This window comes from Pan paniscus, chromosome 4 (genome assembly GCF_029289425.2).
Source record: "Pan paniscus chromosome 4, NHGRI_mPanPan1-v2.0_pri, whole genome shotgun sequence".
Classification (NCBI taxonomy): domain Eukaryota; kingdom Metazoa; phylum Chordata; class Mammalia; order Primates; family Hominidae; genus Pan; species Pan paniscus.
In genome coordinates, this window is record NC_073253.2 from 168,430,256 (window position 1) to 168,500,998 (window position 70,743).

Sequence of the window (70,743 nt, forward strand, 5' to 3'; positions counted from 1 at the left end):
GTGGCAGAGGCAGAATTCTAACCCAGGCCTGTTTTAGAGCTCCATAGGCATTCACCCATTCAATCAGATGCCAACACTTGCATCCCAGTCTGATTTTCCAGCTGCTGTCTGTGGCTATAACTTTTTCCATTTCCTTGTCTGATTTCTGGCTGTCCATTTCCATGCTGCTCATCCACACAGGGCAGATGCTCGGGCAATTTTGCAAGAAGGTGCCCAAGAGACGAGAAAGCAGAGAGATAAAGGAGTGACAAAATGGAATTTCAGGTTGTGAGTCATCTTTCTTAAATTTGTGGATTTTGAGATGTTTTGCTGAAGACATCTTTTCATCCCCAAAGCCTAATAATAATAATCACAACAATATTGATACAGCGGCTATCGTCACTGAGTGATTTTTATGTGCTAGCCACCGAGATCATGCAACCCTCTCGACATCCTATGACATAGAAACTATTATCTTTATTTTACAGGTGGCAAAACTGAGGGCCAGAAAAATGACTTGCCCGTAGTTACATAGCTAGTAATTTACACAGCTAATAGTAAGCTAGTATTTGAATCCAGCCAGGGGGCCCCAAAACATAGGTGCTGAGCTGCTGTGTTCCTGCCTCCCAGCAAGCTGCACTGCCACTCTGATGAGGGATTCAGACTCAGGAAAGGCCAGGGATATGCCAGAGTTCTGCTGCAAGGGGAGGACCTGGGGGCGGAGAACTAGAGGCCTTTGAAGCATTGCCTCTGGGTTTCTAAGCCAGGAGGCCCCTAGGGTAGCAGGTGGAGCAGGGCAGCCCCTGCCGCTCGTCAAGGACCGCAGTGCCCCTTGCTCACATCTGTGCCGCCCACCGCCCCCCCCCACCCCCCGCCGCCATGGTCAGCACTAATGAGTGTGCACCGAGGACATGACCGAATGGGTAATGTACCCAGCGGAGGGTATCTGAAGGGTGGGGACACATGCATCCACTCCAGCTTTCTCTGGACTCTGACCTGCCCCTACATTTTCTCCCAGGGGGAACTCTGGCCAGAGGCTGTCCTGCAGCAAACGCGTGGTGCACAGAAGGGGGCCATTTCCACTGCAGTGACTGCATCACCTCCCCAACCCGAGCCTCTCTTGGGCAGTGGGTCCTGGGGTCACACAGGCCGCCAGTGCGCCTTCCTTGCTCTGGCCCATCTCTGCTTTCTTCAGAGTCAGGTTCTGTCGAGGAAGGCTGCGTGTGCAGCCCCTGCCCCTCCTCAGGGCCCGTGGTCCCTGAGCTGCTGATGCTGGGGCCCACCAGTACCTCCCTCCCCTCCCCTCACCAGGAATCGCCCTTGGACTCCAGGAACACCTCACCCAAGGTCACGCCCCACCTCCAGTGGGCTGGCCTGTGGCTGCTGACTCCTGATGCCCTTGGGACTACTCTGCAGGATCACCATGTTCAGCTTTCCTTGTAGGACCAGCGGCGGCCTCACTTACTATGGCACGGTGGGCCGGCTTCCCCGCTGCCCACTCCCGCCTGGTCATTCCGTGCAGGGGCATCTCCTGACTGCTCTTCGCAACAAACCTTGCAATTTTCTGTCTTGAATCTGTTTCCTGTGAAGCCCATCGAAGACCACTGCCTTCTCGGGCAGGCCTCCACTGCCAGCTCCAGCTGCCTCCCCACCGTGAGTCCCCTGGCCTGGGGACAGATACAGGCTCATTCCCGAGTAGCCTCCGATATTGATTGGCTAACCTGGGATTGCTAGGAGGGACTGGTCCCCGCAACTGTAGCACATGGATTGAGGGGAGTTTCCCCTTGCCCCCAAACTGTCCTGCAGTTACCTGAAGACAGAGTGGGCTCCAAGCAGGTAAAAACAGCAGGAGTGTCTGTCCCGGCTAAAGGCTGCTCCTACGGCTACCAGCTCCCCAGCACCTCTGCCTGCCCCATGCACAGGCCTTGGGAAAGCCTCCAGGGAGAGAGGCACAGGTGTGTGTCCCAGCACGGAGTGTGCTGGTGTGAGGGTGGGGCACGGCCATGGCAGCGTCTGCTACACAGAGGTTGCAGGTGAGTGAAGGACAGAGGACTGGCTTCTGCAGGTGCTCATAATAATATTAAAAACTAGCATTGAAACTGCTCCTGAGATTTTGCGAAGTACTCTCAAATACATTATTTTTGTTCCTTTTGGAAACCCTGTGAGAAATAGTTATTTCAACTTTCCAAACGAGGAAATGAGACTTGCCAAGGACCCCCAGTCCAGGAGTGACAGACACCCGGCATTGTCCGCTCTCCCTGCTCTCTTGCGAGCCCACAGGCCCAGCCTCCCTTCTCAGCCCTATTGTCTGTAGAATTGCTGTTCCTCTGGGTTGCAGGGAGGATTAGAAAAGGAGAAAGGGGGCTCTTTTCAGCTGGAGAACTCTCATTGCGTGCTGGAAGGTCTGGGAGGCATTCTCGGTGAGAAGACTCTTGCGAAGGCAGAGACGAAGGGAAGGGCGTGAGAGGGTTTTTGGGATGGCTGCTCTTCTGAAATCGGTGGCCGCTCTTTCTTCCCTGTGACCGTCCCTCCCTGGATTCCCACCCGGCTTCCTGGCCATAACTGCTGCTGTCATCATTATGTGGCCCTTTCCAGGAACAGTGGGTCGGGCTGTCCTGATGTTTTTCTGAATTCAAAGAATTTCACAAATCTCTCAGAACTCAGGGATGGCCCCAGCCGGGCCCTAGAGCCTTGCCAAGGAGGTCTCCCGTCCCTGATGAGCTGTTGGATTCCATGGGTCATTTCTCTGCCCCTTCTCTTCCCTTTGCTTCCCCTTCCTGCTCCCGCCCTCCCAGCTTGGCAGTCCCAGCTCCATTCCTGCCTTGATGCTTCCAAACCGGAGCTGTATTCTTGGGGGCTCTGCACTGGACATTCCCAGGTGGTGCCAGCACGGATGGAACTCCCTGCTCCCCCAGCCCCTTGGAACCCCATCTCAACCTCAGCCCCCTGGCTGGCTCATGGCATCTCCAATTTGTCTCTCAGATCAGGGCTCCAAGAACACGTGGGAATGAATGGTAGGACAGGCCCTCTCTTTAGCCTCTGCACTTCCCAGGGTACTGAGTGATGCTGAAGGGCCAGCCCCTGGCCGTCTTAAGGTGGAAACAAGGCAAAGGGAAACTGATGTGAGAAACAAATGGAAGACGTAGAGAAAAGAATACTAGTAGCTACTATTTGCTAAGTGCCCAGTGCCGGTTAACTTACATAACTTATCATGCTTAATCTCTATAGCAGCCATCTGCAGTAGGTATCATGACCCCCATCTACAGATGAGGAAACAGAAGTTCATGGAGGGGTAACGACTTGCCCAAGGCCCTACAGCTAGTCAGCGGCAAAGCTGGGTAACCCTGGGCTCCATCTGGATCCTGGAACTCCCTTTGCTTTCCCTTTCCTCCCTCCCTTCCGTCTGTCTTGCTCTGAGCGCCACTCTGATTGCAGTGGTGCAATCATAGCTACTGTAACCTCTAACTCCTGGGCTCAAGTGATCCTGCGGCCTCAGCCTTCGGAGTAGCCGACACTACAGGCGCGTGCCACCACGCCCAGCTAATTAAAATTTTTTTCGTAGAGACAGGGTCTCTGTGCTATGTTGCCCAGGCTTGTCTTGAATTCCTGGCCTCAAGTGATCTTCCCGCCTTGGCCTCCCAAAGTGCTGGGATTACAGGTGTGACCCACCTCGCCCGGCATGACTTCCTTTTCTATTTCCAGCCCAGGCCTCCCAAGTTCAAGACCCTTGTATCAGGCCCCCTAATGAGGCCCAGGTCTGCCCAGTCAGTGTATTCCCTGTCCCTGACCACAGTGATAGTGACACAAACAGGGCCAATGAGGACCCTTGGGAGGAGAAGCTCCTTTTTCCCCAGGATTGCCCGTGAGAAGGAGGCTGGGAGCCTGCAGCCTTGGCAATGCCACGCGGCATCTTAGAATGAAGCGGGCACAGAGGGAGGCAGAGCTGAGACACTGAGAAGAGGGGGTGGAGGCCTCATGGCCCTGTCTGAGCCTGGGTCCAGCTATGCCTGAAACTTGGACCCTGACCTTTTTAGTCGAGTGAACCAATAAATCCTCCTTGTTGGCTTAAGCCAGGGTGAATTCGGTGGCTGCTACTGGTAACTGAAGTCATCTAATGCAACGGCCAGGACTCACTCTATTTCTGTTTCAATGATTTTGCTGGATCTGGCTTTCTGAAGCCCCTTCCACACACAGGCCTTATGGTCAGCCTTGCTTCCTGGAAGGCTCAGAACCTTATATTCAGTTGTATTCATCCCAGCCTAGAGCATAGAAGGTGCGTTGACTAGATTTTAAAAATTTCTACTGTGTATTTTTTTTTTTTAATAAATAACTTTTGAGTTCTAGACTAACAGCTGGGATCCACCTCTCTGTTGCCTCTTCTGACCTCGTTGCATGTTTAATTCTCTTCAAGCCCCTCCCCAGATTGTGGACTCTCTTTGTCACTGTGGCCCTCATTGCCTTTATAAGTGTGCACAGAACTCAGCGTGGCAGCTGCGAGTTCTCAGAGGCGCCCCTTCCTGTGGTGCTCTCAGGCGCAGTGTAGGAGGCCAGGCCCAGTGTTCCGGGGACACTGTGGCCTGTCCTGCTTCCGTTCCTTGGCCAGCTTCTGGTCACCTTCAAGAGATGCTTAGCAGCCATTAAGGCCACCAGCTGATGGCTCAACCCTCTGGCTTTCTACTCTACCCAGCAGCAGGTGTAGACAGAGAACTGACCACACACGCTTAGCTAGACCCTCAGTCCTCAGTTCTTTTTCTCTTTCTCTCTTTCTTTGTCTTTCTTTCTTTCTTTTTCTTTCTCTCTCTTTCTCCTTCCTTCCTTCTCTCCTTTCTTTCCTTCCTTCCTTTCTCTTTCTTTTTTCTCTCTTTTTCTTTCTTTCTCTCTCTTTCTCTTTCCTTCCTTCCTTTCTTCTTTCTTTCTTTCTTTTCTTCCTTTCCTTTCCTCTCCTCTCCTCCGCTCCCCTCCCCTTCCCTCTCCCCTCCCCTCCCCTCTCCCTTCCCCTCCCCTCTCCCCTCCCCTCCTCTCCCTTCCCCTCCCTTCCCCTCTCCCCTCCCCTCCCCTCCTCTCCCTTCCCCTCCCTTCCCCTCTCCCCTCCCCTCCCCTCCTCTCCCTTCCCCTTCCTTCCCCCTCCCCTCCCCTCCCTTCCCCCTCCCCTCCCCTCATCTCCCCTCTCCTCCCCTCCCGTCTCCTCCCCTCCCCTCCCCTCTCTTCCCCTCCCCTCCCCTCCCCTCCCCTCCTCTCCCCTCCCCTCCCCTCCCCTCCTCTCCCCTCCCCTCTCCTCCCCTCCCCTCCCCTCCCCTCCCCTCTCCTTTCCTCTCCTTTCCTTTCTGTCAGGGTCTCACTCTGTTGCCCAGACTAGTCTTGAACTCCTGGCCTCAAATGGTCCCCCTGCCTCAGCCTCCCTAAGTGCTAGGATTACAGGTGAGAGCCACCATGCTCAGCTCTCAGTTCTCTTTCCTAAAGTGGGTCTGGGAGTCTAGAAAATTCTCTGTAAAAGGATTGGCTTGGTTTTGGACTGCTGTTTGACCCAGTGGAGCTGGAACGGAGAAGCTGGTACCCCATCACAGGCTTGTTTGCTTTTCTAAAATTGCCCCTTTCAGCCCCATTTTGCCAACGGAAAACCGAGGCAGAAACCAAAAAAAATGACCTGCCTGAAATCCTGAGAGTCTGACCTTTTGACTGCGAGTCCTACCCTGAGCATTTCTGCAGCACGAAATTCTTTCTGCTGCTCTACGTGGTCTCTTTCCTTCCAAGCAAGGGGGAAACACAGCTGTTGGAGCTTTGGGGGAGGATGTCATGCTTATTAGGACCCCCGCCCCGCCCAGGCAATGGCTCAATGGGATGAACTCCTGACCCTCGGGCCTGCTGCAGGAAGTGTGACGTACGGACTCTGGCTGGATTCAGGGGGCTGTGGGAGAGGCAGACAAGCAGGATTGAACTCTTGAGCCCAGGAGGTTAAAAATATGTAGGGGAATGGCAGGGCTAGAAGTGTGGATGGCTTCACTTAGTTCCCGGAGGAATGGGCTTTGCTGGAATGATGTGTGAGCATCCGTGTGCTGGCTGCTGGGAGGGTCTGGGTGGAATTTGGTGGCCCTCAGAGGCTGCAGGTGTGGACGCTTGGCCTCCATGTCACTCTCAGACACCTTCAGGTCTCCCTGCAGGGCTGGGAGATTGTCTCAGCTGGGAGTCTTGGCTACACCAGGAGGTGGGCGGCAAGGGGCGGGAGGCTAGAACCTGTCCCTGTGCTGGGAGCCCCAGGCTCTCCTGTGGAACCCGTGGGGAGGCAGGGAGCTTGGCACCTTTGTACATGTGCCTTGTGGCGGGGGTGGGGGGTATTAGACAGAGCAGTGGGCCCCTGATCCAGAAACTGTTGAGGTGAAGGGTGCCCACCCTTCCTCCACATTCTGCCAAGTGCTTGTTGAACCCTGCTGAGTTTTGTTGCCCAGTGATCAATTCCCCTTTCTCTTTTGGCAACCTCATCTTGATTTTCTTTTGAAGGAAATCTGAAACCCTGTGATTAGGGTGGGGCTGGCCCTCAGATCCATGGCTGGAGGCTAGACTGTGACTCAGCCTGGCCAATCAGAGCACTGTGCCCCTCTGGCCACAGGGATGAGTGTGTGTCCCAAGCTAGACCAGTGAAGCATATTATTACTCAGGACAGGCCGAGTTAAGCTGCAGTAACAAATCATCCTGCTAATATCTCTTTACAACAAAAGTGTGTGTGTGTGTGTGTGTATGTATGCGCGTGTGTGTTTTAAATGCCCCCTCAGCTACTGAAAAAGAGAAGCTCCCTCTCCGTACTGGCATTGCAAATCTGTGCATTTAACTCTGGGGGGCTACCTGGCAGGGAGTCTGCCTGGGAATGAAGCTATCACAGAAGAAAGCCGAATGGAGAGAAGTGGATTCCTGATGTTATCATTTGAGCACCTGGAACCGGCCATGCCTGTTTCCCATTACCTGGGGCAATATAGTCTCCTCTATTTTTTCCTTTATTCCTCCTTCCCTCTTGTTTTCCTCCTTCCATCCTTTTTCTTTTTTCTTTGTCTTAAACTGCTTTGAATTAGATTGCTGTTGCTTACAACCAAAATAAGTCTAATCTATTAACCCAAACTCTATTTTTTTCCCAGTAGCTGGTTCAGAACTCGCCTCCTCCATGCAACCTCCCTAGATCAGTGCCCTCTCTTACAGATTCACTTATCCTTTTCAACGCTCCCTCAGGACTGGTAACTGTTATTTGCGTGGTATCCTTTTGTGCTTATTTGTATATTGTTATTTGGTGGTATTGTTCTTTTATGTCCTTAACTAGATATTTTCAAGTCAAGTAAAAAAAAAACCAACAAAGATATTTACTGAACTCTTCTGGTTATGTGACAGTGTGCTGGAGGATGGGGTGGAGTGAGAGTAAGTCATTTAAACACAATAATAGAAGGCTGGGCCTTCTATTATTATAAGTGGCTCACCCCCTGTAATCACAGCACTTTGGGAGGCCGAAGTGGGAGGATTGCTTGAACCCAGGAGCTTGAGAGCAGCCTGGGCAACATAAAATTAAACATCTGGGGAACACCTTAAAAAAAAAAACTTTTTAAAATAGAAGATTTAAATTGGGTCAGAGATAAAACTCATGCATTGGGAAGGTTCATTCAAGCTGGAGGAGTCTGGGAAGGGGTCAAGGAGGAGCGGGGATTAGTTCTAGGGGCTGTAGGAGGGTGACAGTCCTGGACTGAAGGTCACCTGCTTGGCTCTGATGATTTGGAGAAAGATTTCTCTCAGTAAGAAAACAGGGGGAGGGGCAAAGCAGTTGCTGCTGAGCAAGTTGCCTCCGTGGTGCCCGGTCAGTCTCCATAGTCCCCTAACATTTGAAGCTGCCTCAACTGCAGACTCTGGCATCAGTTCTGTGACCAGCCAGGAGTGTGAGTGTGAACATTTCCTCTAATGTCTCTCTGGCTGAGTCAACACTACGGTTGTCACCTCACTGTGACCTACAGCCCCAGCAGGCCCCTCTCCTGTCTTGTTTCTCAGTGACCCTGCCATGACTCAGCTCTACCCGGATTCTTCACTTGAAACCTGATTCCATCTGGGGGTGGGGGGGTCCTGCCGTGATCCGAGTCTTTGCAGGTGCTGAGCGCTGTCCAGGAACCTCCAGCTAGGTCCCTGTTGCCAGGCTGTGCACATCTCTGCTCTGCCCTTCACCTATTTCTGTCTGCCTGGCTCTCCCTAATCTGCCTGCCCCTTTTGGTTGGACCATCTGAGCTCCGGGCTTTGGCTGGTCCTCATGCATTCATTGCATCCAGACAGGCATGGCTAGGATGGGTTCTGGGGACAGTAAACTCCTTCTGCCCTCTGCCAATTTGCCTCCTTTTCTTCAAGAACCACAGTGTCTCTCCAGCACCTTCCATGACACGTGCGGTGCGGCGAGAGGCAATGACCGTCCCAAGGTCACTTGGAGGTTCTGCAGGTTTATTCAGAAATGTTAGTGTAGCATTCTGAGGTTCTCAGATGGTACTCAGGGGGCAAATATTGTTAGAGCAGTGCAGAACGACTTTCCCTTCTGGTTTTGGAGGAATCGGAAGGGAAAAACTTGGAATTCTATATGCTCCAGCTTGTGGCCTCGTCTTGACAAAAGCCCTTTGAGGATTGAAATAACTGCAGCTCCCCGCTAGCACTAGCAGCACTTTCTCTTTGTCTGGAAACTGCTGTGCTGGTGTTTGCAGAAGGGGATCCTCCCTGCTAACTGTGTACTCTTTCAGCCCTGCAGAAGGCCGACTTCCTAGGAAACAGGACTGCTCATTCCACCGGGCCTCCCTGTTGTGTATCTTGTCTTCAAATGAATCATTGCTTCTCGTGACTTATTGACAGGCCTGATTTGGCCCTGCAGAGAACCCAAAAGCTGCGGGTGGCAGACCCCTCGGAGGACAGGAACCTGGACTTAGTCTTTGGATTCCTGAGGTTAAGCCTAGGACCCTCCAGTTACAACCTGGGGGAAGTTGCTTTACCTCTGAGAGTCTGTTTCTTGATCTGTAAAGTAGGAATAACCATTTCCACCTTACTGGGGGGCATCGTGAGACGATATTTTTTTAAACACTGGTCTAAATGTGGAAGACCAGAAAGAGTTGAGCATTTGAGGCTATCAGCAAGGCTGCTGACATGGAGTTATTTGGCCCCATAGTGACAGCGTGCACCTAATGCCTTCCTTCTGCCAGGCCAGCTTCTTAGTCTTCCTCCTACAGCTTCTCTTTTGGTTCCTGGACTGTGCTGGGGGGCCTGGGTGGTGGTCCTGCTCTCATCAGGCATCCCTGCTATCTGCCCAGGTGTGTGCTTTAGGACCAACGCACCCTGCCCAAGTACTCTTCACTTTGTCTATTGGCAGCTCATGCTATTTCTTTTTGTTTACATTTTACATGTTATCAAAGTAATACCTATAGATAGTTGACAACTTTAAATACAAGTCTTAATGGCAGAGACTCCCTGGTTCCATAGCTGGCTATGGCACTCCAGAATATAGATGGTATTTTCCAGCCTCCTTTGCACCTAGGAGTAACCATGGGACTAGGTTCTGGCCAGTGAGGACTTGGTTCTGGCCGGAAGTGTTATGTAGTAGCTTAGGGGGAAACTGCCTAAAAAGACAGAGGGTGTGAACCCTTTTTCATCTTTGTCCCTTCCATCTTCCATCCTGCTGACTGGAAGGTGGATTCGATGGCTGGAGCTGGAGCAGCCATATTGATCAAGAAGGACATCTTGGAAATGGAGGCCATGCATGGTGTAGCAGTGAGAAAAAGGAGATCTAGTCTTCTAGAACTTTGTGGAGCAGCCCTGAGATGCGAAGCTCCAGCCTTTTGTCTGAGATAGAAATACATTTCTGTTTTTTTGTTTTTTTTTTTTTGAGATGGAGTCTCACTCTTGTCACCCAGGCTGGAATGCAATGGCAGGATTTCGGCTCACTGCAACCTTCGCCTCGAGGTTCATGCGATTCTCCTGCCTCAGCCTCCCAAGTAGCTGGGATTACAGGCATCTGCCACCATACCCAGCTAATTTTTGTATTTTTAGTACAGACGGGGTTTCACCATGTTGGCCAGGCTGGTCTCGAACTCCTGACCTCAGGTGATCTGCCCATCTTGGCCTCCCAAAGTGCTGGCATTACAGGCGTGAGCCACTGCGCCTGGCCACATTTCTGTTTTAAGTAAGGGATTTTGCTTTGAGTTCCAGTTTCTTTTTGCTAAAACTGATTCTAGCAGAACCAAATTACACGTAGCTGTACAGTTTCCCACCACTGAATCCCACTCTCAGAGACAATCACTTGCTGCTCTGGAGCTGTTTCTTCTAGTATTTCCCTCCAGATGGCTGAACAACACAGCTCTGCTGCTGTGTCTTGTTTATGTGTTTATTTTATTTTAGATGTTATCTATTGACATCTTCCTACAAAATATTGGGATTCAGCTCTCTGTTCACCCCCAATCCTCTGCTACTGCCCCAAACACTGTCCTTCTGCTCATCCTCCCAGTGCAGATGACTGGCTGAATCCACATATAGTGCATTTGTCCCTTATTACACCCGTGTGAATATTGTTCACATCTGAGCTAAGTCCCTATGCAGGGAGCGTTTTAAGGATGACATTTTGTTTTTGAAAATAACTCTTTACTTTGCATGGAATTAATAATGTATCTTTTGGGATGTGTCTAGTTCTCTTTTCTTTCAGTACTTTGTGAAGGAACAAATTACATGTAGTAAAATGTACAAATCTTCAGTGCACAGCTTAATGACTTTTACACATGATCTCCTGTGACACCTCCCCCGAGGCCAAGATATAGAACATTCCTGTCATCCCTGAAGGTTCCCTTGTGTCCCTATCCAGTTAATACCTGCCTATGCTTTTCTCTGTGGATATAATCACTGTTTTGACTTCTATTCCTATAGATTAGTTTTCCTGTTTTTGAATCTCATATGAATAGACTCCTACTACATGTGTGCTTTTCTGCCTGGCTTCGTAATGTCTTGAGATCCACAAGTTGTGGTGTGAATCAGCCATTCATTCCTTTTAATTGCTGAGTAATATTCCTTGGATGGAAACACCACAGTCTGTTTATCTGTCCCTTATTTGATGGGCATTTGGCTGGTTCCAGTTTTTGGCTATAATATTCTTGTACCAGTATCTTTGTGGACATAGGCACTCACTTTTCTGGATATTCCCAAGACTGGGATTGCTGGGCCATTGATGGGTCTATGTTTAACACTATAAGAGACTGCCAACTGGGTGCGGTGCCTCACGCCTGTAATCCCAGCACTTTGGGAGGCTGAGGCAGGTAGATCACTTGAAGTTAGGAGTTCAAGACCAGCCTGGCCAACGTGGTGAAACCCTGTCTCTACCAAAAATACAAAAAAACTAGCCAGGCATGGTGGCACACACCTGTAATCCCAGCTGCTCAGGAGGCTGAGGCAGGAAAATTGCTTGAACTTGGGAGGTGGAGGTTGCAGTAAGTCAAGATTGCACCACTACACTCTGGCCTGGGCAACAGAGCAAGACTCTGTCTCAAATAAATAAATAAATAAATAACAATAAAATAAAATAAAAAGAACTGCCAAAGAGTTTTCCAAAGTTGTTGTACCATTCATGCCCCCGCCAGGAGCAAATGAGAGTTCCAGTTGCTTCGCTGACTTGTAACACTTGGGCTTGTCTGTTGTTCTTAATTTTATCTACTCTGCTGGGTGGACAGTGATTGCCATTGTGGTCTTAATTTCCATTTTCCTGGTGACTAATGATATCGAGGCCCCCTTCATGTGCTTATGGGCTGCTTGAACATCTTCATTTGTGAAATGCCTGTTCAAGTCTTTTGCTCATTTTTGGCTTTGCTATCTGTACCAAATTTAATCATAACTGACTTATCCCCAAGCCATCTGAGAGAACCATGCAATGATCACCTGCAGCCCCTCCTGTCCCCACCTCCTGGTGGGGCTGGCTGCTGTCTCCACCACTGCACAGCTGCAGGTTCTGGGACCCTGCCCTCTTTCCTGGGCTGGATCTCTGCTTCCTGAATCAGATTATGTCTTAGCCAGTGTACTTCATTTTTGGTGGAGCACAGTCCCAGGAGCTCCATGCAAAAGGATATTTGAGAAGGAAATGTTTTGAGACCTTCCATGCCTGAAATACATCTTGATAGTAGCCCACTTGATTGATGATCTGACTAGGTTTAGAATTATTTTCCCTTGGCAGGCTGAAACATCGAGCCTCTGGCTTTGGGCTTCCAAAGTTGCTGTTGAGAAGTCTGATGCCATACTGATTCTTGATCCTTCTTATGTGACTTTTTCCCTGCTCCGGGAACCTTTTGGGATTTTCCTCTTTACCAGTAGGAGTTTCAAAATTGCACAAGAATGTGTCTTGTTGGGAAACTTTTCATTGACTGCCTTGGGTTCTCTGCAGGCCTTTTACATCTGGAATCTCTTACCATTCAGTTCTGTACTATTTCTTAGATAATTTTCTCTCTACCATTTTCTCTGTTCCTTCATTCTAATGTTCCTACTACTTGGGTATTAAATCTCCTAGACTGATCCTCTGACTTTCTTATCTTTTTCCTTCCATGGCCCATCTCTTTCTGAGAGATTTTCTCAAATTTATCTTCCAACTGGTTTATTGTATTTTTTATTTTTTCTCTCTTATTCTAATTTTCAGGAACTCTTGTTTGGTTTCCTGAATATTCTTCTTCATATCCCCCTAAGAAATGGGATGACCATGAATAGCTTAGATGCACCTGTGAATGTGGGCAGGAGGCCTGCGAGGGCCAGGCTGGTGAAGCCCTTGAGTGAAGTGGACAGGGTAGGAGACAATAGGGAGTGGTGGGGACTGTGTTGAACTGGAATGTGGGCTCAGTATTGGCAGATGTTTTCATTCTTGAAAAGATGCTGCAAATTTGGATTTTTGTGGCTTGCACTTGCTTGCAACGAATCTGGTGTTTAAAAAATCAACATGTAAGTCAAACAAAACACACTTACAGGCACTATTTGGCCTATGAGCCACCATTTTGTCCCCCTCCAACCCACCCCAGGTATGGACCCTACAGTGTGCAAATGAGTGTTCCATTCCTTCTGTTTTTTCTTTCTTACAACAACTCTGTGAAGCCTCTTGCCAGAGATCTTGTCACGTGTAGAACCTGTCTCAGGAACTAAGCATAGTGTTCTGTTTAAAGGTTTTGTTTTTGTTTTTGTTTTTTTTCCCAAAAAAGCGTTGACCTCAGGTAGCCATGGTGTGTGCTGCTCATATCTCCCTGCTGTGAAGAATGAGATTTGCTCACAGCTTCCAGCTGCCCCACTGTCAGGGCCCCTGACGGTGTCCCTGCTGAGCCACACTCTTCCCAGGCTGCTCCCAGCAGTGACTGAGCACCTAGAGGTGCTGGAGCAGGGCCTCCATCTGTCCAGCACAGGCCTCACGTTTCACTCTGGGGCTCCCCATCATCCTGGCAGGGACTTTTGGGGCTGAACTGCAGTCCTGCCCAGCTCTCCTTCTGTCCCTCTGTCCCTCCAAAAGTGTCAGAAAGCACCATGGGCTGAGGCTCTGCCTACCCACGCCTGTTCTTCGCATCATCCTTCACGGCGTTTCCCCTGCATTTAATTCTGCCTCTGCTTCCTAGAGGACCCTAACGGGCGCAGCTTTTGGGGCTCCAGGCTTGGAAATATAAGTATGGAGCTGGCTTCCCTCTTGGCCTAACATGTTTGCTTAGACAAGTGGTGGTTGGAAAAGGAATCTCAGGACATTCAAGGTTGGCAGGGAGGGGCCTCAGAGGGCAGCCGGCCCCATTCCTTCTGCACAGCTGCAGCCATTAGGAGGCCGAGGACGTCCCCACCAGGTGCTGGTGACCATCTGGAGGGGTTACAGGAATGGCTTCCCTCCTTGGAGGCGCTGGGATGACCCAGGGGTTGGAGGGCCAGGAACTCTCTGCTGGTTTGCTATTTTCTGTTGGAATGTGGGGAATACAGCTAGGCTGCTTTCTCCTGAGGGCTGTGAGGAGCCTCCTACCCTGGCCCTGCTTTGAGACACTTGGGGCAGGGAAGTTTGATCAACTGATCCCCTTCCTGGGGTCCTCCGCCGCTTTGGTCATTGTGCTCCCAGCCATGCTGGCTCCCTAGAAATGTGAGTTTCCATGGCGTTGCATGCTAGGGAAGAGGTAGGAACCCAGTATGAAGGCATGAAGCTGATGTTTGCTGAATGACCCTGGAGAAGGGAGGTCTGAGCGGTGGAGGCAGTGGCTTCTCTTTCTTCTCATATCTCATTATTGTGCTCACTCTCCATTGAATATTTCAAAATGACACTTTTGCAATCAGGGTCACCTGACCTTGGCTGTTGAAAGGGATGGGGCTGTGGCAGCTTCTGGGGAGGGAGGCTCCTTCTATCTCCCTCTCCTCACTGCCCCCCTGACAGTTCCCATGCACCCGATGGAGCAATGGGACCCCCCTTTCTGTCCTTGCCTTACTAGGTGAACGTGAGCCCAGTGCAGCCTAACTCATTTGCTGCAGACCTCGCCTGCATTTTCCAAGTTGGAAGAGAGGAGAAGGGTCTCTGCTGCCAGGTGGCTTTCAGTGTTTCTCCTGCAGAGGTGGGCACGAGCCCCAACAGAGACCTGGGAGGGGAAGGCTTCTGAGAACGGTGGGCCTGGCAAGCCCAGAGGACTGTCTTCATTTTCATGGTGTTATTCTTGGCTAAGAAACACAGGCGAGCTCTCTAGATTTTTGAAAATTTGCCCCACTTACTCTGAGAAGGCACTTGGACCCTGTCCTGGGGCTCCATTTCGTTCCTTTGTGCCTTTCATCGTTTCACTTTTTAAAAATACATTTCTCTTCATTTCAGCTGAGTCATTTTCCTCCTCCTCCTCCTCCTTCTCTTCTTGACACTCCCGGGAGCCAGAAGGAGCCCTGTCCCGAATCCTTGGCTCCTGCAGGCCAGATCTTTTCCAAATGTCAAACTCTTAGGAACCTTGGCACAGAGCAGAGTGGGCTCTGGCCCCAAATCTCTTTCCTCCCTTGTCTTTGTCAGGCTCTGCTTTCCTTTCTCAGTAAAGAGGTTTATTAATTAGCTTTTCTGTGAGTCCTTTGCCTTGAGGTTTTCAGAGGGAGCCCTGGCAGGAAGGGCCCTCTGCTCCTGGGCATGGGCCTTGGTGCTACCCGGTGGAGCTTGCCACATGGCACTCCTGGTGGAACTCAGCTCGGTGAGAGCATCATGGGGCTGCTCAGGAGCTGCTCAGGGTCCACTCACCTCGCTGGGGCAGGGGCTGGGACTCGTTCAGGGCTCCCACTTAGTTAGCCTCTAACCCCTCATGCCCACTTCAGGCACAGTCTCACCCTGCAGGGCTGGCCCCTCTGTTGGGTCCCTTAGAGACCTTGAGCCTGCCCCAGAAGAGACAGGACAGAGTAAAAAGCATGAGGCAGCTCATCCCATCCGTGATCTTGGCTTTAGGCCACTGTCTTCTGAAATGGCCGAGAGAAATAACCACCACCCTTTACGTGGCATGTCATAGTCTTCAAAGCATTTCCTAGGCTTTGTGACTTTTTATATAGCTTAAGTCATTTTATCTTCAACTGCCCCCCATCCCCCTGAGAAAAGCAGGATAGCTGTTGGTTTCCTTATTTTGTAGCTAAGGAAACAGGCTTAGAAAATTGAACCGATTCGCCAAGGTCTCAGGGCCAGTCCTGATTTTTTCAGTCATTAGTTATATTTCCTTCTTATCCCCAAAGAGATTTACCTGGTGCAAGATGAGTAGGTGGCTGGATTGGTACCCCTGTCTATGTCTCCTGACTTCAAAATTACAGGCTTCCCAGCGATTTTCAATTTTGACACCCTCTCACTGATTCTATGATGTGTTGATCCCTTGTACAAGGATGCAAGGATATATTTGCTTTAGAAGTTAAAATAAATTGAAACTCATCTGATTTGACATTTTGGCACCATTTTAGACAAGAGGTTTCTTTCGTTCATTCGTTCGTTCATTCATTCATTCACTCACATCGAGCAATGGCAGAGCTGCTGGGGATACAGGCAACTGTGTACCAAAAATGACATAACCTCTGTCCTCATGGAGTTTAGAACCTGTGGTTCTTATAGTACCAAGGGTGAAAAGAGCTTAGATTTGAAGAGTATGGTGTAAGATCCTCCAGCCTGTCTTGAGGGAAGCCAGTCACTATGGAAGAAGTGAGACTACCCCCGGACGGCCATGCTCTGACAGGCCTTGGGGGATGAGGCACCACAATGGGGGACTGTGGGAGAGGTGGGAGGGGAGAAGAGAGGAGGCCTGGAGCACTGAGGCACCATCTTGAGAAGGTCATCTTGGAAGTGGATCCTCCAGCCCCGGTTGCCCCAGCCACCACCATGTGAAGAGTCTAACCACCCTTTCCAAATTTCTGACCTGTAAAATTATGAGCAAAATAAAATAGTTGTTTTATACCTACTAAGCTTCAGGAATAGTTTTGTTAAACAGCAATAAACATCTGGGACAGAATTCTAGAGACTGATCATTCTTTCTGAACAAAGCCCTCTTTGGAGCCCTTGGCCCTTTGCAGAACGTTATTCATATCTCAGGGGACAAGCAGGTGGTCCCTGTCCTCTTTAGCATGCCACTGCTTTTTTACATGTGCATTCCCCCTTAGTTTTAAGAACCATAAAAATTCCTGGAATTTATCGAATGGGAAACGGAACCAGCTGATTCTCCTCATTACCTTGTGAACAATACCCTGCCTCTGAGAATTCCATGTAGGAGCTTTCCTTGTTTCTCCCAAGTTTTAGCTCAGGCGTGATGTTCAATGGTGGCAAGGTGGTTACAGATTCTAAGGTGCCATGAGATCTGGGTTCATCTTGGTGTGGAGTCCATTTCCTGCATAAGCCTAGGTTGGCTTTGTGACTTTTTTTTTTTCTGTACTCTTTGGGAAGTGACTTTTTTTGTTGTTCTTTTTGGGGAGTGATAAAAACTGAACTGCTTATGCAAGCAGCAACACGGGACTCCTAGCCCAAGGCTTCTATTGCTCTTTTCTTCTCTTCTCCACCCACAAAAAATGATTCACATAAAAACTGTTCTCTGGCCAGGGGTTGTCGCCTCCTCAGCAGGGGGCTTTCTTTTTTGTTGACTTTAGAACCAGTTTGGTTTTCTGTGTCCAGATTTTGGGGTGCATAGATCCAGCTTCCTTTGGAAACTCTGCTTAAATCCCAGCATATTTGGAAGCTCTCTGACTTCTTCCCCCCACAGCCTAATAATTCCAGCACAGTTGGATTGGAACAACCTTGGGGCTTAGAGGGAGGCAGCTGAATTTCTCGACTCATTTGGGTGCATTTAACCCATGTGTTCACACTTGGAGTGCAAGAAGACAAGGTGGAGGGGTGCATTTGCATGCTGACTCTAGAGCTCACTAGCCTTGTGACTGGCTCCAGGCATATTAAATGTCATGAAGCCTCAGTTTCTTTATCTTTAAAATGGGTTTCAGAAATAATATCCCTAAAGCACCAGGCAAAGCACGGAGCACATCATGGGTCCCCAGGAATCTGCAGCTGTCCTGATGAGGGTGATGATGTTGGTGAAGGGTTTGGAGGAGGCTGGCTTCTCAGAAAGGTGATGGGGTGAGTTTAGTGAGGAAAGCTCCAGCTGCATGTTTCAAGAAAACCAGACGCTCCCCAAATGCTTTCCCAGTGGTGCATGAGAAGAACCTTATAAAAAATTATCCACATGCAAAGAAAAATGAGGAGGCTCCACGATTCTCCTGCTTTCCTTATCGGAACCAAAATTTGAGTCTTTGCAGAGAGTAAAGGTGAGAGCATTAACTTTCCTTTCCATTTTGAAGCAGAACTCCTTGGAGGCCTGGAACTATAAATGTAAGAGTATAATTATTCTTTCCCCAAGCCTCGTGTAAAGTAGGCATAACACTGATTGGTTTAACTTAAAAATGAATTTAAAGTGGAGATTCTAGGCCTGAAGTAGGGGAAGGTGTGTGGGCTTAGGAGTCCTGATCTGAGTTTGAGTTCAGACCCCACCCCACTCACTAGCCACACAGTTTGGGACAAGTCTGTACCTCAGTTTCTTCACCTGTAGAATGAGGATAATACCTATTATTTGTGGGATGTAATGAGGATGAAAGAATGCATGCAAAATGCCTACTGTGGTGCCTGGAACATAGTAGGTACACCAACAGTGGCACAGGTCACGTAAACCAGGGGCTCCAGCTCTGTTCCGCTGTCGTGAGCAAGAGCTGGGGAGGAGGCAGTGGGCTTCCCTCTATGTGCCAGGCCACTCAGCTGTTAAGCTGGTGGTGTCTGCTGCAGGCTCAGTCTGAGAGAAGGGGTGGCCAAGCCACAGGGGAGACTCACAGGGGAGACTCAAAGGTGAGACCAGAGTGAGCCTTAAGGACCTTCCTAATGGGGTGTGGGGGTGGCACTTCCAGGCCAACTGCATGAAATTTATTCTCCTCCTTGTCTGGGTGACTCAGGCAGGGGCTTGGACAGGGTCCCTCTGACGGAGAAGCCTAGGGTAGTCCTCTTCATCTGACTTCCCTCCCTGTAGGCTGAACATCCACAGAAGCATAGGATTCTCTTGACGTAAAAGCCCACTTGCTCACAGCTGTCCCCCTGTGCACCGGACATCAATGACCCTCTCAGACAATGACGCTACTCAAGTGGAAGCCATTTATTTAAAACTTTTATTAATGCTTGAAGAAAAATAATGCAATGTGACAATGTACAGGTCCTGTTGCCTAAATCCGTAGTAGAAACAGATATTATCACTTAGCAAGCTCACGTGGTGCCAATTCTGAGATCAGTCGGGGTTGTTCCTCCTTAGGAAGTGGCCACTGGAAGCATTGTTTTTCCATGCTATTTCCGTGAAGCCTTTTGCTTGGTTCGAGTTTAAATTTCTCCCTTTGTGTGAGTATGACTATAGTTCTGGCCTGGTGTTTTCTATTTATTTAGTTTTAGATGTCAGCAATTTACTATACTTGGTCCTCTCACTTCAGAATAACAGGGCTATTTATTGATACAAAGGAGAGGTGTTCAGATCATCTTGTTAAGATGCAGAGCTCAAAATAAACACTAAATCTTTATTTGGAGATCCACATCCTTCCTCAAAGGAAGGCTCATGAGTAAATTTGTATGCAGTATAAAGCCCAAGTAGAGGGTGTATTTTTAATGACTACTTTGCTTACATTTTAGATTGTGCAAATGTCTCAATCAATGCTTGCAGGAATTTGGACCTTCCTCAGTTTTAAGCAGAAGACCCTGAGCAATAAATACTGTTGTATGCTTCCAATAACATGAGGGACGGGATAGAAATGCTATCTACCTGACTTCTGAGAAGAAAACAAAGCAGTGGCATGAAAAATATACAACAGAGATCAGTAAATGGGTTCAAATGAACATAGTAAACCATTTTATGCCTTAGGGGGAAAACACAGAGATAATAAATACAAATGACAAATATTTACAATAGAAGCAACGAATGGGACATCAGTAGGCGAACACATAAAACATTTACACAGAGGAAAATGGAAATGTGATGCCTTTCACACATCCAGTCCAGGAGCTGGCGGACAAATGAACAGCTGACTCAGCAACACAGGAGAATGTTATTGCTTTAGCTTTTGAGTGATGTCAGTAAAACAGTCAACGTGCCTGCCGCGGTGGCTCACTGCAGGAGACAGCCACGGTTTACACGGTTTACACTCGTTCCCATGGCAGAGCCTGACACACAGGTCCTCCTCCCCCCAAGGGCAGAGCTGGATTAAGTGCACCAGCTCTTCTGTTCTCTGCAGCCCCAGATCTTGCTGGGTGCCTGGGGGGCCCGGTGGCGGGGGCTGGAGGTGGGGTTTCCTCCCTTCCCCCAACCAATGATTCCCCTCCCCACCCAACCGCCCCAATGATTCCCCTCCCCACCCAACCGCCGGCATGGATCATGAAAGACTGGGATTGGATTTGGGGCATAGAAATACTAGCTGTGTGTTGGTTGAAGGCATTACCCAGGAACAAGTCATTTTAGAGCCGATACGCTTGGTTTCTTGGTGTCTGGCCTCAGGTTGCCTTGAGGAAGAGCTGATGAGTTGACGGATAAGGATGCATATGCTTTTTGACCCACTCACTAGAACAGAGATCAGTAAACTGTGTCCTGTGAGTGAAATTCAGCTGAGGGCCTGTTAAATAAATCTTCCTGGAAGGGAGCCAAGCCCTCTCGTTTGTGTGTTGTCTATGGCTGCTTTTGTGCTAGGACGGCAGAGTTGAGTAGTTTCGACAGAGACCTCACGGCTCGTCAGACTCAAAGTACTGGATTCAGTATCTGGCCCTTTGCAGACAATGTTTGCTGACCCCTACTCCAGAAGAGCCCAGCCCAGAATACCCGGCCACTCCCTACAATACCAGCTCCTGCTTGAGAAAGGATAGGCTTTAATTTGATGGCCAATTAGGAAGAAAAGGCCTATTTAGGTGATGTTTTAAATAACCCAAGAAACCCACTGCTGAGACTTTTAATGAAAATCCTCACTCTCCTTTCCTCGTATTTTTAGTTCTGCCTCTTCTCTCTGCCTTTATTTGTCCCCTTGGACTCCTCTCCTTATTGCTAAATTTCCAATTAGGATCTGGAAAATCCTGTCCCTTAGAGATTTTCAGCAGTCTCCTTGATTTTATGTAAAAGGTCAGCATTTCCTGATGGGAATTACTAAGTAGTCTTCATTCTCTTCTTTCCTTTCCCATCCCCTCACATGGAGAAGCCAGGTTTCCAGCTGGGTCTCCTGGAATTGCCAGGATGCAGCTTTACCAATCTTGGCTGAGGGTCAAGGTGAGATAACGAAATCCTAAGGGAAATTTGTCAAATGTACTCCCCAGGTGTGTATTTTCCTCTGGGTATAAGGTTTCCTCCAAGTGGGCAGGAGTCCATGTCAGGCAGTCAGATGTATGGCTATGTCGCTGTTTGATAGCTTTTAAAATAGAACTTAAAAAAAAAGAAAAATCAGCCTCAAAGGATGGGCTGGTTTTTTTTTTTAAACCCCCTTTGAGCTGGTTTTAATGACCCAGTTGCTTTGTTTGAAAGCCATTTATTTAGATGACAGATATGTAGATATAACTGGATAAATAAAAAAGTGAAATCGAGATTTGAAGCAGTGGTTAAAATATAAACTCATAGGGGCCACTCCCTTGGACAGTGTCCCCCCCCAGCCCAGACAGTACAATGGCTCAGAAATTACACATAGAAATGACACTCCTCCCTCCACCCTCGCCAAGAGCTCTGAACCGCAAGGTCCCACACAAGAAACTGAATTTCAGTTTGGCACCAAGCACCCCCTCGGCCCCTGCCTCCTCTCCACCCTTCTCCTGCATTCTAAGCGATATTTATTTTTACATTCACTCCTGTCCTGGAATCCAGCCGCCCTGACTTCCGCGGAGACAGCACCAGAGGCTGCTGCACCAGAAGCTTCGGGGCGAGGCCCAGCACCCACTGTGTGGCCCAGCTCTGGGGGCCCTGCCTTACCCTGCCCCTCCCTGGTTCACCTCCCCCACAACAGAGCGGCCGACACCCACTGACTCCACAGATGGAAAGAAGACAAAGGTACGAGGATAACGCGGGCGCGCTCCCTTGAGTACGTGTAAGTGCAGAATTCACCAGGCACCCCTGAGACCCCACGGCCCCAGGGGTCTCCATCTCACCTGTCTGTTCCGTGAACACACACCTCGATGAAGTCCACAGTCCCCACAGAATCCTGCGTGTGACATCCCCCTCTCTAATGGTAAATGTTTTGGAATGTCCATAGATAAGAAAATGGACGGCGTGGAGGAAAGATTTCGTGGCCAGGCCTTTCATTTCACCTCCGGATATCAGAATACTCAGACTGTTCGTCCTCCCACTCGCTGCTTCCGGAAGGTCCCTGAGCCCCAAGGCCCCCGACTCTGCCTCGGGCATGGGCGTTTGGGTGGCTCTTGCTACCTCGCTCACCCTTGGCACCTCGGCCAGTCTCCCTACTGCTGGGCTCTGGGAGGTGATGTCCTGCTTCCCCGTGGTGGGCCCTGGAGAGCTTGGTTCTGTCCACCTGGGACTGGCGCTCGGGGGGCGCCGTGGGAGGCCTCTGGATGGCCGAGGTGCAGAAGCTCAAGATGGAGCACAGGCTTCCCCAGTTCTGCTCACACTGAACCTGCACGCTGTGGGTGATGGCCTCCTTCACCTCCTCCCCACAGGTCAGCAGCAAGTTCACGAGGTCCACGTAGGGTCTAAAGATTGAAAGCAAAGAGGGAGAGAGAGAGAGAGAGGCTGGGCAATGGGGCAAGTCCCGAATGGACCACAGAGGGCAGGGGCAATGCTGGGAAGGAGGCATGGCCAGTGCTTGTCTTGGGTTCGGTGGAAGATCTCTCTCAAATGACTTCAAGCCTTTTCTCATAGTCTATGGAGTACTGGCCTCAACCAACACTTATTGGGTGGCCACTGTGTCCCAGGCTCACAGGTGCATAGGGTAAGAGCTTAGGACCCTAAAAGGAAGACCCTCTGGGGATGGTGAGAAATCCAGGTGGCTGCGTGAATAATGGCAGGAGAGCTCTGGGTGCCTTTAGGCTACACTAACTAGGTGAGTTTCAGCTAGAGTGGAGATGGCTCTGGGGTCCAGTGGAATCATAATTAGGCAAATGGTGCAGGGCCTTACATAGACTCTCAAACAGAGGATTCTTTTTGGTAGGGAAGAGGAAACCATGAAGGTTTAGGACCATGTGCCCTCTATGAGAAGCCCCCAAGAAACCATTTTCCCCATGTTTGTGTTTGCCCCGGGTTTAGGCTTCTGATGAAGAAGGGTGTTTTTGGAAGTTATTGGATGCATTTCCTCTGCATCTGGAGGAGTACGGAAGAGCTGAAGTGGGAGGGAGGAAGACCATGTCCCTGGGGCGTCATTGCCGGTGCATGCAGTGATTCCCTCTCTCAGTAGCAGAGGCTGGGGAGTAGGTGTGGCCATCTGAGCATCTTTATTCTTTCAGTCTGGGCTTCCTTAGATTTGGAGTTGAAGGCTGGCGGTCAGGGGCCCCTGTGTTTGGACTGAGAGACAGCTCGCTGTGCAATGAACTCGCCTAGTTCTGGAGGGCAGAGCCAGTTCCTCAGGCCATTCCGGTTGTCTTGGGTTGTTCTTTAGGAAAACCGCTGGAATAATTTACTCCAGGGGGTGGACAAGGTGTGCAGAAGGCAGGAGCATCTGCTTTTTATATTTATGGGCCCATCTGGTAAAGAGTGTCCCCAGCAATGGGCTCTCATGCGCCACTCACTGAGCTTTTATTTTAACCTCTCACTGGCCTTTAAAACCCCCAAGGGGGGTATAGAATGTTTCACATGGCTAAGCAGCATTCCTAGGCAGTCCTTGCTGGCAAAGTTTCTGATCTATCTGACCACAAGCATTGCAGTTTTGGGCCATCACCTTGAGCAGGGAAGTCACCCTGGAATGTGAGGTCATTCATAACAAGGAGCAATCTGATTTGTCCTCCCTAAGTCTGGGCCACCAGAGAGGCTGCGTTACAGCCCATGGAGCCTTTTCTTTGCAAGTTGGCAGTTGTTGCTATGTGGAAAGAGCAGACTGTGTTTTGAGATGTGTGAAGTAGTTTACTGCCTTTTTATTAATTATTCCTCAAGTTGGAATTGAGTGAACTGTCCTCACCTCATGGATGCAAAAACTGAGAAAAGCAGGGAGAAGGTGGCTCTTGGAAGCTTCTGGGCTTCAGGGCCCAGGGCTTGGCTGAGAGCAGAGCAGAGAGGAGGAATGCTCTGGCTGAGAGAGATCAAGCTGCTGTTTAGGGTCTGCTTGATGACTTTGGAGTCAGCAAGTCTGTGCATGGCCGCTGGGCAAAGGGCTTTAAACCCCCTAAGGCAGGCCCCTGACAGCGCAAGACAACCTAACCCTGTCCCTTGGACTGCCCTGAGGTGGGCAGGTGGGCATGCAGGAGGCAATATGAGGGAAATGCTCCACGCATGCTTGTTTCCTTCTATTTTTTGAAAACTAGAAACTGCCTCCGGAGCTCAAGTTCACCGAGTGTGTCTGCTAAAGCAGCAACAGGATTTTAGCACCTGACTGTGCCTGCCGCGGCACCAGGGCTAGGTGAGCACACTGCAGGGGTGAGGGTCTGTCTTTCTGAGATACTAACTGGATGCTGTCTTCAAGCTCCTTTCCCCAGAGTAAGGGGAGGGCTGTCTTGGGAATATGCAGACTGTCTCTCTTTCGCCTTCCCGGCCAGGGCGTTCTGTCTGCCAGATGAGCCCCCAGAAGCCCAAGGCGGATCTGGATCCCAGAAGGCTGGATGAGCCCATGCTGTCCTCTGCCCTTGGCCCTCTCTCTCTCCAGGAGGAAGCTGTGAACCGCGGGGAGGGGTGTGTGTGCCGAACCAAGTTAATCCAAGCCGTGTTCCGAGCTGGCCTGGTGCCTTCTGAGGCTGCAAGCTCAGCCCGTGTCTAATGACAAAGTCCAGCTCGTTCAACTGTGTGTCAGCAAGCCTAAAGGATTTTAAAAAATACTTGGAGGGGGATGTGCCTGGAGCCTGCCAGCACCCAGTGACATGGCGAGTGGGGGTAAAACCAGGCAGGCGGCAGCTAGGGGGAGACAGATGCTGTGCAGAAAGTGGGGCGGGCAGGAAGGGGTGAGGGGAGCGGAGAGGAAGAGCTTGAAAAGAGCAGCATTAACTGGGGGTGAGTGTTCTGGTGTGGATGGGGGTTGGGTTGAAGAATGGGGGTGGTGCAGATTCTGGGGTGACTGTGATTTCCTCATCTCTAAAGTGAAAAGCAAATTCAGTTCTCTCTTTTTTTTTTTTGACCAATGCCACACATTTGGAAATGGGCTTCTTGATATTTGGGGACTGATAGGATACTTTAATCAGTTAAGACAGTTGGGAAAAAAAAAACTAAAAAACAGGCAGTTCAGCTAGAAGTACAAGTCGATGCACGGCCACATCATGACTTCAGAAGGAAAGGTAATGGGGGCTTTTGGGAAGCTGGAGTTAGGGGAGACCCCTGCCTAGAGATGCTGACTTAGGGGGAAGCAAGAGGAACAGCATGTGACCAGGCTTCTTATATGGGCTGCCTGCATTTCCAGAGCAGGCTGGGGTGGGGGGTCATAGGCTCATTCTGAATGGTGTGAGGAGACCATGGCCCCGAGGGCCACATTCCCAAGAAGGAGACACTAGAACGCCAGAGAGCTTTACCTTCTTCTTAAATTAAGGGGAGGGGGTGGGACTTCCAACCTTCAGTTTTCCCAAAGAATACTTTTCTCCAAGAAAGATAGAATTCCTGTGCTCCAGGCATGCATTATAGCCTTATAAACTAGGAATGGGCCCCATTCCCCACCCATTCCTGAGGCCAGCAAACTCTCTCTAATGGGGGACAGGGCTAGAGGCGAGTGAAGCTCACGGTGTTTCCTAGCCATGGGGCATTTGTCTCTTCCAGAGGCACCTGAAGGAAGGGAATTTTAGAGTGTTCTCCTTGTGTAATGGGGATATATTTGATAAAAGGACAAGAAGCCCACCACATGTGGGGAGCTGTGAGCCCTTTCAGGTCTAGCAGGGAGATAATAGGCTGGGAGCAGGTTTGAAGTCTATTCCTGACGACTGGCTTCAGTCATGTATACCAGCAATTCCAAAGCTTAAAAGCAGGAATCAAACCTCAGTCCGAGTTCTCTAATCTCTTAGCTTCACTTTCCTCCTCTTGGGCATAGTAATTTCTATCTTGTAGCATCTTTGGGAAAGATAAATGAGATAACCCATGTAAAGGCCCTGGCCAAGGGCCTAGACCATTAAAAAACAAAATTAAAAAAACATAAAAAAAGACAGCTATCATTGTTGTTGATGATGCTGTGGCTGCTATTGTTCCCTTAAAAATATTTGAAGAATAAAAAATATTTTGTAAGGCATTAGCCTAATTCAAGGAAAATGCAATATTATTTTGCTTTTGGCAAGAGCTTCCTGCAGAGTTTCGCCATGAATTGTATGATTCTAACACTGTAGCAAGGGTGTTGCAAGATGCCTATGACCTTATAACCAAGTGGAAAGAGACAGGAGGTGCTTGCTGTTCTCTGTCATCTAAGTGGTGTTGGTGTGGTAGGGACATAACTGGAAGAAGGTTGTGGCACAAACTGAGGATCAAGAGTTCATAAAATTATACCGATTTGGCTCAATGAGTCACCGTGGAGAGACCAACAGTGCCATCAAACTGGTAATGACTTGTACTGAACTGGTTGGCTAGTGGCTTTCTTTCTGCCCTGTGTCTCTTAGGAAAGAGCCATTGTCAATATTTAAAAAAAAAATCTTCAGGGGCTCCTGGCCCTGCCTCCTGTTAGGATGAATTGTGTACCAACATGCTTTACCATGCTGCAAAATTTAGGATCCTGTAGCTGAAATATTTTGTAAGGAATGATGCATCCTGAATTTATCATTGAATTTCAAGTCTTGAAATAAGTAAGTTCACATTTCCTTGTTTTGGCATAGAAGCGTTTAGCTGATTAAAGTTTTTGGCATTTGTTTTGCATTTCCTCTGAGAGGGCACTAATGTATGAAAGAAGGTAAACCGAACCTTCTACGGGAAAGGAAAGTTTAAGGAGGCAGGAAAAGCATCTATAGCTCTGTTTTCGGGATTTAAGAGTATAGGTTCTGGAGGCAGACTGCTCAGCAGACTGGAGCCAGGTCCCAAGCCTGGCTTTGCCTGTCACTAGCTGTGTGAGCTCTGCCTTAGTGAGTCTCAGTTTTCTCATCTGTCAAATGGAGGTGACAAGGGCTGTGGTGAGGATCAAGTGAAAAATTCACAAGGAGCCCTTAGCCCAGTGCCTGGCGCTTAGTAAATATTCAACAAATGTTATTAGCAATTTGCTGTCTGTAAGGACACCTCTACAGCTACGCAGAATATTCTGAGAGCTAGTGGGTTCTTGGCTAAGGGGAAGATGAAGAGTATTATTGAATCGACACATTTCATTCTTAGTAAAACGATTTCCCATTTCTGTTGCTTGTGATTTTGAGACTGATGAGGGAATTCTCTCTTTTCCTAAAAGCCAGCAGGAAAGGGGCCTTTTAGGAGAGTCAGTGTAGCTTTCTGAAGTAAATGGAAGCCTTCTCCATTTGACAGGCATTCAGCCTCTAGAAGCAACGTGGCTCTCCTCCCATACACATTGCCGTCCTTGCTGGGTGGCCCCTTCACCCCAGGCCCTCTGCGGGGCAGTACTCACTCGTGCAGCAGCAAGTCCTTGAAATGGATCATCTCCACTATCACCCGGGTGTTCTCCTGGGCAGCCGCGCACAGGTCGTGCTTGAGGTAGCATTCCCGCTGCAACTGGGACACCATTTCCCTGATGGCCGGGCACTTCCGGCTTATGCAGCCGAACCTGTGCCGCAGAGCGTGGGCCTTACATTTCAAGGCGTCTTTGATGAATGACTTGCCCTGAGAACACACAGGCCGGGGAAGGGAGAGAGGGGCAGAAAGCAGGAGACCTCGTTACATGCTTGGACATTTCAGCCCTTCTTGGGCTTACACAGGATATTTCTGACATCAGAGCCCCAAGGCCCCACCAGAGACCGACGTCCTCCCAGGTGACAGGCAATGCCACATCCAGAGGCACGTCCAGAGTGACATGACACCCCCAGCACTGGGCAACAAGGGATGTTCATTCTGTAGACTAACACGTCTCCCTCCTTCCTCCCTGGCTACTCTGTGAGTTTCCCTCCAACGGGGGCTTCCGTGGCTATGTGTCCCTCAGGTAGCCCTGTGTTGGTTGTGTGGTGGCAACTTTTCTGGAACACAAAGGGAATTTGGCCAGACACAAATCCATAAATCCCTCACGGTTCTCACAAGCAGTTTTCCCTAAGTGGAAGGTGCCTGCATGTCCAAATCTCACACGTTTCCTTTTTCCCTTGATTCCAGGGGCGACACCAAGATTGATTGCTGATTGTACCTCCCTTTCTCCCTCCGTGCCTCCCACGCCCCAAATCCATACCCTTGTCTCCTCCTACCCTACCAGGAAGAGCGTTCTTTTCCTTTTTGAAAATGACTCTACTCCTTTAAACTGTTCGGATTATTGCCTCTAAAAGGCCGGCCTGGCACCCTGCCTGGCAGCATCTGGAGTCTGAACTGCCGCACTGGCGGCCCCTCCCCCACGCTCCCTGCCTCCGAGTGGCGAAGGCAGCCAGGCATACATCTGGCCTGCAGTTCTCTTTCCTGGCAACCCCGTTTGATTGTGCTTATCCTAGAAAGGAGACAGCTGTTGGGGGTGTGGAGGCGAGCTCGGTGCTGCTCCCTTATCAACCTCGTGCAGCCCGGAGGGATTGTGGGATGCCTACGCAGGAATCCCCGCACCCCACATTACTATAGAAACTAGCTGTCGTCGGAGAGGTCACCCCTCTGTTTTTAGACAGGCCCGGAAGTCACTGAGTTGAGAAAGTAAATGGGTTTAGGTTGGAAGTGGGAAGCCAGCCAGCACATTTATTTTGGTTTTGTCTTTAGCAGCCATAGAAATGTCTACAGATAGCGTCTGATCTCTGAAAAACCATGTGGCCCGCGCGGCCTCCCCATGGCCCCCTCTCTTTTGACTCTCCAGCCAGAGCCAAACAGAATGGAGGGCAGGGTGTGCCCGTTTATTAAGCAGTTATGTGCTGAGCATCAACTTGAAAGGGATGTCTCTAACTTGAGAACATATTCCTGTTGGTTGAGAAAAAAAGAGGAAGATGAATTTATGCGAGGGCTGTGGCAATCTGTTCTTGGTATTCTTCCCTGACATCCTGTGGGATTGCCCTTAAATACACGTCTTTCCTCCGGATTTCCTATTACGTTTCCTAATTCCCGTTAATCCAGAGTGATGCTTTATTAGGGAGCCTCCAGGAGTTCAAAGTTCTACCTCTTTCCTTCCCTGGTTTCAGTTTCCCCTCTGGCCACACCGCACATCCTCTGCAGTTTAGGCTGCCGGCCCCGTCTTCGCCTCCCCTCCTTGTTCCCAGGCACTGCTTTGTCAGGCTCACTATTATATGTCAGTGGATGGGGACTGGTGACATCCATAAATCTCACCTAAGCTGATGGCCACCTCCAAATGTTGGCATTGCTCTCCAATGAAGCAGGAGAGACGTTTCTGAGATATAGTAACAGGGCGTTTCAACAGGGCATATAAGTGGCCAGGGAGAACACGAAGAAGGTGAGTCTGATGCCACATGCCATCCAAAAATGTATTTGCGTTGTTGGCACTGGAGCCATATGTTGCTTGTTGTGTTCCTGCCTTGCCCTGAGCAGCAACTCCGCGTTCCCCTTGGGACCCTGGGATAACCGAAGTGGGTCAGGCCCTGACTATATTTATTATATAGAGCAAAAGGAAAGCGTGGAACTGAAGGACTCAATCAGGGTTTCGACTGGTCAGCTTGGGAGAGAAAGATCTGCTACTCAGGAGGAATAGAAGTCTGCTCTTTTGGAGGTCCTGAGTTATTCGGGTTGGCTGCCCACACACCACATGACGGATTTCTACATACTTTGTGTCTCATTTTCCTAGTAGGTGAAATGACTTCTGAAATGTATAATTGGGGGTTCCTGCCCCTGCCTCTCATGCAGTGGGCTTTGGAGACTGAGTTCTGGGTGGCCAGACACAGCGTGTCCCCTTACAAGGTGTTTATCGTTTATTATGACATTGGTCTCCAGTCCACCCTGCCTGTGTAGACACAGCTTATGAGTGCAGAAGGGAGACACTGGCATAATGTTTTATACCTAGACTGTCGCTTGCAAGCACTAAAACACACCACAAGGAACAGCAAAGGAAGTTGGTTAACAGGGCTTTCCAATGAACGTTTCAATCATGTACGCTCACCCCAAACATTCTTCATGCTCTGGATGGATTTTTACCTGGGCATCAAATTTTCCAGCGTTGTGCAGAAAAGTCATGCAAATCCCATGTAAGCCCCGAATCTCACAAGAGTTGTTCTCGAAACATTCAAACACGCCACACCCCACGTCGCCAGCGTTGACCAAACAGTGCTGGATCTCCGCTAAAAGGAAAATCACATACAAATATATACAAAACTCTAACCCATGCTGGGCAATGCAGAGAGGTCATTTGAAATAAAAGTTAACAACTAAAGGAAAATTTAAGGAGGAAAAAAGAGTTAGTGATGACTATTTCAGGACCTAAAAAGCCTGGGAAACAAAATTTCATCCTTTAATCTACTCATGAAAAATATCTCTATTTGTAAATATTTGTAGAAAAGAGCCGAAAAATTACAAAAATTACAACCAGAAGGCTGGTCTGAGCATTCCTCCTTTTCATCCTTTCCATTTTATTAAAGTATTTGTGGGAATACTTAGTTTGAGAGCAAAATATATTTCCGCTTTTTAAACCCACAGACAAAAATAAAATTTTGAGTCGAAGACTGTACTTCATCAATGAAGTACCCTTCTCTACTTGATCTGTAGAAGTTGCTGCTATTAAATCACAGCCATTTGCTTCCTGACCCCCAAATGACAGCATCTAAAAAGCAGTTTCAATTCAGCTTTATGATTCAACACCTAAAAATCAAAACAAAATTCCTATTAAGGCAGTGCCTCCCAACCCTTCGCATTAAAATACCAGCTAGGGAAGCTGCGGTTGGCGAGCAGGCTTAGGAGTGGAGTCAGCTGGGGGCGAGCCTTCAGAAACGCCACTATCAGAGGTTGCAGGCTCCTTTTAATTAGGGATCCCGGTGAGGTATCACCCAATCCCCTAGAATTCCCGCAGCCCGGGAGGAAGCTTGCAGCCCTTCACCGAATGTGGCCCCCAGTCCTCTCTCGGAAGGGGCAGACGGAGGGAGTTAACTGTCAGGCTGCAGCGTGCAAAGCCTCTTCCCTCCCTTTCCACTACCCAAGTCTCTGATTTAAATCAACCACAAAATTACATCAGAAAAGTATATTTTGGAAGACGGGCGGGGTCGGAGCAGATAACCCGCATCAGATTAAATCTAGCCAGAGAATGAGGGGCGTGTATTGTTGAGGGTCACCAACCACCGAGAATCAGGTTCAGTTCTCAGAGGAAGCGCCAGAGGAGGGGGAGGATGGGCGAGGGTCTCGGGGTGGTGGGGTGCCGGCCCCAGCATGTGGAGGCGACAGGATCCGTAAGACCCCACGCGCCGCCGGGGCAGGACCGCACAGGGCCGCGATTCACTCACTTGGGGCGTCCCTAATGGGCACTCGTGCATTCCAGCTCGTGCGGTGAGCGCACGCACGCCGCCGCTGCCGCGTTCACACGGCCCCCCAAAGTCGGGGGAGGGGTCGTGGAGCGAAGGAGCTGTAGGCAGATTTTCTTTCTCTTTCCGAGCTGGGAAAAGGGCCAGCCCCGTGCCCTGCACGCCTGGCTCTGCTTTGCAGCTTGCTGGTGAGCCAAGAGCCGGTAGAGCAGAGGAGGCGCACGGTTCGGGTCGTGTCACCATTTCTTGGCTTGCTGACCTGGCCAGGAGCTGGGGATGGCGGCAGCACCGCGGAGGTACGCTTTGCGCTGCCCTCACGCTCCCTTCCGAAAGCAGTGCCCCCAGGGGGAAAGTTCGCAATGCCATTTGTCTCGCCGGCAAAGTTCTGGGATGTCGGGCATCTTTTGAGGAGGGGGAAGACGCGGCACCCTTACTGAGGCCGGCAGGCCAGGAAGAGAAGTTCTCCGGGCGCAGGGCGCAGCCCAGCTCCGGGGACCCTCTGGGCCTCCCGCGTGCCGGCAGGGATGAAGCGCGCTTTGCACCGGACCCGGGATTCGGGGGCGGGGGCTGGCGCTGGCAGCGTCAGACGCTGCTTCATTTCCCCTCGACCCTGGGGAGGACAGCAACAAGTCCTGCCCCAGCCATTTCATCACCCTGCTAGCACGTGCAGATTCCGGGCCCTCGGAGCCCGGCGCGGACCTCGCCTTGCCTCGCGCTTCCCTTTGCACGTCCCGTGCCATCCCAAGAGTTTGCGTGGCCCTGGGTGGGCGCCTGGCTCCCGGCGAAACGCCTGGGGCGCGCCGCGTGGGTGCACGGTGTCCTCTCCCAGTAGCTCCCGGCTGCGGGGGCACATGCACTTACCTGTATTCTGCAGGGACAGGCGGCCTTTCTGCTGGGAGCTCCTGTCTTGGGGACCCTCGGGTGGGTTGGTGGCGTCGGTCCCCCGCGCCGGGTCAAAGGTGGCCAACACCAAAGCCAGGGTCATGAACTGGCCCAGCCGCTCGGCACACATGGTTCTTGGTATTAACCTCCCGTCGGGAGACCTGGATCCTTTGTGCTCCCCTCTTCCTCCTCCTCCTCTTCCTCCTTCGCCGCTTCCCCTCCTCCTCCCACTCTTCCTTTTTGCTCGCCTTTTCCCTCCTCCTCGCGGCCGCGGCTCGGATAGAGGTTACCCAGCGCCCTCCCGTAGCTCTCCGGAGAGCATGTGACCAGGCCGTTAGCAGCGCCGCGAGTGCCCGGCAATGGCAGGGATGGTGCCTCAAATATCCCTGGAAGCTCTGGTGTCACTTGAATGAAGGAGTCGAGCAGGTGTTGTCCCGGCGGCTGGACCAATCCGAGACCCCGGCCCTTTTGACAACACGGCCGGGAGGCGGGGCCTGCGCTCAACTACTACAGGAGGAAGCCGAGCGCCGCTGGGAGCGCCGGACAAAGTTGCCGACCTGGCGGCGGCCACGCGTTTGCGTGCGTGTGTATGAGTGTGTGTGAGCGCTGCCGGAGATGCGTGCGCGTGTGCGGGTGCTCCAGGGCAATGGTCGAAAGGACTGTAGAATATAAGAGCGAATCCAAGCTCCAGTTGCTGTTAAAGGGGGACGGTGTGCTCTGGGACAGTGTCCCTGGGGCCCCTGCCTCGCGTCACACCCACATCGGGTTGGGAAAGTTTCCTCTTTCCGCCGTTTGGAATTCAGTGAGATTCCCAGCCCAGAGGACTTGATAAATTGAAGCAGTTTCCTAGGCACAATGATGCTGTGGGCCAACTGAGCACACATGGGAATTCCTGGCCTTGTGACACTTTGCATTAAAAAGAACCCCACGATTGAAGATAGGAGCAGAAGCACTAGATACAGTATTTGGTCTGAGCAACTGCCCTATCTTCCCGCTTTGGTGGGCCGTGCAACACCTGGAGTGTCGTTTCTCGTCTTTCCCCTAATCCAGACGCATTCCAGGCTGGGCTGCAGGGATCCAGGTGACAGTCAGGACTTGCATCATTTCCAGGAGGGTGGCAGGGAGGCCCAAGGCAGCCCTGAGTCAGCCCGCCGCGGAGCATCGCGTGCCCGGAGGCCAGAGCTTGAAAGGCAACTTTACGCGTCTCCAAACACACTCCTGCATTTTCTCAAAGCGCTGCTCGCCACCCCGCTCCGGGTTCCCTTTTACTCTCCAGTCATCCGATGGAAGTGGTGAGAACAAAAACAAAGACAAAAAAGCTAAATCCGGGGAAATTATCTCCATCTCCTCCCTTTTCTTGTTCGGCCCCCTCCCCAAGAACCGCCGGGTCGGGATAGCCCCCGGCTACTTTCTCACCCGGCCCGTGGAGGGAAGGAGAAAGTTGGGCGCCGCTTGGAGCGCCTCTTCCCCTGCTGTGTGTGTACGTGTGCACGCTCACGTCTCCCCCGCGCCGGGGCCGGGGACAGGAACTGCTCTCGGTCCCGTCACCCCACGGCGCAGCTCGGGGGGCTCGCAGGGCTGGGGGAGGGCGGGGACACGAGCGCCGCGCCCGAGCGCCCCAGGGCACGCACCCGGCGTTGGCGCGCACTCGCCCCTCCCCCCGTCCCCACCCTCCTCCTGGAGAACAGGTGAGCCCGGGTACCAGCTCTCGATCCCCCACCCCCGCCCCGCGCCCCGCCCGCGCCCTCTGCGGTAATGCGCCTGGGAAGTTTCATCACCCACTGCCCAGGCGACGCGGCCCTGGGTCTCCGCGGCGGGGCGCACTGCCCGCCTGGTTGGGGCCGCCATGTGACACGGCTGGGGGAGGGGGCGAGGAGACACGCGGGCAGGTTATCTTTTGGCCGGCGCTTGACTTCCAAAGCTTTCCTTTCCCGTGTCCCGGCTGCACGCGGGCGTGGGGAAGGCGGAGGCGGGGGGCCAGGATGGCCACGGCTGGCCGCAGCCATCCGGCGTGTCGAGCTCTCCTGAGTCGGAAGGAAGGAGAGGAGGGGGTGGGGAGGGCGTCTTCAGAGTGGGCTTCCCCTGCGCTGGAGCGCCAGGGAGCATCCATAAATTGTCACTTTGAAGGTCCGAACCTGCGGCGGTAGGGACCGTGCCCACTATTCTAATAGCAATTACTCCGCGCAGCCTTGGATCTTTTGTGCAAGGACGTGCGGGTACAAATACATTAAAACGGCCGGTTCACATTGCCCACCCTGCTTGGGTTTGCATAGTTAACTTAGCTTCCTAGTTTATGGAAAACTACCTCCTGTAGATCCTTAAAAACAAAGCAAACAAACAACACAGCGGCATTCTGGCCTCTCCTAACTAACTCTTTAAGGCTCTGAATTTCCTGAGAACAAGTAGCCATTTGGTCCCACTCCTGCTTATGGTACAGCTGGGTAGACTTTCTTTCTATGTGGCCTCTTTTGTAGGAGAGAACATGAGCAATATTGACATTAAGAAGGCATCTGGTCACCTGTTTTTTTTTTGAGAAGCAGAAATAGGAGAGAGCTCCATGGGGCAGGAGCAAGCCCTCTTTTGCCAGATGCAGACACTTAGTGTGCTGGGCAGAGGCCTCCCAGGATACCTGGAGCGACGGCCAGGGGGATGGAGCTCTCCCTGCTCCTGCTTTGCCCAGCCTTTGGCTAGGCCTACCTTTTGCTACCATGGGGCCCCTGGGGCTGCCCTCAGAGGACCTACATAGTTTCAAAGTTTGTCCTGAGGCTGTTTGCTCCTGCCTTCCAAGGGACATTCCTGGTTTTCACCTGAGCCAACTGCCCCTTTAGAACCAAAAGAACACATAGTAGCTAGAATTGGAGGTGGCGTAAGCACAGGCACTAGTTCTTAAGGGTTTATCTCTGGGCCACTTAGCCAAGTCCAAAGCATCCAGATAAGAATGTCCATCTGAGTCCGACCCGCCAGGGCTGTGAAAATTCCCTTGCAGAATCACTAGGCAGTTTGCTGAAACGGCCAGTCTAGGCCGCAGGGGTAGAAGTGGGATGGGGGCTCAGACTGGTGACTTTGTTGTGATTGACTCCCCCTCTCTCTGGCTGATTCCTTTAGCTCTATAACTGAGGCCAAGTTTGGCAGACTGTGGCTGATGAGGGTGGGGCAGGGGACAGTAATAATAATCATTATTACTATTATATAGCGAACATGACACCGCACTACACACCACACTCATGCCTTTGGTGTCCCTCCAGACCTAGGGCCCTCCCTAGATGGGAACTGAGGCCTGGGAGGTCTCCTGGATGGACCAGCTGCTGCTGCCCTGAGGTTCAGCAGCACCTGTCTGGATGGGCCCTCCTCCTCAATTTAACGCACACACAGCCACGAAGAGGCAGACATGACCTACCTTGTGTCATCCAGGGCCTTCTGTGGTTGACGCCTGGAGCCCATGTTTTCCTGTCTAAATCCACTTTGCTAGTTACATGCGGTCAACACTGAGTGGCAGGTTTTGGGGGAGGGGATATTTGGGTTAGACCATGAAGGATGGGGGAGGATAGTGACAAGTAGAGGCAAGGAAAAAAGTGGGCATGGGAGGTGGGAGGACCAGCAGGGCTAAGTGCATGGAGAGGATCCGGTGGGATTTGTATCAGGAATAGGGGTTGCCCAGTTAGGTGTGAAAGTGGGACATCAAACTGGGGAAGTCGGCCAGGGCATGTTGTCAAGGCTGGGCCCCTTGTGACAAATCTGTGCTCCTCACGGAAGATCTGACGGTATTTAAGGATGAGACTGTAGGGCGCTTTAGACTAGGTTCTCTTTAGGAATTAGGAAATGCTCAGGGGCCCAGAGCTGCCATTGTGGAGAAAGAGGAGAGGAGTGGGAAGGAATTAGTTGGAATCTTCACGTGCGTCTCGATGCCCAGCAAGACAGACGTGTTCTTGCTCGAGTGTGAGCCGAAGGGGCTTTAGCGGATGGGCATAGTTCGTGGGTGCTGAGTCAGTGATGTGCAAGTTGACACGTGCTGCCTGGTCCAGGCTTTCTGAGTTCCGGAACCTGAGTGGAGAACATGGCTTACACGTGGGGAGCTCCGCCCACTGCACGCCCCGCCCCCTTGGGGCCGACTGTCTGGGCTGATGGCACCACCTTATGGTCAGAGAGGGAACTGTCTGGCTACACAGTCCTCACGACTCTGCCTGCCTGGAAAGTTCTGATATTGGGTCTCCAGCCTTCTCCCCAGTTTCCTTTCCTTTTCTTAGCAAATCAATTAATGCAGATTTAGCCAATCTCCTCGCAATAACATGCCTTAATCCCCCCATCAAAGAGATCTCTTTCACACTTATTTTCCCTCTTGCTCCCCTATCCTTTGCTGTTTTCCTTTGTGAGTCTCAAATTTACCCTAATCCTGGCTCCTGTGCATCATACCTGTATGAAGGAAAATGAAAAAAGGTATTAAGGTGAAACCGGACAGAAAAAAATAACAAACTGCTGCTATCAGGCCTCCCAAATTATCTTGCAAGCAGAGGTCTCTCCCTTAAAAGCCTCCATCTCCCAGCACTTTGGGCGGCTGAGGTGGGTAGATTGCTTGATCCCGGGAATTCGAGACCAACCTGGGCAACATGGCAAGACCCCGTCTCTACAGAAAATACAAACATTAGCCGGACGTGGTGGTGTGTGCTTGTAATCGCAGCTGCTCGGGAGACTGAAGTTCTGGGAGAATGGCTTGAGTCCAGGAGGTTGAGGCTGCAGTGAGCTATGATTGCACCACTGTACTCCAGCCTGGGTGACAGAGCAAGACCCTGTCTCAAAAAAAAAAAAAAAAAAAAGCCTCTATCTTTGCTCTTATCTTTTTTTCATTAAACTGGTTATTTCATTAAATATAATTCGGGATAAAGGAGATTATATCTTCAATATTTGGGTTTGTTTATTCTTAATACTATAACCAAATTATATTCTACTAATTTATACCATAAAAGTGCAGTGACCAACAACACAATTAGTTAAGAAGGATTTTGTGGTGCTGGCCTGTAAACCTATCATGTATAATATTGTTTCTTGGAAGAAAATATATTCTGAGTTCCCCAAACAATCAACTTTGGAAGTGTGGGAACACAATGCTTTTGTGAACTGGGCATTTCCTCTCTGTCACAGATCAATAGTCAAACCATTCATGGATTGACTGGAAATACAAAAGGAAAAAAGCATTAAAAAAACCCCCAAGAGAGTAGGAACACAATAAACCCATTTACTGGAAGGAATATAAAGTAGTAAACACTGGGCATCTGACTGTAGTCTGAGTTAACGCCTTTCTCTGAAGCCTGAATGGTATCCCAGAAGGCCTCTCTGTTTTACATGGGTCATAATTTTTGCTTCCTTGTTGTATCTTGAGACAAACTCCAGGAGAACGTATCCCAGGCAAGGGGCTGCCTGGCTTCCATGGAGAGTACTGGTTGGGCCCAGAGGCAGGCATTGTGATGCTGGAATAGTATGATAGAGCTCTCTCTGGGTGGGTTTTAACTTTGGTTGGAGAATGGTTGGATGTCAAGTGGCTGAAGGAAGAATCTTTTTGTGGGGCAGTTTTCTAGGGAGCCACATTTTGAAAGCTTCAGGAAACGACCAAATCTATTAATGTGATTTAACTTTCAGTATGTTATCAGGGTCCATTGGACCCAATTTTAGATTTTGAAGGTTTTTTTTTTTTTTTCCTGAGAAATTCTAACAATTTGTAAGGATTGGTATTTCATGACTTTTGTTTGTTTTCAGAAGTCTTCTGAAGATAAAAGATAACATCTAGTTTTTAACAAAAATAGAATAAAACTCATTCTGTCTTGAAGTTACCATATGACTATTGAAATAATTTATAAATTGATGATGTATTATAGGATCTTAGAGATCTTAATTTTCTTATATCTTTAAACATCTTCCATTTTATCACCCTAGAAATTATTTCATCATTACTCATCAATTATTGCCAATTATGGTAAAAAAAAAACACCAATAAGAAATGGGAGAATCATGGAATCACCTAGAAGGATGATGCAAGAATGAAACAAATTATCACTGTTGTATCATCCTTCAGGTTTTTGATCACATTGCCCGAAGTATTACATCATTTCTCGAGAAAGTATAAAAGAAGACAGAGGATACCATCTTTGTAGTCTTCTTCTTCTTACTTTTATCAAATATAGTTGTAAATTCAGCTATATTTTTCATTTTTCTGCACAAACTGTAAAGAGAAGCAAAGTGACAGAGGAAAATGTTGTACAGTTATTAGTCAAATCAGAAGATGAATGCAAAGAGACAGCACTATGGAAGACTCGATAATGGTGAAACTGACTGAACTGTATAAGCAAAGTCTCAGACTATGAGTCCTACATGATAATAACCTAGATTAATTTCCTCAGATTTAAGGATTCACGAGTAAACAATATATTTCTAAGGATAACAAAAAATATGATATTCTCATCCTGTTAGTCATTCAACAGGAATGATTTCATCACACTATATTTTGCCGCAAAAACTTGGAGCATCCTGTTTTGCTAAAAGAATGGGGGCCAATTTTTTTTTTTTTTTACTTTTTATGTTTGTTTATTGAAATTTTCTTGATACAGTTTGAAGGGGACAAATGATGAAGTTAGATCAAAGGTGAGTACAAAGATGATTGAAAAGAAATAGGTGGTATAGAAAGGAAAGAAAAAATCACTGGACTAAACATTCTAATTGGTGTTTATAAATTTAAAAATAAAAATGCTTTTCAATTACAGAGAAAAGAAGATGACCATCTTCTCCTGAACAAAATTATGAACTGTCAAAGGTTTCAAAGGTAATAAGTTTTATGATGCAAGTGGAAGAAGAACCAGAAGTAATGATGAGCTAGAACTTATCAGAGATTTCCTTGAAATCAGGACTTGGTGTTTATAAGATGGGTCTGTCCCAGGCTTATGCATGACAGCTGGTGAGCAGTTAGTTGCATTCAGAGGACATTGCTCATTTTGGGCCTATCTACACTCAAAACCAGGAAAATATGCTGTGAAAATTTGCTATTACTAACGTCTCTAATAAAGTTTTAAAAAATGATCCTTTTAGTCTTACTTCTGTAGATTTATTCATAAACACAGAAAGGATCCATTGGACCCTGATGGTAAAAGATGATGATGACATTTTCCTGCTACATGGGGGCTAAGAGTTTAGGGGTAAAATATTAAAACAGAAATGAAGTAAACTCCTTTAGCAAATGGGAGTCACTGTAGAGGTCTCCATCCATTCCCAGCCCTTTCTTACACAGGCCCACCATTGATTGATGATTACTTTAAAGATGGGTGGTTTGAATGTGGGACATCATCACACAGCCTCTCTGTTTATTCCTTTCTTTGGTGTAACTCAGTTCTTCTCAAATTCTGGTGGTGATAAGAATTACTATACAGGACTGATAGAATATCTCATGGACATTATATCTTAATGAATATTTTACAGATGTTTTAAGATGAATTTTGACCACAGAAGATTTTCACTTTGAAGATTTTAGAATCTAACCCACTCTGACGTATATTCATTCATTCAACAAACTCTTGTGCATGTCTGTATACTAGATTAGGTGTTGCATCCTGGGAAACGGAAAAGATAGACACAGTTGCTGCCCTTATTGTGGTAGCAATCCAGAGGGAGGAAGCAGTAATTTTTATAGCATCACATGGCAGGAGTTACGATACAGATGAACCAGGAGAATGGGTGAGGGACATGTGAAAGGTGTCAACGATGAAAAATGTTAGTTTTTATACTCACTTAAAAAAGTAGAAATTGGATCCCGGAGAATTGGAGGGTGGCATTTCGAGGCTGGAGAAGAGGAGAAAGAAGAATCCAGGCAGATGGACCAACACACGCAGAGGCCTAGAGGAGCGAGCAAGCAGCATGTTGCAAAAGCTGGGTGATTTAGCATGGCTAGGAGGGACCGTGTTTGGGGGAGGAGAGGACCCACAGTTGGAACCTTGACTGGGGTTAGACCCCAGGACTTGGTATATCTGGCTTCATCTGCAAGTAACAGAAAGCCCAGCGCAAACCTCTTAAATAATAAAGGAGAGTGCATTGTTCCAGGAAGTCCTGAGGACGTGGGAACTGCAGATGGATTGGAGGGGAGACCCCTGAGTCAGGGACCCATTGAGAAGTCAGGTGGTAAATTGGAAATGGGAAGGAAGAGGTGATTTTGAGGAGCGTGTAGGGACAAACTGGCATGATAACCAAGTTTCGCACAGAAAGCGTAAGTGAGAAAAACGATGGCAGTTTAAAGCCTCTCTTTGACTATCCCCTTGTCACCTTTCCCTCCCTCCTGTCCTATAACACCTTTCCCACCCCTCCTTCGCCATCCCCCATCTCCAGCAAAGACCCCAGGAGTGATGTTTGGTATCCTCCTTTCCTTCACACCTCGGCATGAAACTCACCATCAATTCTTGCTGTTTTCCGCTTCCCATTTCCACCCTCCAAGCCTCAGTTAACTCCGTCTTGAACCACTGCCGGGTTAACCAGCTGGTTTCTTGTGTCCACTTTCACTTGCCAATACTCTCTCCAATCCAAATTCTCTGCATCATATGTAGCCAGATTAATAATGATTAAAAAAAAAAACCCCAAATCACCAAACGAAAAGCCCCCAAACCAAATCATACCTCTCACTTGCTTAACTCCAGAGGCCTCCTTGGAATAAAATCCACTCCTGTCCACATGGAAGGCCCTGGGAGATCTGGCCCTGCTGGTGTGCAGATCTCATGGAACCTACTCTCTCATTTCCTCATTCCCTTCTGGCGCCGTTTTTTTTTCTTTTTTTTGAGATGGAGTTTCGCTCTTGTTGCCCAGGCTGGAGTGCAGTGGTGTGATCTTGGCTCACTACAACCTCTGCCTCCCGGGTTCAAGCGATTCTCCTGCCTCAGCCTCCTGAGTAGCTGGGATTACAGGCATGCACCACCACGCCTGGCTAACGTTGCATTTTTTTAAATTTTTTTTTTTTTTGAGATGGAGTCTTGCTCTGTCGCCCAGGCTGGAGTGCAGTGGCGTGATCTCGGCTCACTGCAAGCTCCGCCTCCCGGGTTAACACCATTCTCCTGCCTCAGCCTCCAGAGTAGCTGGGACTACAGGCGCCCGCCACCACACCCGGCTAATTTTTTGTATTTTTAGTAGAGATGGGGTTTCACCATGTTAGCTAGGATAGTCTCAATCTCCTGACCTCGTGATCCGCCCGCCTCGGCCTCCCAAAGTGCTGGGATTATAGGCGTGAGTCACTGTGCCCGGCCCTGGTGCCTTTTTTCTTTACTGCAAATTAGCCAAGCTTTTCCCCCTGCTTTAGGGTCTTAATGTAGGCTGTTCCTGCAAATCAGAGGTCTCGCCCAGTTATTATCTTGTTTATTTATTTGTTTTAATGATTTCTTGCCTTATTCCTTCTCCTACCCAAAATGAATGATAAATTCCCTGATGGAGAGGACGTTGCCTGCCATGTTCAGCGTCCAATCCCCAGCACCCACTACAATGGTTGACACACAGCTTTAAATGTGTGTATGTGCGCCTGTGTGTGTGTGGTTGTGTGTGTGTGTGTTGGATGACAAAAGGCCCCTAGTTCCGTTTGCGGAACTGGGACTCAGAGAGGGGGAGCCCAGTTTGCAGAGGAAGGTGTGGAAAGCAAGGGATGAGCAGGCCATCCAGGTGGGATGTACAATGGACAATTCAGATCCTCCTTACTCTTGTAGCACTTCCTCATTCCATACTGCTTTATGCGGAGATTATTTATAGGTTAAAAGTGCTTCTGTAGACATGGCCCCTTTAGACCTCTCTACAGCCTTGGAAGGGAGTAGAATGATTATTCCCATTTTACAGATTAAAACCTCGAGCACAGAGATTCTTGTCTGAGGCTCACACAGCTGGAAGGCTCTAAGTCCAAATTTGAACCTGGGTATTCAAATCCCCAGATCTTTGTATTTTATTATGGTTTTAGAAGTCATGACCCATTTTCTCCACCTTTACCAGTGAACAATAAGGATGACGAATCATGTTGCAAAACACTTTCATTTTGATGCTGATCAAACTGAGCTTAGTTTGCACGTGTATGTATATATATATATATATAAAAGCTAAGCCATATATATGTGCGTATGTATATATTTTCTCCCTAAGATCTTGAAACCTCGAGAAAGGCAGAAGAACTAGGGAGAGATAAAAATATAACTAGAAGAAAGGGCTCAGAGGGAACAAATGAAAAGAAACAAAGGTAGGATTATAAACTAAAAGAAAGACAAAGAACATATTTAAATTATTCTTGTTTTTTGGCAAGGTTATCAACAAAAAGATGTGGGTAACAAGATAAATTAGGCACACTAAACTAAAGCAAGAAGGCTTATAACTGATGAAGAAAAAAGAAGAAGAAAACAGTTCCCTTGGGGGAGGCAGAAGAAAAGCGAGGCGGGGCAGAGGGAGGCGGCCATGGATCAGCACAGCTCAGCCTGGCCAAGCCATTCCCATACGGTGAGCACTGGAGGCCCAGCATGTGGTGGGTGTTTAGGGAAGACAGAAAAGAGGAAGATGTTAGGCCCTTGACTTCAGTTTGCTGATGGCAGCCACATGGGGAAAGGTTCGAGGGCAAGGAGAGATGATCTATGGGGTGCGCAGGTGGGGATGGCTTTGGTGTGGGTGGGAAGGGTAGGGGCTTGGAGCTAGGTGTCGAGGGATTCGAGTCTCAGCCTGGATGTGGATTAGCTGTGTGACCATGACCGGATTACTTAACCTCTCTGAGCTTCAATCGGGTCAACATAGGCACAGGAATAACACCATGTACTTTATAGGTTGTCATGGGGTTAAATGTGATCATGTGTCGCGAATGTTGCTCAGTGTTTGGCGCCTGGCAGGCACTGCATAGCCATTGATTCCCTCACTGATCAAAGCAGGGGGTGGTGGCTGTGGCCATTCTGTGACAGGAATCTGAGTCTCAGTAAGAGTTGTGACTTTCTGTTCCTTTGGGCACTGTCTTCAAATCCTCAGAAGGCAGGAAGCAAGGAAACAGAGTCAGTGAGCTGTTCCCCCGTTCCCCCCGGTTGGGTGGCTCCATCTAGACTTGGAGATTGGGGTGGCTTTGATGTGTGAGGAAGCTGTGTGGGTCGTAACTGGGTACGTTTTTATTTGCGGGTTACTGTGTGCAGTAACTTACCACATTTGCTCTTTGAAAACGCCTTAATGGGCTGCTGTAGTAGAAAGAGAAAATCTTTCATTGGTATGTGTATGTCGTCCAAATGGTATTTTTAAAGATTTATTTTTGTGTGTTCACGATGTTCTTGAATAATGTTTCCATAAGTACGGTCAAAGATAAAACTTGAGCGGTGCACGAAATCTGGTCGTGCATATTTTAGAGTGTGACCGTCTTTTGACCAGCCGTGGGATCCATTTGTCAAGTTCTTCACTGACTTGTGTTTCCTTAGGAGGACTTGCTTGAGCCGGCTCGCTGACGGAGAAACTTCTGAACATGGGCCAAGCTAATGGTGATGGCCCTGTTGAGTGTCACCCTTTCTCCTTTTACCTGCAGCAGTGTGGCTCTCCAGCGGGACTAGTGGAGGCCAGAGCCTCATAGCTCAGTCATTTATCAACAAACAGCTGATGAGTACCTTTGATGTGCTGGGTGCTGTGTGGGGATTTGGGGGACACAGGTTGACTTAGATGGACAAGCCAGCTGGTCACATGCAGCCAATCAAGTAACAAGAAAAGGGACGTGACTAAGGTCCTATGCTAGTCAGGGTGGTCAGGCAATGACTGAACTGGGGTCATTTCTCCAGGAACTTGAAAGACACAAAAAAGCCAGCCAGGGAAAAGCAGTGCAAGTGCAGAGGCCCTGGGGCTGGGATAAGTTGTCCTGTTCAAATAATGGAAAATGGCTTGGCACTATGGTGGGAATGTATGTCCCCTCCAAAACTCATGTTGAAATGTAATCCCCAATGTGGCAGGATTGAGAAGTGGGGCTTTTAAGAGGTGGTGGGTTATGAGAGCTCTGCCCTCATGAATGGATTAATTCACTTGTGGGTTAATGGATGAATGGGTTATCATGGGAGGGGAACTAGTGGTTTTATGAGAAAAAAAGACCTGGGCCTGCATGCTCAGCCTCCTCATTATGTGATGCCCTGCGCTGCCGTGAGACTCTGCGGAGAGTCCCAAGCAGCAAGAAGGCCTTGGCAGATGCTCCCCCTCGACCTTGGATCTCTAAACTGTAAGAAATATGTTTCTTGTCTTTATAAATGACCCAGTTTCAGGCATTCAGCTATAAGCAACAGAAAACAGACTAAGACAGTTGGTGTGGCCAGAGCCTAGCGAGTGCTAGGAGGGTGGCAAGAATGAGTGCCCTAGGATCAAGGGCCAGGGGAAGGAGTATGGATTTTATTGTAAAACATGATGGAACTCTTGAGCCCTGCAGGACTTGGAGGAGAAGGGCAGGGAGGGTACGCTAGGCAGAGGAAGCACTGGGCAAAGGCTGGGCAAGGGCACGGCTTGTTAGGGCCTGGATAGACCGTGGTGGCCTGGGCAGTGCTTATCTCCCTTCACGTCTCTGCTCCTGTTTGCAGCTCTGCCTCCTCCATGTCTCTGGGCCACCTGGCAGGAAATGGCCTCCCCTAACTCTGGAATGTTGCACCTCTGCTGTACAGAGCCCAGCCCAGAGCGAGCTGGAGTCTCTCAGCTCTAGTTCCAAATTCATAATAGTTTCTAATTCCAGAGGAGAATCTGATTGGCTCAGATCCCTACTCCGATGTCTGTGGTCATGTGGTGTGAACTGGAGCCCACCCTGGGACCCTGTGGGTAGGGTGGGGAGGGCGGTCCCCTACCACGGAGGCTCGTGGCTTCGTAGTACACAAGACACCAAAAGGCCCCCGAAAGTGTCAGCTCTGAAGATTTGGAAGAAAGTGTGGTAGTTCCATATGCCTGCCTCTGTTGCCATGCAGGAATTCTCAAGGTCTAGGGCTCCTAGGTCAGTTTCTGAATGGGAGGGAGCAAGCACCACAGAGAACAGCATGCGAAGTTTGAAAGTAAGGGAACAGTACAAGGAAGGCAGAAAGTAGGCGGAAGCCTGGCTAGAGAGTGACGCTCAGTCATGCCTGATCAAACATAGCCCAGGAGAGCCTTCCCTGCGGGCTCCTACGGGGGCTGTCTGGGCCACAGGGCAGCAGGCGAAATGGCAGGCAGGTGGCTGTCATTTTCTCACGATGCTCCCCACCTTTAGAAGCACAGTCCTCTTGTGGCTTTCACTGCCACAGGAAGGTCACCAGGGTCCAAGAGGGACTTCTTAGGGTCCAGGTGGTGAGGTCAGAGTGGAAAGAATGTTTCTAGACTCCTGCATGCTGATCCAGGTCTCTTGAACCCTGTTTCTCATGCCCCGCACTGCGCTGTGCCTGCCTCACTCTCTTACATATTGGTTTGCTCCATTCTCTGGCAGATCCCACGAGTCTCCACCTGTTCTTTGCAGCAAGTAAGATTCCTGAGTCAGGGCTTGCTGCGGAAACTCCCCTTTTGTGTGACTCTTAACAGTTCTGTATGCAGCAGAGGCTCTTGGCAGACATCTGTCCATCAAATGGAATTGGTTTGTGATTCTGATTTCTTCTCAATTAACAAAGGACCAAGGTGGATCTACAGGATGGGTCTGTATGCAATTGATGTCAGAATCATTCAATCAGCACTCATTTGCTTACCACCTTTGTGGTTTTTGGCATATCTGCATTCCACCCCTGCAGTGACTTACTTTCTACTTTTTAAAAAGATTGGCTCTTTTTTTCACTTAGAAAATTTATTTTAGCAGGAAACTTTATACCATGACCGCACATGAAATCCAGTATCCCGACCCATAAATAGAAGGTGATCGTAAAATTAAATACAAAACTCCTAAATAGAAAGCATATGTCCATTTCTCCCTGAATCATCTCCAGGGCACCATAAAACGGACATTACACTCTGGGGAACTCTGACTTGTATCGTGGGTGAGGATATGTTTAGGAAAATATTAACTGTCCCTGGCAAATTTCTGGACCTTGGGTAACTTCCCCTTCCATGAACTGTGGATGTGGTAGCCAGGGCTGCCACTTGCCATGTGTGGCTCTGAGGAGGTTGCGTGAGTGACCAGTGAGGGGGCCTCAGGAAACTAGGGCTTAGCCATCAAGCTCGACTTCTTGCCCTCCTACCCACTCTAGCCTCCTGCTGGGAGTAGAGCTCGCTCTCTCCTTCCCCCGTGAGCTTCGTCCTGAGAACAGCTGCGGAGGAGGAGGCTGAGTGGAGCCAACAGGAACAGGAACAGGGCCTGTGGAACACAGGCTGAGCAGTGGGCTTGAGGGAGGAGAGAGAATGAGGCGCAAATGAGGAGCTGGAATATGGAGGGTAGGGGACTGAGAGGTGCTGGAGGGTTGGCTCTACTGCCTTGCAGCAAAGACAAGGGTTTTGGCTTAGAATGAGAAGTCAGCAGAATATCTGTTTGTTGAGTCTTAAGGTGATGACTGGGTGGACGAGCCCCAAAGCAGTATTTTGGTTCTTAGGCTGCCGTGAGTGACCCTTCTGTATGACAAAGGAGTTTAGGAGTAAAAGGCAAGGTACCAATGTAAAAGCAATATGGGCCTGGGTGTGGTGACTCATGCCTGTAATCCCAGCACGTTGGGAGGCCAAGTCAGGAGGATCGCTTGAAGCCAGAAGTTCAAAACAAGCCTGAGAACAAAGTGAGACCTCGTCTCTACAAAAATTAAGTAAAGTTAATAAAAGCAATATGATGATTATTAAAGTGCAGACTCACTCTCTCTCAGTTGTTTGGATTTGGTTTAATTACCAGTTGGGATTTCAGCAGGCTAAGAGGTAAATGGCACCGTGCGTCATTGATAAACCTCCAAATGCCAAACCTGTGTTTCATGGTTCAGTACAGGTACAGGGTCTCATAGAGCTGGCAGGGACCTTGGTGTGAGGCATCTCCTCAGAGTCCCTGGGCTGAGCCACTTTTAGCATGTCTGGCATCCTCTGAATCTGAATGTAAACCTGTGGGAGGACCTTGCTGGCAGGTGGCCCACTAGCTCCTCAGGGCACCTCTAGAGGTGCTCAGGTTGCTGGTGCCTGAAGCTGCAACCCTTGCCCTTTGGATGCCAGGCCTCGGGCTCCTGTGAAGACATTGTGCTGTTTTGGGACCAGCCTTTGCAAGGATGTTGGGAACCAGGATGCCTGGTTGAGGGTCAGGAGAGGGCATCGCAAGCTCCTGCTTACAGGGTCATCTAGGCTGGTGTATCAGTCTGTTCTTGTATTGCTATAAAGAATTACCGGAGACTGGGTAATTTACAGAGAAAAGAGGTTTCATAGGCTCACGGTTCCGCAGGCTGTACAGGAAGCATGGCAGCACCTGCTTCTGGGGAGGCCTGAGGGCTTTTACTCATGGCGGAAGGCAAAGCAAGAGCAGGAGCAAGAGAGAGTGAAGTGGGAGGGGCCGCACACTTGTAAGCAACCAGATCTTGGGAGAACTCAGTCACTATCATGAGAACAAATAGCACCAAGGGGATGGTGCTAACCCATTCATGAGAGATCCACCCCCATGATGCAGTCACCTCCCACCTGGCCCCATCTCTAACACTGGGGACTACAATTCAACATGAAATTTGGTGGGGACACAGATCCAAACCACATCAGCTAGCTTGCTTCTGGGTGGGTAAATCAGCCGCCATATATATAGCTGGGGCCTATGCCCGAGTCCTGAATTTATCTCCTCGCCTTATGATTTTGGACAGGTCACTTAACCTCTCACACCTAAATTGACGGTCTAATTGGAATCCCAGCTCTGCCACTTGCTAGCTGTGTGGCCTTGGGCAGGTTATTAGCCTCTCTGTTCCTCAGTTTCTCTTCCTGTAGAATGGTGACAATTCTAGTACCTGTCTCTTAGGGTATTGTGGTAATTAAGAGACTTAACACACGTTAGTGTGGAGAGTCCCCAAGCCATGGCTGGTGTACACTCTACATAGAAGTGTGAGCTTCTGACATCATCTGGGGCTGCTCCCTCCCCTCTCCCTTTTGCACGAGGGAGGTGTGTGAAGTTGAGAACTCTGTTGGCAGTGTTTGCCTCCTCCTGAGGCTGCTGCCACACTAACCTTCTGCTCTCTTTTTTTTTGAGATGGAGTCTCGCTCTGTCACCCAGGCTTAAGTGCAGTGGCGTGATCTTGGCTTACCGCAACCTCCGTCTCCCGGGTTCAAGTGATTTTCCTGCCTCAGTCTCCTGAGTAGCTAGGATTACAGGTGTGTACCACCACATCCGGCTAATTTTTTTATTTTTAGCAGAGACGGGGTTTCACCATGTGGGCCAGGCTGGTCTTGAACTTCTGACCTCAAGTGATCCACCGGCCTTGGCCTCCCAAAGTGCTGGGATTACAGGTGTGAGCCACGGTGCCTGGCCTAACCTTTCACTCTGAACTTGAGCCTGGGTCTCCTGTATCCTGGCTGTGTGAGTAGCATCTGCTCCTCCCACTTCCTTTCACCTCCGTCAAGTAACAAGGCCCCGTGCGCCCAGTCCTTCCCCATCCTCCATGCACCTCACCCTTTCTCCCAGGTTACTGCTGTCTGTATCCCTGTTACCAACAACTCTGCTTTCAGGAACCCCTGAGCCTCCCGGTGCCCATCCTCCTAGGTGTCCAGGGACTTCCATTCAGCCTGCTGCAAATCTATTCATCCTCTCCTGGGGCCTCTGCTGGCAGCCTCAAGGCTCCAGAGGGGCTGATTCCACATAGAGAAACTCTCCTCCAGGCTGTGTCTCCCCCATCCTTGACTGCACCTGGTGCCGTCACATGCGGGAGAAGGCTTGAGGGCCAGGCTTGTCTTTATTTCTAGGGTCACTCCTAGCCCCTTGGTCAATTTCTCTGACCTTTTCTCTTGCACTCTTCCCTGGAGACTCCATCAGTTTCCATGGCATCAGCAGTTTTCTATCACTGATTGCCAAGTAGCCCACCTGGTCCCCACCTGTGTTCTGAGTCTGTCTGCATGTCCCCAGTGGTCTCAGTCAACATCAAGGGTCAGACTCCTCACCCTGCATTCGAGCTGGCTCTGTCTCCTCGTGCTGCTGCTTCTGCCCAGGGGCGTCCTTCATGTGGGGCATCCTTCCTGCGCTCAGTCCCTCCACTCCCCTCCCCAACCTGGGTTCTGGTCTTGCCCTCGGGTTTATAGAGCAGATTTCTCAGTGGCCTGTTCCTTCCGGCTCATCCTCAGACTTCCCAGATTGTGGTAGCGCCTGTATCATGGGGAACTTTTGGCAGCTCCCAGAGGCTGCGGCATGGATGGCAAACTTCTCAGCAGGGAGTTCGAGTGACTCCCAGACAGCAGGTCCTGCTTCATGGGCCCTGTTTTCATCCCGTGGCCATCAGCCCTCTGACCTACCATTTGTCTAGGCCCAGGCTGCACACCCTCATGCTGCCTTTTCTTGTTCCTTATTGGGAGGCCTCCTGTGATGGTTAGTTTTATGTGTCAACTTGGCTAGGTTGTTTACCCAGTTGTTTCATCAAACACTAGTCTAGGTGTTGCTATGAAGGTATTTTATTGATGTGGTTAACAGCTGCAATCAGTTGACTTTAAGTAGAGAAGATAACCTCGATGATGTGGGTGGACCCATCTATTCAGCGGAAGGCCTTAAGAGCAAAAGCGAGGTCTCCTTAGAGAAACTCTGCCTTAAGGCTGCAGCCTCAACTTCTGTTTGAGTTTTCAGCCTGCTGGCTTGTCCTAGCAGGCCAGACTTTCCAGCTTCTACCATCGTGTGAGCCAGTTCCTTACAAGAAATCCTCTCTCTCCACACTACCCCCACTGCCCCGCACATATGCAGTTGGCCCTTGAACAACTCAGGATTAGGGGTGCCCACCCTTCCTGCAGCTGAAAATCCAAGTATAACTCTTGACTCCTGTATTAGTCTGTTCTCATACTGCTATAAAGAACTACCTGAGACTGGGCAATATATGAAGAAAAGAGCTTTAATTGACTCACAGTTCTGCAGGCTGTACAGGAAGCATCATTAGGAGGCCTCAGGAAACTTACAATCATGGCAGAAGGCAAAGAGGAAGCAAGCACACCTTACCATGGCCAAGCAGGAGAAGGAGAGTGAAGGGGGAAGTGCTACACACTTTTAAACAACCAGATATCGTGAGAACTCACTCACTGTCATGAACAGCAAGGGGAAATCTGCCCCCATGATCCAATCACCTCCCACGAGGCCTCTCCCCCAACGTTGGGAATTATAATTTGACATGAGATTTGGTTGGGAACACAGAGTCAAACCATATCAACGCCTCAGAAACAAAACTACTAATAGCCTACTGTTGACCAGAAGCCTCACTGATAACACAAACAGTCCATGAACATACATTTTGTATGTTATATACTGTATTCCTACAATATTATATACTGTATAATATACTGTATTCTGACAATAAAGTAAGCTAGAGACAATGAAATTTGATTCTTCTGAGATAGTGTGAAAAAAGGAAATATGAGGAAAATTATAAGAAAGAGAAAATACATGTACAGGACTGTACTGTATTTACCAATACCGTAAGTAAGTTCTTATCATCTGTTTGCAAGATGAATTGTCTATCTGAAATGTCAGGCAGCTGTAGCTGCAGACCTCAATCTACAGTACATCTCAAGCAAGTCGGCTTTTTCTTGTGATGTCATGACTTTTCTCTGCTTCTGGGAGGCACTTCCAGCATCATCAGTGGCACCTCGTATGGGCCCCATGGTGTTATTTAAGGTTGCACTAAACACAATGAAAAATACACAGGTACCACAAGAGATCACTTTTTACTGCAATATGCAATTTACTGGAGGGATGAACTGCTCACACGTAGATGATTGGTGTCACACAGTCACACAGCGTTTTAAGTGGATACTCAAAACACTTGAGCTCATTGCAGAAGACAGAAGATGTCTATATAATTATCACAGCAGTACAGGATGTACTGCAGTCAATTTTATGCAATTATTTAATATTACATCTTTACATTTGTTTACATTTCTCTAGAATGTGAATGTGCCTGTGGTCGATTTTGTATGTGTAAGTTTTGAGAAATTTTAACTTTTTATAATAGATTGTGTATATTTTATGGTAATAAGTGATTAAATAGACTAGTATCTACATGTTTTATGCATTCATGACACACCTTTTTGTTTTTTCGGTATTTCTAGGCTACACAGTTAGTGAGATTTTTCAAATGGTCGCTAATCTCCAAAAAATTTTCCAATACATTTACTGAAAAATGTCAGGTATAAGTAGGCTTATGTACTTCAAACCTGTGTTGTTCAAAGGTCAACTGTATTACTGGTTCTGTTTCTCCGGCAAACCCTAATTCACTTACGTCCTCTGAAGCCTTCTCTGAGCATCCAGCCTCTAGGAGCTGTGCCTCCTGGCCTATTCCTGTTCGTGGATTGTCTGGATGCATCCTTGAGACTTTGCTCATGCAGTGGCTGTGGAGTTACAGAGCTTCAGGTTGCACCCTCAGTGTGGTTCTTGAGGATAGGTACCCCTTTTGTACTTATTGGGCTCTCCTTCAGCTCCTAGGAGAGATAAACACATGGTAGGTGGTCACTTACTATTTGCTGAATGAATGCACGTGGTGGGACTGAGTGGTAAATCAGGGAGAGTGGTGATTTTAAGCTGATTAGAAACACATTCCTGGCCAGGTGTGGTGGCTCATGCTTGTAATCCCAGCACTTTGGGAGGCCGAGGCAGGTGGACCACTTGAGGTCAGAAGTTTGAGACCAGTGTGGGCAACATGGTGAGACCCTGTATCTACTAAAAATTAAAAAAAAAATAGCTGGGTATGGTGGTGTGTATCTGTAGTCCCAGCTACTCGGGAGGCTAAGGTGGGAGGATCACTTGAGCCCAGGAGTTTGAGGCTGCAGTGAGCTACGATTGTGCCACTGCACTCCAGCTTGGGTGACAGAGCAGGAGCCCATCTCCAACAAACAACAACAGCAGCAGCAGCAGCAACAACAACAACAACGAAACAGTAATCTAAACAGTTGGTTTATTCTTTTGGTGTTTGAGGCCAAAGGCTCTGAAATAGTCCTTAACTACCTTTTCTTCTTATTCTCCCTCTTCCTATCTCCTTGCCCAGCATGGTCTCCAAACCTAAAACAAACTTATATCTTAGAGAAAATTAGGAGATTGGTAGGGTTTGAATGTGTGTGTCTTTCCAAAATTCATATGTTGGAACTTAACACCCAAGATGGTGATATTAAAAGGTGGGTCCCTTGGAAAGTGATCAGGCCCTCAGGGCTCTGACCTCATAGGTGAGATTAGTGCCATTTTTTTTTTGAAACAGAGTTTTGCTCTTGTTGCCCATGCTGGAGTACGATGGCATGATCTTGGCTCACTGCAACCTCCGTCTCCCGGGTTCAAGTGATTTTCCTGCCTCAGCCTCCCAAGTAGCTGGGATTACAGGCATGCGCCACCATGCCCAGCTAATTTTTTGTATTTTTAGTAGAGACGGGGGTTTCATGATGTTGGTCAGGCTGGTCTTGAACTCTGGACCTCAGGTCATCCACCTGCCTTGGCCTCCCAAAGTGCTGGGATTACAGGCATGAGCCACCACACCTGGCCTGATTAGTGACATTTTAAAGGGCTTGGGGGAGAGTTTACTCCTTTTGCCCTTCTATCTCTTCCACCTGGGAGGATACGGTGTTTGTGATACCACCCTGGAAGCAGAGAACAGCCCTCAGCAGACACCGAAGGTGCTGAGGCCTTGATTTGGGACTTCTGAGCCTCCAGAACTGTAAGAAATACCGGCACAGCTTGTTTTATTGCACTTTGCTTTGTTGTGCTTTGAGTTACTGGCTTTTTAAAAAAATATGTTGAAGATTTGTGGCACCTTTGCATTGAGCAAGAATACTAGCACCATTTTTCCAACAGCATGTACTCATTTCATGTGTCTGTATCACATTTTGGTAATTCTCACAATACTTCAAACTTTTTCATGATCTATGATGGTGATCTGTGATCATTGATGTTACTATTGTAATTGTTTTGGGGCACCCCAAATGGCACCCATATAAGATGGCAAACTTAATCAACACAGGTTGTATGTGTTCTGACTATTCCACTGACTAGCCATTCCCCCATCTCTCTTCTCCTTGGGCCTCCTTATTCCCTGAGATACAACAATATTGAAGTTAGGCAAATTAATAACCCTACAATGGCCTCTATGTGTTAAAGTGAAAGGAAGAGTTGCATGTCTCTCACTTTAAATCAAAAGCTGGAAATGATTAAGCTTAGTGAGGATGGCAGGTCAAAAGCTGAAAGCTAGGCCTCTTGCACCAGTTAACCAAGTTGTGCATGTAAAGAAAAAGTTGTTGAGGGAAATTAAAAGTGCAACTCAGGTGAACACACAAATGATAAGGAAGCAAAACAGCCTTATTGCTGATATGGAGAAAGTTTGAGTGGTCTGGGTAGAAGATCAAATCAGCCACAACATTCCCTTAAGCCAAAGCCCAATCCAGAGTGAGGCCCTAACTCTCTTCAATTCTATGAAGGCTGAGAGAGGTGAGGAAGCTGCAGAAGAAAGGCTGGGAGCTAGCAGAGGTTGGTTCAAGAAGTTTAAGGAAAGAAGCCGTCAGTATAACATAAAAGTGCAAGGTGAAGCAGCAAGTGCTGACGGAGAAGCTGCAGTGAGTGATCCTGAAGATCTAGCTAAGATCATTGATGAAGTTGGCTGCACTAAACAACAGATTTTCAGTGTAGATGAAACAGCCTGATATTAGAAGATGCCATCTAGGACTTTCATAGCTAGAGAGGAGAAGTCAATGCCTGGCTTCAAAGCTTCAAAGGACAGCATGACTCCTTGGTCGGGGCTAATGCAGCTGGTGACTTTAAGTTGAAGTCAGTGCTCATTTACCATTCCCAGAATCCCAGGGCTCTTAATAATTATGCTAAATCTACTGTGCCTGAGCTCTGTAAATGGAACAACAAAGTCTGGATAGCAGCACATCTGTTTGGAGCATGACTTACTCCACTGTTGAGACCTACTGCTCAGAAAAAAAGGTTCTTTTGAAAATATTACTGTTCATTGACAATGCATCTGGTCTCCTAAGAGGTCTGCTGGAGAGGTACAAGGAGAATAATGTTGTTTTCATGCCTGCTAACACAACATCCATTCTGTGGCCCATGGATCAAAGAGTAATTTTGACTTTCAAGTCTTATTACTTAAGAGATATATTTTGTAAGGCTATAGCTACCATAGGTAGTGATTCCTCTCATGGATCTGGGCAAAGAAAATTAAAAACTTTCTGGAAAGGATTTACCATTCTAGATGCCATTAAGAACATTTGTGATTCATGGGGGGAGGTCAAAATATCAACATTAGCAGGAGTTTGGAAGAGGTTAATTCCAACCCTCATAGATGACTGAGGGGTTCAAGACTTCAGTGGAGCAAGTCACTGCAGATGTGGTAGAAATACCAAGAGAACTGGAATGAGAAGTGGGGCCTGAAGATGTGACTGAATTGCTGCAATCTCACGATAAAACTTGAATGGATGGGAAGTTGCTTCTTATGGATGGGCAAAGAAAGTGGTTTCTTGAGATCAAAACTATTCCTGGTGAAGATGCTGCGAACATTGTTGAAGTGACAACAATGGATGTAGAATATGACATAAACTTAGTTGATAAAGCAGTGGCAGGGTTTGAGAGGATTGCCTTCAGTTTTGAAAGGAGTTATACTGTGGGTAAAATGCTATCAGACAGCATCATATGCTACCGAAAAATCTTCCATGAAAGGAAGAGTTCATCAATGCGGCAAACTTCCCTGTTGTCTTATTTTAAGAAACTGTCAGAGCCACCTCACCTTTCAGCAAGCACCACCCTGATCAGTCAGCAGCCATCAACATCAAGGCAAGACCCCCCACCAGCAAAAAGATCACAAGTTGCTGAAGGTTCAGATGATTGCTGGCGTTTTTTAGCAATTAAGTATATTTAAATTAAGATATGTACATTGCTTTTGTAGGCATAATGCCATTGCACACTAAACACACTACAGTATAGTGTAAGCATAACTTTTTTTTTTTTTTTTTTTGAGACGGAGTTTCACTCCTGTTGCCCGGGCTGGAGTGCAATGTCACGATCTCGGCTCACCACAACCTCCACCTCCTGGGTTCAAGTGATTCTTCTGCCTCAGCCTCCCAGGTAGCTGGGATAACAGGCATGCGCCACCACATAATTTTGTATTTGTAGTAGAGATGGGGTTTCTCCCTGTTGGTCAGGCTGGTCTCAAACTCCTGACTTCAGGTGATCTGCCCACCTTGTCCTCCCAAAGTGCTGGGGTTACAGGTGTGAGCCACTGTGCCTGGCCTAAGCATAACTTTTATATGTAGTGGGAAACCAAAAAATCTGTGGGACTCACTTTATTGTGGTAGAATGGACCCAAACCCACAATATCTCTGAGGTATGCCTGTAAATTTCGGTTGTTTATAAATTACCCAGTCTAATGTATTTTGTTATAGCAGCAGGAATGGACTGAGACAGGCATGATGTGCTTGATCTTTCAGACATTTGTTTGAATGGTAGCTACGGCTTCAGGGTTGTCATGCTTAGAACTGCATCTTGTTCATGGCTACCTAATCACGTTGGGGGTTCCTGTCCAAGTGACCATCCCTTGGGTATCTCCAAGTTGTTCCAAGTGGAAAAACCACAGCTGTGCCTATGTAAATCCAAATAGCTCAGTAGACTGTGCAGAACAGTGGCATCCCGAGGACACCTCCCTGGTATAGGCTAACCGCTTCCATGTCCCTGGTGACATTTTGCCACATGGCCCCGGGGCCGCAGTGAACATTCACTTAAGAAGTCTCTGCCTTGAGCTAGAGAACTTTTCAGTTGTAACAAAAGCCAAAGCCTTCCTGGGATTTTCTTTTAAAGACCCATCCATAATCCTGTTTTACCTCTGCTAGGATGTTTTGGAATTGACAACCCTCATGCTTTCTCTTTTAACCAAAAACACCACCCTCGTTGGTGAGTGAGGCAGAATGAATGAACACAAGGAGGGCCTTGCAAATGACTTTTGAAATGGCAAAAATTCTTTTTATTTTGTCGTTTTTATGGAAAGGTCAAATAATTGAAAAAAAGAAGTCCTCGATGTTCTACTAAGGGTTTTCAAAAAAACACACTTTGTTGATAAAATATGAACTGTTTGAGAGATTTATAAGAGTCTAAAATCCTGCATAGCCCTTCAGAATTCGAAGCAGCAGGAAACCACTGTGATATTTTTAAAACAAGTATTTATAAAAGTAATTGGGTACTCTTGATGTGGAATAAGGAGGGGAGGAAAAAAAAACTGCTAAGGAAGCTATATTGGACTTGACATAAAAGCGAGGTATGTAATTTGGGAGCAGAACGGAGGGTGAGGAGCGTGTACACACAGTACCTGTGGGCCTCTCTGGTTCTGAAGCGCTAGAGGCAGGAACAGAAAGCCACGGGCGCCTGGCCCAGGTGGCCGCCTCCCCCGGTGCTGGGAGGGAGAGCAGCTCTTTGAGGCCTGAGGGAGGTGTGCAGGTAGGGCAGCTCATGTCTCAAACCCCTGTTTAAAACTCTGAGGCGCTCTCGAACTGATTACATGCAAGCGGGACAGAAAACACATGTTTCTGAGAACATTTTGGTTAAAATTAAAAATGTGGCAGGGACCGTGCCAATAATTTACTTGAGAATATCCGAACCAGATGTTGCTAGCCCGTAATTCCGAGTAATTTGCCAAAATTATGTATTTACTTTAATCCCAGAGATGAAGTTAAAATATGCATGGTTTTTGTTATTTGTGATGCAAAAAAAAAAAAAAATCTAATATGACTTCAGCTATTACTGGGTGGAGAATGAAGGATGGTCAGGATGTTTTTTAACGATTACTTGAGCGTGCACTGCGTTGACCAGACGGCTATCAGAAACAGATCCTCAAAAAGTAAAATACCCTAGGAGGTTAAGCAAACATTGTTGGGTAGGATGTTAATTCGTGAAATGACAACCTTGCATTAAGACAGCGTTTCTACTGGTGACAGAGCTCTAATTCCTAAGTGGCTCCCACTCATCATCTTGTTTGTGTGATGCCAAACATCTGGGTGAAAATGGAAAAAAATTCAGTCAGCTGTCTGGATTCCTGTTCTCTGTGGAGCCAAATAATTGAAAAGTGGGGCTAGTTGGTCAGTAGACAACGTGTTTTTGTTCTAATTTGGATGTTCTTCATCTAGCTAGATTGAGACAACTTCGCGTAGTGCATAAGCATGAAATCTCTGAAGTTAGATCGACTGGGTTCAAGTCCTGGCTTTGCCACAGATCAGCTTTGTGATGTTGAGGTGGTTATTGAGGTTCTCTCTTCTTAGTTTTCCTATCTGTAAAATGAGTGCAATAATAGTGTCTACCTTGTAGGGTTGTTGTGAAGATTAAATGAGTTAATAGACATATGTAATACAATATCTAACTGCAGTAAGTGCCCTCCGTAAATATTAGCCATCTCCATTCTTCATGGTATTTGAGACCTAGGGAGGGTGGTCCTTTTCATTGCATTTATGACTTTTGTTTCTTTTGGCAAATGAGAAGTGTTACTTGGTGAGGGGGAGAGTTTATTTGTTTATTTATTTATTTATTTATTTATGAGACACATTCTTGCTCTGCCGCCCAGGCTGGAGTGCAGTGGTGCAATCATGGCTCATTGTCCATTGCAGCCTCGATCTCCTGGGGTCAAGCAATCTTCCTGCCTCAGCCTCCCAGATAGCTGGGTATAGAGATACTCACCTCCATGCCCGGCTAATTTTTTTTATTTTTACATTTTTCATAGAGATGGGGCTTGCTGTGTTACCCAGGCTCGTCCCAAACTCCTGGCCTCAAGCAGTCCTCCTGCTTCAGCCTCCTAAAGTGCTAGGAATACAGGCATGAGCCACCATGACCAGCCTTTGTTTTTCCCCCTTTTAATTGTGGTAAAATATACAAAACATAAAATTTACCATTTTAGCCTTTTTTGTGTGTGTGAGAGACAAGGTCTTGCTCTGTGGCTTGGGCTAGAATGCAACGGCACTATCATAGCTCACTGCAGTCTTGAACTCCCAGGCTCAGGCAATCCTCCCACCTCAGCCTCTTGAGTAGCTGGGACTACAGGCATGAGCCACTATGCCCTGTTAATTTTTAAATTTTTTTGTAGAGACAGGGTCTCCCTAAACAGGCCCAGGCTGGTCTCGAACCCCTGGGCTCAAGTGATCCTCCTGCCTCAACCTCCCAAAGTGCTGGGATTATAGGTGTGAGCTGCTGTGCCCAGGCCATTTTAGCCATTTTTGAATGTACGGTTAAGTAGCATTAAGTACATTCACATTATTGTACAACTATCACCACCATTCATTTCCAGAAGGTAATTTATTTTATTTCAACAATTTTTAAACAATTTTTATTTTTTTTGTAGAGACGGGTCTTGCTATGTTGCCCAGGCTGTCTCAAACTCCTGGCCTCAAGTGATCCTCCCACCTCGGTGCCTCAAAGTGCTGGGATTATAGGCATGAGCCACTGTGCCCAGCAGAATTTATGTGTAACATAAAAATATCTTTGGAGCTCCTGGCTGGCTATCCACAGCCTCAGCTTCACCTCCGCCCCCCTTACCTAACTATTACAGTGGCCTGGTGGTTGGGCTTTCTGCTCACCTCTAATCCCTGTTGTGTCTGTAAACCAGTCCTTCTAAAATGCAAATCTGATCTCCGTTAGCCTTAGGGTCTTTCCATTCTCCACCCACACCTTCCCTCCAGAAGTAGGCTAGGCCTCATTAGTATGGCATTTAAGGCATTTAAAATTTCAGTTCTTGGCACACAGGCCTCAAGAAATGTGGGGAGTTCTCTGAACATGCACTGCCTGAGGGATAAGGGATCCAGGAATCATGCCTGTTTTGCAGACGAGAAATGGTGACATCTCCAGCCTGGGATTCCACCCTACTTAGGACGGGGTACTTTTCCGGGCAGCCTCATTGTGCATAATTTGAGGAACACCAAGAGCCAAGCAGCATTCTCTGATTCCAAGCACCTGCTCGGGGATAGTCCTGCCATGAGAAATGGTGCCACTGAGTCTGGGTGTGGGAGATCTTGGTTCTACGGCCTCTGCCCTGGGTTTGTCGAGGGACTTGACCTTCCTGGGTCTCTATTCCTCATCTCTGAAAATAGAAGGTTGTTCTTTGCTGGCTCTGTGGGAGTGGATGAAGCCTGCGAGGCAGAGGGGTGCTAGCCTCCCTCAGAAGGGTAGAGAGGGATGGTCAGAGGGAGAAGGAGTGGAGTCCTTATTGACCACTTTGCTTGGTGAGCAAACTGGCTCATGTCACCTGCTGACATTCAGAAAATGTGCATCCCAGGGCCTGGTCCAGAGCAGCTGTCAATGAGGCGTCTATGGAATGAAGGCATGATTTGGGTCCTCAGCGAAGCTTTCTGCAGTCATCCTTCAAGTTCTAATAATCAGCTCCCTCAGGCCCATATCCGCCAGCCCATCATACCTTGCATTAGCTATTCACAGCCTGCTCTTGTTCTGTAATTTACCTTTTTGGGGAAAGGACACCTTTCTTCTAGATGTTAAAAAAAAAAATAACCTAAATGCTCAGTAGGTTCCATTCCTGCAGTGTGTTCCCCATTTCCTACACTTGGCTCCGTTAGTTTGGAAATGATCCCAGGGCTTTCTGGCTTTCAAGATTGGACAAGGATCTCCCCGGATGGTAAGAGTACAGGGAGAAACTTCTCTAGTTTCCCTCCCGGCCATCTGTGGGGAGGTTGCTCTTTAGTGATCTTCCCCATTTGACCTGTTTTCTGGGAGATTCCACTGTCACACTGAGTTGGAGTCTCCCAAAAGCTGCCCCTGGGAAAGCTTTGCCGGTTGCCTTGAGTCGAATAAAGGCTGCAAAATGACTTGAAAAAAATACTTGCAATATGCTTTGAAGTTATTGATGATGCTAAGATTAGACAAGGAAGATCCCTGCTTGCTAAAAAGATTTATCAGGTTTTGCTTTTCTGCTATTTCCAAGAAAACCTCAAAAAGAGGGATGTCCTCTCATGGGGACATGAATGGTACCACCTGAGGGAGAGGTGGCTGTCATCACAGCAGGGAAAGGCCAGCTCCAGAATGTGTGGGTCAAATTTTTCGCTTGAGCAGGAGGTGGAGTTGGAGATGGGCTGCCTTTGCTGCTGCCCTGCCTGGGCCGGTCTGTGCTTGTCTTTTACACCCTGTGCATCTTCAGGGGACGGGGAAGTAAGGGAAGCTTTCTACTTTTAAATCTTCTAGTAATTTGAGGAAGGCCAGTCGTCAGACCAGGAGAGTTGTCCGCTACCTACGCCTCTGGCAAATGCATCTGCCTGCCTGCCACAGCCCCGCTTGCAGTCAGTCAACAGCTCGTACTGAGCCCTTCTGTCCGTGGGGCCCTGTGGGCGCACGAGGAGATGGAGGAGGAGACATTGCTGTTGTTTCCAGCACGGGGTTCAGGGCTGGCTTCCGGGAGATTGTTTATTTCTTCTGAGGAATTTTGCTGGCAATTAGGCCAGGTTGCTCATGGGAAAACACAAGTATGTTGGTGATGGTCTGAACAGTCATGCTTCTTATGGGTGTGGCCACTCATTGTACTTGCACAGCCATGCACACCCACGCACACACACACGTGGACACATACACATGCAACCGTACCCCCTGCATGCAGGTACTCATGTGCACACACGTGTGTACCTACACGCAAGCTGCACACATGCACAAATGCTCTCATGCACAAGCACGAGTGCACACTCACACAAGCATGCACATATGTGGACACACACTCACCATGCCCCTCTTTAATTAAGCAGAGGAATACAAACATCAAACAACAGCTTATTTATAGAAACAAGAAACCTAGCAGAAATACATAAATAAATGCCAACATAAAATCTTATACTTTTCTCTCTACTCCTTAACTGTGAATACTTCTTCATCCTATTTGTCATTCTGTTTTGAGAAGAGAGACCAATACTTCCTCTCGCTTTTACTTTGGCAATGAAAACTGCCTTCGAGTCTCATTCCTGCTCTCTGCCTGCACAAAAGCTCTAGATCTGCCTTCTCGGGAGGCAGTGTCCTTTGATGGTTAAACTCTCGGAAGCTGGTCTCTGAGGCCAGCTCTGATACTTATTAGTGGTGTAACCTGGGGCAAGTCACCTAACTCTTTCTGCTTCAGTTTTCTTGCTTGTAAAATGGGGAAAATAATATCATTGCCTTTTCGGGATGTTGTGAGGATTAAATGAATGCTGAGTCCAGTGCCTGGCATGTAGTATCAGATAAATACTAGTGATGATTCGTTTTCCCCTGGCCCTGGTCATTCTCTGGAGAGACGCTTCTGGCTGTCTTGGGTCATCGTCCTTCTGTGCTCATCCCTCCAGTATTTTAGGAAAGAAGTTATCTTTCTTTTGCATGTGATCAGGGGAAGAAGGTGGCAGCAAGATTAGACACAGGCCGCATGATTCTTTTCTCCCATCCATAGACTTCTGTCTACCTGACTGTCAGCTTTGATTTTTACCCTTTTGAGCTATAGTTGGGATTACTCCTAATTTGCAGCACATGGTTCCTTAGCAACCTTCACTAATATAGGATTAGGTATAAAAATACTTTTGGTTAGAATTTTAAACATCTTCATTTATTATAGACCATTGCTTTTAAAAAATCTTTTATTTCCCCTCTCCTTATTACAAAAGTAATGCAAATTCATTGTCAAATAATTAGAATCCCCAGATAGTCAGAAGGAATAAAAGCCCGCCTTTCGCTGGCATCTTGATATAAATTCTTCCAGTTTTAAAAATGGTGATGCATATATATTTGTACAAAATGGGAACTGTTCTTCACATCCTTTTTGTAAAAAGCTCTCCTCTCATTTCACAATGACCTTGAGTCCATGATGTTTTAAAATGATTTCTAAAAGAATATAAAGTTTCAGCCGGGTGCGGTGGCTCACGTCTGTAATCCCAGCACTCTGGGAGGCCAAGTCGGGCAGATCACCTGAGGTCAGGAGTTTGAGACCAGCCTGGTCAACATGGCAAAACCCCATCTCTACTAAAGATACAAAAAATTAGCCAGGCATGGTGGCACATGCCTGTAATCCCAGCTAGTTGGGAGGCTGAGGCAGGAGAGGTATTGCTTGTGAGGGTTTAGCCTTTATTCAGACATGCTGGGGCCCTGTAGCCAACAGGGTGAACATGAGAACAGCAGTGGCAGGTGGCTGAATGGGTTCTCAGACTGGCAGCACCAAGCTGGAAGGGACTGGGATTCATACCCGGATGTTGACTGCCTGCACTTGGCCAGTGCTGATCACAACACCCTTCAACCCCAGCAGGAGTGGGCACCTCTTTCTGAGCACCCAGGGCTCCTCCTGTCCTATGTGGAGACCATTTCTTTATTGTATTAGTTTCCTATTGCTACTGTAACAAATTACGACAGACATAGTGGCTTAAAACACACAAATGTATTATCTTACAGCTCTGCAGACTAGAAGTCCAACACAAGGTTTCACTGGGCTACTACAATCAAGGGGCTAGCTAGCTGCATTCTTTTTGTTATTTTTATTTTTTTTCTTTTAAAGGCCATTGGTTTTGGATCTTTTTGGAGGCTCTCAAGGGGCAATCTAGAGGCCACCTTTTCCAGCTCCTAGAGGCCGCCTGCATTCCTTGGCTCATGGCCGCTCCTTCCATCTGCAAAGCCTGCCTGGGTGTGTTGAGTCCTCTTCACATTTGAATCACTCTGATCTCCTCTTCTGCCTCCCCTTCTACTTTTAAAAACCTCTGTGATTCCACTGGGCTCACCTGGATAATCCAGGATAATCTCCCTATTTTAAGATCTGTCGATTGATACTCTTAATTCCATTTGCCACCTTAATTCCCTTTGCCACGTAAGGTAACATAGTCACAGGTTGCAGGGATTAGGATGTGGACATCTTTGGAGGCCATTATTCTGCCCACCACATCTATTGCCTTAAATTGTGCTTTCCATCTCTCACTGTTAATACATCTCAGGTGGAGTGCTTATGGCTCACCTACCTGCCCAGATGTAAACTCATGACAGACTGAAATTGGGTCTTGTTCTGACCTGAATTGTTCATGATTTCATCTTCAAACCTTAGCTACTGATACCCCAGGAGGTATGGGAGAACTTTCCAAGGAGTATGTGGGCAAAGGTGGCTTCAAAGGAATTCCCTATGTGTCCTGTGCTAACACACGTCTGCCTGAGAATGTGCCTGTCGTGGAGGCTGGTTCTGTTTTTGCCTCCTACTCTTTCCAGATGTTTTTCTTTCACCTTAACAAAGAAAGACCCAGCCCTATCTCCCTGGAAGTGCCAAACAGTGACATTCAAAACACCGATGTCTGCAAAGCCTCCATGTCCCCCTCAACCTGATTAAGACATATGTTTTCAATAGATTGTATGTATATATTTATTACTCATATACCAAAATTTGTAATATGTTTACATTGCCTTGATCAAATGTATACAAATAATGGTTACAATGATATTCAATCCAGAGGAAAATTATTAGCACTTGGAGCCTAATGGTTGCTGGAGGTGAAAAGGAAACTAGAATTTCAACTTATATACATTTTTTTCTTGCATAGAATTAGGATAACAATGTGATTATAAAAGACTTACTAGCACAAAATTACATTAGAACAAATAAATTTGATTTCAAAGAGGAAAAAGGAAAAATGTAAAATTTTATGACTCATAAAGAAGAGTTTGTTCTTGTATTTTTAAAAATAACTGATGGTGAGTATCAAATTACTATGGTATTTAGATTCCATTGGAAACATTTAAAAGAGTAATGTAACAGTTTTATTTATAAAATGTCAATATTTACAATACAGTGGGAATTGCATCGTTCATATTATTTAAATTTATGTTAATTTTAGATGTCAACCAAAAATGTGCAAGGACTTACTTAGCATATCAAAAATCTTTAGGAGGTAACATGAGCTTAAAAGTTTGAAGACTTTAACTTTTAAAGTTAAAAGACTGCTTTATGGGACCTTATGCACAGTAAGTGCTTAAAAATGTTTGTAGTTGAAGTTTGTAAAACATTAGGATAAAAATAAGTTGGTCAAAAAAAAGTATAAAGTTAGAAAGTTTTAATATAGAAGATTCTCTAGTGATCCCTTAGATGTGCTCCCTTTGATAGCTCATGAGCATCTTTGGGGACTCTGGGATTCTAAGAAATCTTTAACTTCCTTTCTTAGTCGGAGATGTTGATGATTGGCTTAAGGCAGTAGAGATTGGCTTAAGATGTTGATGATGGGCTTTGCAAAATCCCTGAAGAATAGTACTCAGGAAGGGAATGGAGATTTTGGTTGCTCATTCATCCATCCAACCAACCAACCATCCAACCAACCAACCAACCAACCAACTACCCAGTCAGTTTCAAAGAGTGCTAGGTCCTAGGCTAGGAGCCTGGAGGTAGAGACTGGAGGGGAGACAGGAAGTACAAAGTTGAATTATGTATAGTTCCTTCCCTCAGGATCCTGCAGGCCATTGTGAAGTACATAGCATCTTGGCCTTCCCTGGCTTCTCCTGGAGACACTGTCCCTTTCTGCTTTACTCCATCCTTTTTAGGATTGTGTCTGATCGACAGAACATGTTTCTGGTAGAAGGGGATTTTGCTGTCTATGCTAGTTGCATTTGGGAGCAGGGTCCCAACGTGGCAGCTACTCCTCCCCTTCCCTGCATATGTCTGTGAGGCCTCCTGCACCCTCCCTCACCTATGCTCCTGGCCGCCTTAGGTTGTTGATTCCTCGTTAGCAGGAGTGAGTCCATTTTTAGGAGTGATGAGTGGATGGAAAAATGTCACCAGTCACTCATGACAGATGTCGCCAAAGCTTAATTAAGACTAGACGCGACGGTTTCAGCTCAGTAACTTCATAGATGGTGTAGGAAGAATGCCTGATCATAGAGCAAGGATTCAGGGTCTCAGGCAAGATTTTAAAAATCAATCTGTGTCACCTTCATGCAAAGTGGTCTGCTCCACATTACAGGGGGTGCAAAATGTACAAGATGTAGTTTCTGTTCTCATGGAGGTTATCATTAAAAGTTTGCATGTGAAAAGAAATGCATAAGATATAAAATTGTGTTTTTACTCCTGCCTCAATATTCTCTCTCTCTGTCTCTCTTCTCAGGCTCTGTCTCTCTCTGTCTGCTAAGGGACCCGGCAGGGCTCCCAGGCCATGTATCTGATGGGGTAATCCTTGGGGAGAGGGGATGGTGATGAGTACTTGAGAGTAAAGAACCACTGGAGAGAAAAACAGAACAGGGCCAGGAAGTGGGCGTGGGGCATGAAGGAATCAAAAACCTTATTGTAGGATTTTGGGAGCAGTTTTGGTGGGGAGTTAGTCAAGGCCAGGCATGAGGAAAGAGGCTGCTGGGGGCTCTGTGGGTGGGAAGAGAAGTGGAGAATGAGAAGAGTGGAGAAGATGGCTTGATTAGGTGTTGGTATGGGTTGTGAATTAGACCCCCTTTGGTGTTCTAGCAGGGGTGCTGGTAAAGACTGGAATTGCTCACATTTAGGAAGACCTCGCTTCCTAAAGTGTTATCAGACTGTGTTAGTCTACTAGGACTGCCATAACAAAGTGCCACAGACTGGATGCCTGAAACAACAGAAATTTATTGTCTTACAGTTCTGGAGGCTGGAAGTTGAAGGTCAAAGCATCCGTGAGGCTGTTTCCTTCTGAGGGCTGTGAGGGCAGGCTCTGTTCCAGGGCTCTCTCCTTGGCATGTAGATGGCCATCTTCATGTTCATGTGGAGTGCTCTCTGTATGCATGCTTGTGTCCAAATTTCTCACACCAGACATATTGGGTTAGGGGCCCACCCTACTCTGGTACGACTTCATCTGAGTTAGTTACATTTGGAATAACCCTATTCTCAAATAAGGTCACACCTGAGATTCTGGGGCTAGGACTACAATTCAGGATTTTTTACTGGGCAGACATAATTCAGTCCATAACACAGGTATACTCTGGACCACATGATGCCCTAACTTGTATTTGGGTTATTGTATTTTTTTTTATGTCATGTTTCATGAATTTTTGTGTCATCCTTGCACAGGGGTCATGCTAATTTTCTCTGTATTGTTCCAATTTTAGTATATGTGGTGCCAAAGTGAGCACTATATATACATTTTACTAAATGAATTAATGCATATAACAGGGTAAATGATTCTATGCATTTGTTATTGCTAAAGCTACAGTAAAAGCAATAATTTCTGGTTTAAATGAAGGCTAGCTATGCTGTTTGAGAAATCTTCAAGATGAAATGTGAATTTCCTCATGTTATTTTTATGCTTCAAACCCTCAGTGCCTTTCCCTTGCACTTGAGGTAAAATGCCAGCTGCTTGTATTTAAAAAAAATTAAAAAAATGCTAAAAAAATATTTTCTGTAGAGACAAGGTCTCGCTGTGTTGCTCAGGCCGGTCTTGAACTCCTGGCCTCAAGCAATCCGCCCACCTTGGCCTCCCAAGGTGCTAGGATTTCAGCATGAGGCACTGCTCCTGGCTGCAAAATGCCAGCTTCTTACTGTGGCTTCCAAAGCTTTCAGGACAGGCCTCTGCTCATGTTCCCAGCACATCTCAGGCCATTTTATTCTCTCCGCTCTTGCCACACTGGCCTTTTTTTCAGTTTTTGTAAACTCAGCTGTTTTCGGGGCCTTTGCACAGACTGTGCCCTCGGTCAGCAACCCTTTCTCCCTATGCCCAGTTCTCCCCTTCTCTGCATGTTGTGATCTTCCTCATTCTTCAAGTTGTGTCTTAAGTCTCACCTTCTCAGAGGCCTTTTCTGACCCCTCCGTCTAAAGTAAGCTACCCCATTATTTATTATCTCCTACAATGTAGTGAGTTGAATGGTGCTGCCAAAAGATATCTCTACTTGCTGGAACCTATGATTGTGACCTTATTGGAGAGAAAGGGTCTTTGTAGATTCAATTCAATTAAGGATCTTGAGATAAGATCATCCTGGATTATTTGAGTGGGCTCTAAATGCAATGACGCACGTTCTTACAAGACACAAACAGAAGAGAAACACCTGGGGAGAGGAGAAGGCTGTGTGGCGTTGGAGGCAGAGGATAGAGTGGTGCAGCCATAAGCCTGGGAATGCCTGCAGCCACCTGGAGCTGGGAGAGACAGGGAACAATTCTCCCCAAGAGCTTTGGAGGGAGCATGGCGCTACTGACACCTATAGTTTAGATTTCTGGCCTCCGGAACAGTGACAGGATACATTTCTGTTGTGTTAAGCCACCCAATTTGTGGTAATGTGTGAGAACAGCAACAGCAAATTAACACACACAGCACTTTGTTTTTTCCCTCCATGTCACTTATGACAACTTACTTTCATGTCACAGACTTGATGACTTGTTTACTGTCTGCCCCCAGCTCCCTTTTAAAAATTATTTTTATTTTTTTGAGACAGGGTCTCACTCTGTTGCCCAGCCTAGGGTGCAGTGGCATGATCAGGGCTTACTGCAGCCTTGACCTCCCAGACTCAAGTGATCCTTCCACCTCAGCCTCCTGAGTAGCTGGGGCTACAGGCATATGCCACCTCGCCCAGCTAATTTTTGTATTTTTTGTAGAGATGGGGTCTCACTATGTTGTCCAGGCTGGTCACTTACCTGGCCTCAAGTGATCCTCCTGCTTCAGCCTCCCAAAGTGCTGGGATTACAGGTGTGAGCCCTTCTTTAACATGCAACACACTGTCAATTCTGGGCTTTTCCATTCCCTGTTGCATCTGTGGTGCCCAGCACAGTATCTGACACAGAGCAGATGCTGAGGAAATGTTTGTTGAATGAATGTCTCCTTGTTTTGAAGCATTTAAGAAAGCATCATTTTCTGGGGAGGCTTAGGTACACTACTTGGCTCCTTGTGGGTGGAAAGCATGCTTTCCAAGTGCTTGACATCCCCTGGAGGCTGCTACTCTTTGTCAGGGGTATAATCATTTCCTCTGAAATTGAGCGCACACTTTTAATTTTCTTTGCTAATTCTTTCTTTATGGAAAGGGAGACATTCAACTTCCTCATGGTCCTTGTCCAAATGGCCTCGGACTCCGATGCCAGTTAAGGGCAGCTCGGCTTGGAGCCTGGAGATAAAGTGCAGGAGACCCAGGCACATAAAGTTTCAGCAGGATTTGATGCCAAATAAAGGACATTCTCTGCAGAGAAGGGTAATTGCTCAAGGCTTTGTCTAATGTTAAGGCAGAGGGGATAGACCATTTCGACTGGCTTAGCATTCATGATAATATATGGTTCAGGACTCAATAAAAGGGTATAATTCTATGGAGGGATTCCACTGATCTCATAAACCACGGGAGTGTAGCTTGTCAGCAGAATACAGAGATTGGGTTACCACGGAGCTTGTCAACAGGGACCACTGCTGATCACTTCAGAGAAAGAATTAGTACAGGGCTCCTCTACACTGCATGCTTAGAAAATCAGTGCCTAAATAACTTCATGAAATTTATTAGAAAGACAGTATGTATGTTTGGTACTATAGTACCAGCGTATACCAAGGGTCATAGTGGAACAGTTTCATTACATGGCATTTGTTAATGAAGTTTATGTACAAAAATCTGCCGCTAGAGATGCCATAAATAAGCAAGTGGATGTTTCCCAGAACTCTGAGTGAAACAGCCTTTTCTTTTACCCAGGAATAATGGCAGTAAATGTGAAAAGTGGCATGGTGTAAGACAATAGGGAATAGTGGAGACTGTGGTCAATCAGACAGTGCATATCTTGCTTAAACCCTGGGTTGGCCAAATAAAACATGTCTGCAGCAAGTGTGAGATATTGACTTACTTGCTTATCTTTCCACTGGACCAGGGATTCACAAACTACAGCCCTTGGGTCAAAATCTGTCCTGCCACCTATTTTTAGAAAGTTTTATTGGAGCATGGCTATGCCTGTTTGTTTGCGTATCATCTACGACTGCTTTTGAGCTATGGCAGCAGAGTTGAGTAGCTGTGCAAGAGAACAAATGACCCTCAAAGCCTAAAATATTTGTCATGTGCCCTTGTACGCAAAAAGTCTGCTGACTTTTGTACTGGTCTATGAAGTTCAGAAGGCTGCTTGGCACATATCCTAAACTCAGTAATTATTTGTTTATGTTCAAGAGGGGATTTTATATTATCCACAATAGGAACTGTGGGTTGCTTACCCAACAGCCATTCCTCCCTCTTCCTTGCTAACAGGGTCAGCCATGAGTTTCAGGGCTGTGGGAAGATGGGCTTCTCCCCAGTCCCAGAGGGTGAATCTTGATTAGTTTAAGCCAATGGTAGTTATCCCACTCCTACTCATTCTGAGGTTTAGGCACAGTCTTGTGATGGAATTGTGGCCATAGAGATGTGAAGGGAAACCTATGGGGGGTTTCTGAGAAGGAAAGCCTATGAGTCAGTTTCACACTTTCCAAAGGGATCTGAGGGGTACTGCCTTTCCTTCTTTTGCCTCTGGACACTGTTGAGCAGGGATGTGAGGGTTGCAGCAGTGACAGCATCTTGGGACAAGCCCAAGGCCAAAAGCCAAAGAGCTGAGGATGGCAGAGTACCAAGATAGAGCCTGGGTCTTCAATGACATAATAAAATTCAAGTTAACCCATTCAGCATCTATCCTACTTTGTTTTTTTTTGGTTGGGTAAATGTCCTTATTGCTTATTCACTTTTAATTGGGCTGATAAGAAGGTTGAACCCTAAAAAATTAAAAATGTTGTTGGATATTTTTGCTCTCTTTCCTTTGGGGTTTCTGACTTTCATCCTTGTTTACTAGGAAGGCCTCCCAAAAATGTTATGAAAATGTTTTGTATTTTCGTTTTATGTTGTTTTATTTGTCCTTGTAGAACTTCACTCTATCAGGAATTAATGGTTTTATATGGTGTGAGGTAGGGATCTAACTTTATTTTTCTTCTAGCTGCAGTAGTTTTTTTTTTTTAGTGCATGATGGTGAATGAAATCTGATGCATGAATAGAATTTTCTTTATTTTTTCTTCTTTTTTGAGTTTTAGTTTAGATTCAGGGGTAGATGTGCAGGTTTTTTATGAGTAAATTATGTGTCACTGAGATTTGGTGTACAAATGATTTCATCATCCAGGTAGTGAGCATAGTACTTGATAGGTAGTTTTTCAGTTCTCACCCTCCTTTCACCCTCCAGCCTCAAGTAGGCTCTGGTGTCTATTGTTCCTCCCTTTTTGTCCATGTGTACTCAGTATTTAGCTCCCACTTATACGTGAGAATATGTGGTATTTGGTTTGCTGTTCTGCATCAATTTGCTTAAGATAATGGCTTCCAGCTGCATCCATGTTGCTGCAAAGGACATGATCTCATATATTTATAGCTGCATAGTATTCCATGGTGTATATGTACCACATTCTTTTTATCCAGTCCACCATCAATGGGCATTTAGGTTGATTCCATGTCTTTGCTATTGTGAATAGTGCTGTGATAAACATGTAAGTGCATGTGTCTTTTTGGTAGACTGATTTATATTTTTTTGGGTATATTGCAAGTAATGGGATTGCTGGGTCAAACAGTAGTTCTATTTTAAGTTCTTTGAGAAATTTCCAAATTGCTTTCCACAGTGGCTAAATTGATTTACATTCCCACCAGCAGTGTATAAGTGTTCTCTTTTCTCCACAACTTTGCCAACATCTGTTATTTTCTGATTTTTTAATAATAATAATAATAATTCTGACTGGTATATGATGGTATCTCATTGTGGTTTTGATTTGCATTTCTCTAATGATTAGTGATGTTAAGCACTTTTTCA

General features: G+C 47.6%; 1 protein-coding gene, 1 long non-coding RNA gene and 1 other non-coding gene across 3 annotated transcripts; 1 reads left to right on the forward strand and 2 right to left on the reverse strand.

Annotated features, from left to right (window-relative positions):
* Positions 1 to 20,996: 20,996 nt before the first annotated feature.
* On the reverse strand, positions 20,997 to 33,145 carry STC2 (stanniocalcin 2). Its single transcript, XM_003814004.5, has 4 exons — positions 31,964 to 33,145; positions 29,790 to 29,932; positions 27,142 to 27,353; positions 20,997 to 22,180 (listed from the first exon to the last, which is right to left on the reverse strand). Exons 1-4 carry the CDS (start codon positions 32,112 to 32,114, stop codon positions 21,778 to 21,780), a joined length of 909 nt encoding a protein of 302 aa, XP_003814052.1. The 5' UTR covers positions 32,115 to 33,145; the 3' UTR covers positions 20,997 to 21,777.
* Positions 33,146 to 33,542: 397 nt separating this feature from the next.
* On the forward strand, positions 33,543 to 39,046 carry LOC112439833 (uncharacterized). Its single transcript, XR_010112247.1, has 2 exons — positions 33,543 to 33,672; positions 38,734 to 39,046. It is a non-coding gene; the product is annotated as an uncharacterized LOC112439833 (long non-coding RNA).
* Positions 39,047 to 66,006: 26,960 nt separating this feature from the next.
* LOC112439889 (U6 spliceosomal RNA) lies at positions 66,007 to 66,113 on the reverse strand. The gene has a single exon (XR_003028119.1). It is a non-coding gene; the product is annotated as a U6 spliceosomal RNA (small nuclear RNA).
* Positions 66,114 to 70,743: the final 4,630 nt, after the last annotated feature.

Excerpts from the sequence above, each read along its gene's own strand:
- STC2 (XM_003814004.5), bottom strand. The coding sequence starts at position 32,114 with ATGTGTGCCGAGCGGCTGGGCCAGTTCATGACCCTGGCTTTGGTGTTG. Across the intron at positions 29,933-31,963 it reads CCTGTCCCTGCAGAATACAG|CGGAGATCCAGCACTGTTTG; the intron begins GTAAGTGCATGT and ends TTTTCCTTTTAG. Across the intron at positions 22,181-27,141 it reads AAGGACTTGCTGCTGCACGA|ACCCTACGTGGACCTCGTGA; the intron begins GTGAGTACTGCC and ends TTCAATCTTTAG.